The sequence below is a fragment of the Armigeres subalbatus genome, chromosome 1 (genome assembly GCF_024139115.2).
Source record: "Armigeres subalbatus isolate Guangzhou_Male chromosome 1, GZ_Asu_2, whole genome shotgun sequence".
NCBI classification, from domain to species: domain Eukaryota; kingdom Metazoa; phylum Arthropoda; class Insecta; order Diptera; family Culicidae; genus Armigeres; species Armigeres subalbatus.
In genome coordinates this window covers 34,300,842-34,357,183 of record NC_085139.1, presented here as the reverse complement: position 1 = coordinate 34,357,183, position 56,342 = coordinate 34,300,842, and the positions used below count along the sequence as shown (strand labels likewise).

The 56,342-nt window shown below is 42.6% G+C and overlaps 1 protein-coding gene across 1 annotated transcript; it reads right to left on the bottom strand.

The window, feature by feature from the left end:
- Nucleotides 1-4,214: 4,214 nt before the first annotated feature.
- On the bottom strand, nucleotides 4,215-39,174 carry LOC134206089 (uncharacterized). Its single transcript, XM_062681784.1, has 2 exons — nucleotides 39,152-39,174; nucleotides 4,215-6,156 (listed from the first exon to the last, which is right to left on the bottom strand). The coding sequence occupies exons 1-2, from the start codon at nucleotides 39,172-39,174 to the stop codon at nucleotides 4,215-4,217; spliced, it is 1,965 nt and encodes a 654-aa protein (XP_062537768.1).
- Between the last annotated feature and the right edge of the window lie 17,168 nt (nucleotides 39,175-56,342).

Below are 56,342 nucleotides of genomic sequence, written 5' to 3'. Positions count from 1 at the left end.
GTGTGCAATTCGCTATGGTTTTGACGGTTGTCATCGTTCAACGTGGAAGGTAGGGCGGTTACCTCACATCATCGTTCAGACAGACAGTCGTAAAGTTTTATGACGTTCAGCTTGATCGACTCGAGTGCAATCATATGATTATGTAGATATCAGGGAAATTACCTCATCACCCGGAGAAATGTAGAGAGAAATTATATCCACCGAAAACCGCAAGTTCCTCATTTCCAGCTGCACAGTGATCTACTGACCCGTTTGATGTAATTCAATACAAGTTTGTCCCAGGCCGAAGGTGGTAACGGTTATTCACATGTAATACTATATCTGTTAGCTATCATCATGTTACCACCTAAATTACCATTACCTAGTTGCAGTCAGGATGCCTTTATTGGGGAGTTATCTGACTTGCCAATGTCCCCAAGTCAGCCATTTTGGATTTTTGTATGGAATTTATGCTCGTTTACTTTGGGTTTTGCACTGAAAATGAACTTCCAATTTCCGATTGCTTTCACCAAACGCAGATATCGTGCGATAAGTTAGCTTTAAGCTAAATTATATTTTATTAGGCTTGATGTAGTTAGGTATTCCTTAAAACTTACAATTTTGATTGACCGATAACAAAGAAGGTGTGGATGGGTCACTGATTCTTACACGGTTACAACCATGTGTACCTTTTTTTGTATTTTTATTAAGGAGACTTTTAGCCCTAGGCTGGCTCGTCTCCGACCATGTATGCCTATTGGAGTCAAATTTTGACTTTTCGCTCCACTCTATGCTTAACCGATTCAATATGGATGGGTCATATATGACCCAAGACGAAAATCAGCTGTCAAAAATCAGTTTTAAGAGATAGAGCCTTGCTTTCTTTAGCAAAAATGTTCAAAATTAACTGGTCCATCCATGAAAAATATTGCACAGGTCAGGTTACGGGCTATACGATGATCTAGAGTATTCAAACTATCCTTGAGTTGTAATTTTGATGTTCTTAGGAATAACACCATACTTTACCATATTCTTGTTGAATAATTATAATTGAAACGTTTAACGATGAAATCCTGCGCCTGCCCAGTGGTATAACAGATCTTTAACAATATCTACGATACTCCAAACCATCCTTGAATTCAGATCTTAATATTCAAATCGATCAACATGAAGATCTTCGATGTCTCAATTATGTTTATGAGTTGGAATTGCTCCACGGGACTTCGTTACACCATTATAGACATATTACAGAATTCGTTGAACTTCTACGACACTCCAAACTGTCTTTGAGCTCAGATCCTAATATTTAAATCGATTAATAAGAAGATCTTTGATGTTCCCACTATTTTTATGAGTTGGAATAGCTCCAAGGTACCTCGTAATACAATTACAGACATACTACATACTTCGCTCGACATCTACGACTCTCCAAACTATCGTTGAGTACAGATCGATCAACATGAAGATCTTCGATGTCCTCATTAGTTTTATGAGTTGGAATAGCTCCACGGTACTTCGTAACACCATTACAGACACACCACAGAATTCGTTAAATATCAACGACACTCCAAACTGTTCTTGAGTACAGATCTTAATATTCAAATCGATGAACACGAAGATCTTCGATGTCTCAACTATTTTTATGAGTTGAAAGAGCTTCACAGTACCTCGTAACACCATTTTAGACACATAACAGAATTTGTTGAATTTCTACGACATTCCACACTGTCTTTGAGCTCAGATCCTTATATTCAAATGGATCAACATGAAGATCTTTAATGTCCCCACTATTTTTATGCTCCACGGTACCTTGTAACACAATTACAGACATATTACATACTTCGCTCGCCATCTACGACTCTCCAAACTATCATTGAGTAGAGATCTTAATATTCAAATCGATCAACACGAAGATCTTCGATGTCCCTACTAGTTTTATGAGTTGGAATAGCTCCATGGGACTTCAATACATCATTACAGTCACACTTCAGAATTCGTTCAATATCTACGAAATTCCAAACTGGCCTTGAGTACAGATCCTAATATTCAAAACGATCAACATGAAAATCTTCGATGTCTCAACTATTTTTATGATGTTATGAAAACTCATATGTGAATATGTACGTTATGTCCAAGTCCAAGTCGGGTGGTTTAATCCCCGGAAATAGGCAATTAACTTTGATTGAACTATTTTTATGAGTTGGAATAGCTCATGTATGGTATCGTAGATATTCTGGAAATCTTAAGATTTGTATATACCGGTGTAATGATGTCCCATAGGGCTCAAACTAACATACAAGCTCAAGAACCTATGGATTACTCTGTTGATCTTGTAGACCTCCAATAATTGAACTTAATAGTGCTTTGGAGTACCGTAGATATTCTGGGAATATCATAATTTTCATATGCTGGTGTAATGATGTCTCATGGGGTTTCTGCAACTTATACATAAGCTAAGTAGCCGTTGAATCAATATGTTGGTCTTATAGACCCCCAAGATCTGAACTCAAGAATGGTTTGGAGTACCGTGAATATTCTGGGAAAATTGTGTTTTGTATATACTGGTGTAATGATGTTCCATGGGGCTTCACCAACTAACACACAAGCTTGGAAATCTATGAATCACTCTGTTGGTCCTGTAGACTCTGAAAATGTTGTGATTTGATTATACTAGTGTAATGATGTCTCATGGGGTTGCTCCAACTATCACACAAGCTTAGGACCCTATGAATCACTCTGTTGGTGTTGTAGACCTCCAATATCTGAACTCAAGGATGGTTTGGAGTACCGTAGCTATTCTGGAAATGTTGAATTTCTTATATACTGATGTAATGATGTCCCATGGGGCTTCTCCAACTAACACACAAGCTCGGGAACCTGTTGAATGCTCTGTTGGTCTTGTACACCTCCAAGATCTGAACTCATGAATGGTTTGGAGTACCTTAGATATTCTGAGAATGTTGATTTGTTATATACTGATGTAATAATGTCCCATGGGACTTTACCAACTAACATACAAGCTCGGAAACCCATGAATCACTCTGTTGGTCTTGAAGATTTCCAATATCTGAACTCAAGAATTATTTGGAGTACCGCAGGGAATGTTGTGATTTGTGTATACTGGTGTAATGATGTCCCATAGGGTTGCTCCAACTAACACACAAGCTCAGGACCGTATGAATCCCTCTATTGGTGTTGTAGACCTTCAATATCTGAACTCAAGAATGGTTTGGAGTACCATAGCTATTCTGAGAATGTTGACTCTGTTTTTAAATACTGATGTAATGATGTCCCATGGGATTTCTACAGCTAACACACAAGCTCAGTAACCTATCAAGCACTCTGTTGGTCTTGAAGACCTTCAAGATCTGAACTCAAGAATTGTTTGGAGTACCGTAAATATTCCGGGAACGATGTTTTTTGTATATACTGGTGTAATGATGTCCCATGAGGTTTCTCCAACTAACACACAAGCTCGGGAACCTATAAATTGCTCTGTTGATTTTGTAGATCTCCAAGATCTGAACTCAAGAATAGTTTGGAGGCCCGTTGATGTTCTGGTAACACTGCGGTTTGATAAAAATAGTTCAATTATGTCTCAAGTACCATTTCCAACTAAATATTAGGATTGAGGCCACGTAAAACGCTTTGTTGTTTATATAGATCATCAAGATCTGAACTCAAGGAAGGTTTGGAAGCCCTAAAAGATCTCAAAAAAAATATTTCCCCCCATATTTCAACTTTGTAACACGCGAACAACAATAACACGCGCAGTTTGAAGTTTGTATGAAAATTAGAATAGAAATTGACTGCTCATAAATATATAACAGTCGCATGTAGATAAGAAATCAAGCAAAGCTATTAACCATCTAACGCGCAAGACTGCCTTTATCCGGGGTATTTTGATTATTTATTGTGATTTTTAATTGTTTAGATTTTAAAAAGTTTTTGATATCGATCAATAATACATAATAACTCTCATGCATGTTTGCATGCATGTATGTTTGCATGTTCCTCCTGAATTTCATGGAGACCCGTAGCTGAAAAACGTTTGTTATGCGTGCGTGCTCTCAGGTTCGTCACCATACCGTCTCCAGCTGCTACGCGTTATTAGCCTTAGCTTAGCTTTAGCTTAGCTTTAGCTTAGCTTTAGCTTAGCTTTAGCTTAGCTTTAAGCAACTTTAACAGCTTTAGCTTAGCTTTAGCTTAGCTTTAAGCTTAGCTTTAGCTTAGCTTTAACAGGCTTTAAACAGGCTTAGGCAGGCTGAGCTGAGGCAGGCAGGCACAGGCAGGCTGAGCGAGGCTGAGGCAGGCGCTGAGGCAGGCTGAGGGCTGAGGCAGGCTGAGCTGAGCAGGCACCCTGAGCCAGGCTGAGCCAGGCTGAGGCAGGCTGAGCCGGAGCTGAGGTGAGGCTGGGCGGGCTGAGCCGGAGCTGAGCCCAGGCTGAGGCAGGCTGAGGCGGGCGAGCTGAGCGGAGCTGAGGCAGGCGGTGAGCTGAGCGCAGGCTGAGGCCGGAGCTGGGGCCAGGCAGGCGGAGCTGGGGCACAGGCGGGCTGAGCCCAGGCACGGCAGGCCCGGGCTGACCCAGGCTGAGGCTGGGAGGCTGGGCAGGCTGGTTGGGCTGAGCGGGCTGGGCGGGCTGGAGACAGGCTGGAGGCGGGCTTTGGAGCCCAGCTGAGGCCCAGGCTGGGGCGGGACGGGCTGGGAGCCGGGGCTGGGCGGGCTGGTGGCTGGGCACGGGGCCTGAGCAGGCAGGCCCAGGCTGGGGCGGAGCTGGGCTGAGGCAGACGGGCTGAGGCCAGGGCTGGGGCCAGGCTGAGCTGGGGGCTGAGCCAGGGGCTGGGGCGGAGACGGGGGCTGGGGCAGGCTTTGAGGCTGAGGCGGGCTGAGGCGAGCAGGCTGGGCTGGGCTGGAGCAAGGCACTGTTGAAGGCAGGCTGAAGGCAGGCACTTTGAGGCTGAGGCTTTGAGCTGAGGGCAGCTGAGCAGGCTTTGAGCAGGCTGAGCGGGCTGACCCAGTGCTGACCCAAACGAGCTGGAGGCTGAGGCGGGCTGAGGCAGGGCTGGTGAGCTTGAGCAGCTGAGGCTGGCTGAGCAGGCAGGCGGAGGCTGAGACGAGGCTGAGCAGGCCTGACAGGCTGACCAGGCTGGCAGCCCAGGCAGACTGAGCCAGGCGCAGGCAGGCTGACAGGCAGGCAGGCTGGCTGAGGCAGGGGCAGTTGTTTGAGCCCAGGCTTTGAGCAGGGCGGAGCCTGGGCTGAGCGGAGGCTGGGCGTGGGCTGAGGCGGGCTGGGGGCCCAGGGCTGGGGCTGAGGCCAGGCTGAGCCCAGGCTGGAGCGCAGGCTGGGGGCTGGGAGCAGGGGCTGGGAGGCCGGGCTGGGCGGAGGCACAGTGGGGCTGAGCCAGGAGCTGGGGCCAGGCTGGGGCCAGGGCTGGTGAGGCTGACGAGCCCAGGCTGAGACGGGCAGGCCCGGGCAGGGCCTGGTGAGCTGACAGGGCTGGGCTGAGCTGGGCTGAGCAGGCTTTGAAGCAGGCTGGTGTTTGAGCCCAGGCTTTGGGCTGGGCACAGCGGGCTGAGAAGCTGGGCACCGGGCTGGGGCCCAGGCTGAGCAGGCTGGCTGAGGCACGGCTGAGCAGCTGGCTGCGGGCTGGCGAGCTGAGGCAGCTGACGAGCTGAGCAGGCTGAGCCAGAGCTTTGACGAGCTGAGGCACACAGGCAGGCTGAGCAGGCTGAGCGAGCTGAGGCTGGTGAGCTGAGCAGGCTTTGGGGCGAGGCAGGCTGAGCTGAGGCAGGCTTTGAGCGGGCAGGCAGGCGGGCTGAGCCCAGGGCAGGGACTGAGCCTTGGGCTGCAGGCAGGCTGAGCAGGCTGAGCCAGGCTGACGGGCTGAGCGGGGCTGAGCCAGGCTGAGAGCGGGCTGGCCGGGCAGGCACTGAGCCCGGGCAGGCTGAGCCAGGCTGGGAGCGGAGGCTGAGCCAGGCTGGGTGGGCTGGTGGGCTGAGCTGAGGCAGGCTGGAGCCCAGGGCTGGGCTGGGCGGCAGCTGAGCGGGCTGAGCCAGGCTGGGGCTGGGGGCGGGCTGGGCTGAGCCGGGCTGGAGCGGGCTGGCAGGCCCAGGGCTGGTGTTTTGACAGGAGCTGGACTGATGGGGCTGGGACTGGGACTGGGGCTGGGGCTGGGGCTTTAAGCAACTTTAACTAGTAACTTTGACAGCTTTAGCTTAGCTTTTAGCAGCTTTAAACTTTACAACCCAGCTTTAAGCTTAAGCTTTAGCTTAGCACAACTAACTGGACTTAACTTTAGCTTAGCTTAAACAGCTTTAACTAGCTTTAGCTTTAAACATGGCTTGCTTAGCTTTAGCTTAACTAGCTTAACACAAGCTTTAAAAACGCTTTAAACAACACAACTGGCTTAAGCACAGCTTAACTTTAGCTTAGCTTTAGCGAACACACAAAGCTTTTAGCTTTTCAAACAACTTCAACAGCTTTGTAGCTTTAAACAACTGACTTTAAGCAGCTTAACTTTAGCCAGCTTCTAGCAACTTTAACTAAGCAAGCTTTAAGCCAAGCTTTAAGCTTAGCTTTAAGCTTAACTTTAGCTTAGCTTTAGCAACTTTTAGCTTAACAACTTAGTACTTTAAGCAACAACAGCTTCTAGCTTAGCTTTAGCTTAACACAGCTTAACAGCTTAAACAGATACCGTTCTCCTGTTTAACGCCAATGTGTTCATCACGCTGTACGCTCAAACCTCCGAGCTACTCCGATCAGCCTCCTTTAACGTCCATGTCTCATGTGCCGTATAAAACCACCGGAAGAATCAAGAGGTATGTATAGCAGCGCGAGTTTGTTTTCGTATGCAGACTACAGAGGACTTAAGCTGGTTACGAAGAGTCCGTAATAAGCCCTATTTGCAGCTGCAATACGCCTTTTCACCTCGCGGGTAACATCATTATCGCACGTCACTAATGTTCCAAGATACTGGAATTCTTCTACCACTTCAAATTTTTCACAATCCAGCACCATTTCACTACGACCCCCACTAATAAATCCCCGTTGATTGCCAGCGACCATGTACTTCGTTTTTGCTGGCATTGATCGTGAGATCCAATCCTCGCTGTCTCCTCTTAAAGGCACAACAGCCTCTTCCACGGCACGGCGATCAATTCCACGATAATATCGATATCGTCCGCAAATCCCAGAAGCATATGCGATTTTGTGATAAATGGTACCGCTTCTTTGCACACAAAGCTCTCTAATCGCTCCCCTCGAGCGCTATATTGAACAGTAGATTCGAGTGCATCACCTGCTTCAATCCATCTAAGGTAACAAATGACGTCGATATTTCATCCCGCAACCCTTACACTTGATTTCAATCCGTCAACGTTATACGGAATCAGCCTTATCAGTTTCGCCGGAAGAAACTATGTACCGAAAGCGCGAATTTACATAATTCATTCCGTTTCACTGAATCGTACGCCGCCTTGAAATCAATAAACAGATGATGTTAATCTGCAAGTTGTACTCCCAGGAATTTATCAAGGATTTGTCTCAGGGTAAACATTTTGATCCGTCGTTGATCGGCCCTCACGAAAACCTGCTTGTGAAGTATTCACCGACGAAAAGGACTCTTCAAGCGGTCTCAATCTGTTGAACAGAATGCAGGACATAATTTTGTACGCCGAATAAGGAGGAGGGTTATTCCTCGGTAATTTGCGCACTCCAGTCTGTGCCCTTTCTTTAAAGAGAGAGGGGGCAAATGAAGATAAATCAACCAGCTAGCACAGGCATTTTCTCGTCTTCCCATATTTTCGACATAATATGGTGCAGAACTTCATAAAGCTGCTCCACTGCCATGTTTTGAGAAGTTCATTGCCAGGAGCTGGGTCCTTCCCCACCCAGCCTCATTGTTTTTCAGCTCTTTAACAGCTTTTTTAACCTCATCTGAGTGTGGGGTGACTCCACGAAACTTATCCATCGTTGCTAATATTTATTCTGTTCACCGATGCACGTCACTTCCTCCACCATTCAACAAAGTCTCGGAAGTGTTCCTTCCACACCTGGCAACGCCACTTCAGTTTTATCTGGTCAGCAAATTCCCTTGTTTGGTCGTTCTTCAAACATGACCCATTGAAAATGGTCAGAGGATTTCTGTGGGTTACGCCATTGACAACTACTTAAAAATTCCTCTAATAGATTTCTCCGAAGTTCCTACTCCAGAATTGTTTCCTGCGATCCTCACAAAATTCTCGGAAGTTCCTTCGGAATTCCTTAACATTCCTCGAAGTTCTCCAGGATTAATTCGGCTGAAACGGAAGTTCCGCCAGGGTCATCCTGATTCCTCCAGGAATTCCTCCGGAAGTTCACATCAGGTCCTTCTGGCAACGTTTTTCGAGGCTTTACTGGAGCATGAATTCCAGGGGAGCTTCGGAGACCATCCCGTAGAACTTCGGAGAATTCAGGGAAAACAATATTCAAGCTCCGGAGAATTCAAATAGGGCAGGAGTCAAATTCCAGAAACTCGGAGAGTTCTTAGGGAAACTTGCGTGGTCATATATGCTCCCAGGATGAACACTTATGAAGGAATGACAAAGGGGAACTATCCGGAGAATTCCCGGAGAACTTCCCACCGTAAAATTCCAGGGAATTGCTACCCGGGAACCGAAGAAATTAGGGAACTTCCGAAAGAAATTCAGGGAACTTCCCAACAAAAGAATTCGGGGGAACTTGAGAATTAGCACTCCAGGGAGCTCAGGTTTTCTCAATGAAACCATACACAGTGGCTCATGCCTTTTGTCAATACTTCAATGATTCGACGATCTTGATGAATCTGCTCCAGAGCTCCCCGCGCAAGTCAAAACACCGTGACCATGGTGTCATGCTCAGGTTTGTCTCTGCTGAAAACCAGCACCCAGGTGGTCTGCCATGCCCTTTGCCGGATATCGTTAACCACAGGGAGCAAACTTGCTCCCGGAAAACTGCCCCCGTGCAAATGAACACAATTGATCGTAGCCTAGCGAATAACAGGAATTATCTCCAAAGTGAGGCAATTACAGCACCAGTTGCTCCGTACTCTTTTGTCAGATCAATGGTAGAGCAAACTTGCTCCGGAAAGACACCATGTACACAATCACTTAATAAAACTAGTAGCCTAGGATGGTTGTCTAGGTTCAACTGGAAATGGCACCAAGTGTCGCTCTAGATATCGTGCGAATCAGTTTAGATCAAGCATATAACCTTGCAGTATTTTTTGTCAGTAACTAATTTTAGACCCAACCTTTAGCACTTAAGGTGGAGCTGCAGCGGTCACTCGCCCAGCAGTTCAAGACACTCAAATTGGTAGGACGACTCTTTTAATCGATAATCAAGACAACGCCTGCTAATTGATCTACACGCGTAGGATCTGAGATGTATCGAGGAATGTAATACTATACGCGATAATTCGGGACTAAGATTATGAAGCACCCATTCATCCACGAGTTCTTGTACAAGCTCATAAAGCATTTACAAAAGAAAAGCCAGCCAGCTGAGATATCAAGCTTCCACTCGCAAGTGCTTCTTTTTCCACCTTCATGCAGGGAAAGCTTGGCAGAAGGAAGGTCGATATGATATTTTATCATCCCACAAATATTGAACCATTTGCATTCTTTCAAATCGACTTTAGACACTTGATCTCATTTGCCTGCCATATCTCGAAACGCGGAACTTATCAATTCTCAAATACTTAGCCTCACCCTTTATCATGAACATGTACGTACCAAGTTCTGTGAAGTGCCACCCAGATATGTAATGTAGCCTTTCAGACATTAAGCCTTCCTCCACCACAGTAGAAGTGAATAAAACGCCGCAGTAGCCAGGACAAATTGCCGTCGCAATTGGCGCTTTGATGATATAGCATCTGAAGAAGCTCACAGAAGGGGGCATGTATCAAATGTATATTCGCATGGATGGCGTCCATACGAAAGGTTCATTAAACTCTTCAATCAGTAAGCTGGTTTGGCACGTCAGTACGTCGGTTAGTATATAGGCAGAATTTGCATTATTGTGGAAATAAATCGATCAATTTTGTGAATTGATCTGCTGTATTATACTTAATTATACACAGTGTAAGAAGGTTCAACCTCATAAAGGTTTTTTTCACTCCAAATTACAAAACCTACAATTTGGCAGAATAATGTTTCAAATAAATCACTCACGTCTAGATAAAGAAACATCTTTATTGTTCTTCTTAATTTGGTGTGTCAGCTTTCAAAGCTGCATATGTCATGGCACGCGATGATTTACATCTCAGTTCAGATCAACAAGTGTGACATCAATTCGATACGCGGATTTTACGCATACAGTGCCTTAGATCACTTGCGCGTGTGTTTAGTAAATCGTATTTCCTCCTCTACCATGTCTCCAGACATGTATTTTGGCTTCAGGCTGTTCGTAAATAATCGCCGCGTTCAATTGGGGGTATTTTACCTTCTGTTGTTGGGCTCAATTTATTCGAAAAATAAAAATGCAAAGAGTGAGAGAAAAAACCTAGGAGTATAGTTCCATATGCATCTTTCGAAAATAGAAAAGGTATCTACAGTGGCTAAGAAAAAAGTTTGATTTGAAGATTTACACGGAAATGATAAGATATAAATGCACGCAGGGAATGTACCAAAACAAAGCGCAAATTAGAACGATGTACTTATCGCCTGAATTAACGTTATAAGAAATTTAGATTAATTAGAAATCATGTTAGTTTTTATGATATTGCTAGAGCTGGATTTTAAGACGTCATAAAGTTGTGGTCGTCAATTAACGATTGCCTGCAAAAATTGTGACAACTAGATACCGTTCACGAACAATTGGACAAGTACTTACGTGCCTTTTCATTAATTACAACACCAAGTACGATAACGAGGATGTCAGATGATTAATACAAGTAAGAGCATGTCTTCAAATTTTGTTCATATCTCCATTCAATCGGGTCAGCAACACGTTTGCTAGAGGCCCGGAGAGCCACACAATTATTTTGCTTTGAGGCCAAGTATCTTTTCTAACACCATTCAACTCATTTAAGCGTTAATGCGGTTAATAAGATGTTAATCATAATTTGCTATTGGAAATGACATTCCAAGTTGTGTCCATCATCATTGAAATACTTTTTAAAGCAATAACAGTTGGGGGTTTCGAAGATAATCCTGTTCTGTTTACAAATATTATGTGCAACCTTGTTGACAAGGTGGAGAATTAATAGTTATAAAATAGCAACATGTTTGAGAAAGACTGAGTGCAGGAAAACTTATTGCTTTTACTGGCATGGAATCTACTGTAGTCCTATCAGTAGTAACACAGGTTATTGTCAGGGGAGTTTGTATAGAACCCATAGCTTTTTGTCTCGAAGATTTGGCCACAAGTATTCAGTCTTGATATGCAAAGTGGTTTTGACCAAATTTGGGCATAGTCCCCAGCATTCATAAAAACCCCCCTCAGCTAATAATCAAATAAAATATATACGTCATTCTAGTTTAATTGCTGGGTAATGAGAAATTGAAACGACTTGTGCCAGCTTTTCAATAATTGTCCATTGGGTTAGCAATTGAAATTGAATTTGCAATCAAAATAGGACACAATTACCGTCGTATCATAATTTATTTAGCTCCATGCCCCAAAACGATTATTTCGTACAGTTTACTTGTTTTGTAACAATTGGGAAATCACGCAATTATCTATGTAATCGAAATGTTGATAATCTCTGAACAGTAACATCGTTTTGGGTCTTGACTGACGTTAATCTCAGCAGCAGTAAGTTAATATGCCTTTATCCTCCAGGTCAATTGTTAACATCGTATAGAATTAAAAAGCACGATTAACTAAGTAGAAATCTACAATAAGCAGGCCCTCGGATGTAAAACTTGATTTGCTCTATTGCAATTTATAGGCAAATAACGACAGGAAGCATGCCTATTTCATATGGCCTTCGCTTTCAAAAGTGGCGAGAAAATGTTTCCCCTCTGGGTGGCAGACGCAAAACTAATGCTCACTCTGGTTCTTCCACAGTTGCATCTTTACGTTGACGGGTTTCGTTAAGCTCCTATAACAGAAAGTTTACATTCCTGCATTCAGTATGTATCATGAGGCTGCATTCCATTCATCAATTTCTTTATAAAAGGTCATCACGAATTTTCCATCGTCAATTCCAGAATTAAAAATGTTAATTTAATATCAACAATCTGGGACAACCCAGGTTCGTTACGTTTACCTCTGCCTTGTTCTTGCTTATTTGCTATCGCGCGTCTTATGCAGCCATTACCTAAATATGACTAGCGGATAGAGAAAGTCAGTCAACCAACATTCAGTAATCAAACCTTTTTGAATGTCCTCCCAATGAGTTCTTTAACAGACAAATATTAGCCCAGGTGGCAGAGACCTGAACAATCTATTGAATGTAATCGAGGATTTAAAATATTCATCGTACTGAAATCACAAAACAATAAAAAGGCCTCAAATGATATCACCAATTTTGTTTGTTTTTCGGATGTTGAACATTCTATGAATAGTCTACAGCTACAGAATACCGCTCTATTTTATTTATGGCGGTTCTATTTGGTAAACTTTTAATAAAAGTACAAATACAGTTCAAAGAAAGGATTTGTTGTTCGGATCTCCTAAAGCTAAGACACCACGACTAATTGAACGCTTCGATGGTTAGAAACATTTTGATAAAGCTCGATCGTAAAAAAAATTATTCAAAAACATCCCTACTTCGCCAAGAACAATCACTGTCGGTCTTAGTTGAAAATGCGACATGTACAAATGGATACAACTGATCAATACAGTCATGCTGCACTTTTCCGGTTGCATCAACTTATCATTTTGCGTAATTTTGCTTTTAATATATTCGGTCCAGCGGACTTTATAATTGTCGATAATATTCTTCACACCTGAAACGCCTAGCCTACATTTCTCTTGGGATCAAGCCGGTGGAGTGTTGGTTCCGTTTTCAGCTTTATCACAGGAGAATAAAACTGATCAGGTAAATATTTCATTTTAGCTGTTCTTTCTAACTTCTTATCGTTCACTAGTGTATATGTGATCCGCCGTCCAACTATGTGAGCTAATCCCCAATAATACGATCCTAATCGTTTTAATAATATTGGGAAAAGTGATGAAGGTTTGGGGAATCGAAGGTCGCTAGCAAAAAGAAAATTGAATCTGTACGTGTAGATCGCTAAAATTTCATTGAAAGAAGTTGACCTATTGGAGAACAATTCGAGCGACGGCGTGGACGAAAAGAGTAAACCTAGGCTAATTAGAAGAGCAAGTACTCAACCATAGTGCCCGGAACAGGGATGATCAATGGGGGACATCGAAGAACTAGCGGTCCTACGTTTGACCCGTCCATGGCAGTTCAATGAGTTGAAAACGAAATCTTGTTGCTAAATTGGGAATGATATTTTATCTTGGGCTCCTTGATCAACGGAGAAGATGCAAGTGATAGGTATTTCATTCATCAGGTCATTTTAAACAGGAAACAATTGGTTACTAATCATGAGTCCTCAAATAGATCAGTGAAGCATTAGGATATGATAAGATCGGTAATGGATTAAGTTAGTTTAAGATTAAATCTCACGCTAGCATGTGTATACTTGGTGTATGCCCAGCTATTGAGGTTAACAATCTTACGTTAGTGTGATTAATTGTCACTTTAGAATTCGCTTTCATCAAAGCAACTCACGAACCCATTCGCCTCGGATTGATGGAGACACCATATAAAAATTTTCTACGGATGAGTTTGGCGTTCTGCTCAGTTTGTACTATGACAAGTACTGTGAGATCGAAAATAAACATTCCTCATTCGTCAATCACGAATTCATTCGTCACGTGTATCTACTTGGTGTTGCAGTAATTTGTCGACCTACCTCTTAGCCTGCAAATAAGTCAAACCATCTCCTGATATGAATCCACCTATGATAGACCTTTAGTGCATGGTTTCGTGCTAACCATTGCAAGAAAAGAATATTTGATTGATCATATTTGATAAAATCACATTAATGATTCTCTAATAATCAGATTGTTATGAGGAAGAGTGAAGTTTCCTTTCCATTCTTTTTTTGCAGTAGGCATGACTTCGACAACCAAATATCCCAGGCAGTGAAACGGCTTTTACTGAAGGAATTCTTTGTCGGCACAATTGATCTTTTCTGCCTGTAACAACATACAATGTCGACTTCTCAATGGTATCAGACTTACCAACGTGCTGGCTCGCATTTCCCTGGTCGAATGCACACTTGTTGTATGGTTAAATCGGATTTGAAAAGTTTTGGACATTGTCTACGAAAAATTGATCCCATACCCGGCAGCATACGGAATTTATACACGTATACGAATAAACTTGTTTCGAGCTGAATAGGTATAATTTAACAAATGTGAAACAGTCTCGATGACTCGTTCTTTGTCAATCAGTACTACCTTCATTCGGAGTAAATCCTACAGCGACAGCAAGCGTGCCTCGGAATCCGCATTGAACGGTGACGTAAGTTGATTGCTGCTGGGGGTTTAGTTAATAAATTAACAGTCTGTTAGTTGCTGGCTTATGAAACGCCAGATGTGAATGAATATGTGCGAGATGTCTTATCGTGTACACCAGGCTTCAGCTGTAATAATTTCGAAAACTACAACAGAGACGCCCAGGCAATGTGTTTACTCAAACGATCAGTTCATGAATCAATTGCATATTATATCGAAATAAGTAGAAATGATACTCATGTTAACAATCCTATTACGGATACGGTGCATGTCACTCATTGAATTCATTCAATTTATTACCTCTCCAGCTGATTGTTCGCAATGGTATAAACGAATTATTTTAAAGCTACGAATATAAAAATAGTTCTAATTCTATTGAAGAGCTGCAAACTCAGAGTTTCTCCAAAGGCACTAAAATTTCATTCTTATATAAAATGAACGAGGGTAACAACCAACAATGAAATCATCATTTCGTAGGTTTTACAGAAATTAGTTGATACCAAAGTGCCATTAGAAATCAAATAAATTCGTTTCACTAGATTACTGAACTTTGATCGGAATCACGCTGTATTCAGCCGAATCAAACATGTAGTGGGAAATCAGCATCTTTCAGAAGATTGTTATGGGAACCATGATCAGATCTTCCACAAGGTTATTTTGAAGAAGAACTCTTCCTATTACATAATAGTTTAATGCTTATTGGAAACTTTGACTGACTGTACCTTATCGGTGCTAGCTACCGTGTAATTTGATCAGAACTGGTGCAAAAATTGCACTAACGATTTATTAGAATAGTGGTTGACGTTACCATCTATTCTAGAAGTGCATTTCACCACAGCTGAAAGGCCTTCAATAGCATCAATTTGACGCGACAAGTCATTGTTCACATATTGTAATGCCAAGTTGGGGAAGGGTAGAATGATTAGTTGTGTGGTCATTAAATGCTGCAGAGTAAACACCGAGACATATCAATGACTCCTACAATTCTCACGGTTCATCACGGAAGTCATGTTAGTTGTGGGGTAATATCAGTAACATAGGCATCTAACTGGAAAGTGACTGACTGAACGTTTACTGCATCTTCTATGACTAGGTAGCATTTCAGCAGTGTCCAGGATTGCTTTAATCCTGTCGAGAATAGGGAAAATCGAATCAAATTAAATGAGCGCATTTCGTCATTTATATTTCGGATGGGGGCCCTTTATGCATTAGTGTTCTGCTCATGGGATCACAGTAAATTCCAAGTAAACAATCACAAATGTTAAACAGAGTTTGTGATGTGGATCTCTTTTCAACATTTGGAAATCAGTAATAAATCACGGCTGGTTCAGCAAATTGATCTGATTAATGCGGAGTAAAGTGAGCTTATTATGTTATTCTTCTATTTGACATATAATATAGAATGTTCAATGAACAACGTTTTTGTTAATTTACGTTTTATTTTACAAGATGTCGTTTCTTTTAAGTACTTTGTATCGCGCGATGTGTTGTCGCTAATCAGAATTAGCCAGTAATACCATGTCACGTTGAATCTGTGTATTCAAATCCTGATGGAGCTTGAATGGCCTTTGAGCAGCAACACGGTCCTTTCAGTGGCAATATAAAAGTCATGAAGTGACACCAGATACGTAATTGTAAGAGACAGATATAGATACCCAACAGATATATCATACATGTTAGGCGGGTCGAAGAGGCTGACCTATATCCGCCTCATAACCTTACGACACCATATACTTGCATGGAAGTATTACTGACGGTTGGGATGTTAGGGCCTTGGTCTATAAGACCCGATGCAGATTTTTGCAGAGTTCAACAGAGCCCACTGTCAAAACCGACCACATCCTAGACAGGCCCCTAACTCGCAAAGTAGCACATGGGAGGCGATGGCTCGATCTTGCCCTTTTCGTTGTTATTTCATTCAGACTAAAGGCCGAGAAGTGGTATCAAACTGTGCTGCAAGACAAATAAAGAACACTCCATTCAGCTCGGTTCCATGGCTACACGTCGCCATATCAGGCAGTCTGGAGGTCACAAGTCACATCTTCCACCTGATCGATCCACCTTGCCCGCTAGTACCTCCACTTCTTGTGCCCGTCGGATCGTTGTCGAGAACCATTTCACCGGGTATCATGTCCGACATTCCACAGCTACGTGCCAGCCCGCTGCAGTCCTTCCGATTTTCGCGGTGTGAACGATAGATGGTTCTCCCAACAGCTGATGCAACTCATGGTAGCTCACATTCGCCTCCTCTTCCGTACCATCCGCCATCTGCAACCCACCATAGATGGTACTTCGACGCAACTTTAATCAGACTCCCAGTCTGCGCGTTGGTCCTCCACGAGCATCGTCCAGGTCTCGTGTCCGTAGACCTACCGGTCTTATAAGCGTTTTGTAGATTGTAGTCAGTTTGGTACGACGAACTATATTCGATCGGAGACGTCTTGCGGAGTCCAAAGGCTGGATACGATTTAGCCACTATGTCGTCTCTGAATTTCTCTGCTGGTATCATTGTGGCGGTCTATTGAGCCCCAAGTACGATGAATTCTTCACAACCTCGATTTCGTCACCACCGATACCAGATAGCGCTCGTGGTGGGTGGCTCCCGTATGACCTCTCTTGAGCCTCTCTAGAACTGGGCTTTACGTCTTCGACGTGTTGTTGATAGTCAATCTGACACTTAGACTTCGCACATCAGTCTGATCGCAGGCTTCCTCCATCTTCTCAAAGTGCCATAATATCAATGTCGTCGGCGAAGCCAAATAGCTGGACGGACTTATTGAAAATTGTACCACTCGTGTTAATCCTTGCTCTTCGTATTACCCCTTCCAAAGCGATGTTGAATAGCGTACACAAAAGACCATCACCTTGCCGTAACCCTCTACGGGTTTCGAACGGACTCGAGAATGCCCCTGAAACTCGAACTACGCACATCACCTGATCCATCGTCGCTTTGATCAACCGTGTCAGTTTATCCGGAAATCCGTGTTCGTGCATTAGCTGCCATAGCTGGTCCCGATCGATCGAATCATATGCGGCTTTGAAGTCGATGAATAGATGATGTATGGGCACGTTGTATTCACGGCATTTCTGCAGTACTTGGCGAATGGCGAACACCTGGTCCGTGGTGGAGCGTTCGCCCATAAAACCCGCCTGGTACTGCCCCACGAACTCCCTTGCAATTGGTGCCCCGAGTAACACACATGTTGTAGACCAGTTCCTGTTACTCATTTAAGACCAAATCAAGTCTTATACATATGAGTTGCTGCAATCAATTTAACTCGAATTGTGCTGCTAGGGGCTCGTCGACGGCATAAAATTTGGGAGTGTACCTTGTAGGCGGCGTTCAGCAATGTGATTGCTACAATCCAGCTTATCGCCCTTTTTGTATATGGGACACACGACACCTTCCATCCACTCCTGTGGCAAAACTTCCTCCTCCCAAATCTTGGTAATGACCCAGTGCAGCGCTCTAGCCAGTGCCTCACCACCGTGTTTAAATAGCTCTCCTGGTAGTTGGTCAACCCCAGGGGCTTTGTTGTTCTTCAGCCGGCCAATCTCCTCCTGGATTTCCTGGAGATCCGGAGCCGGTAAAATTAAGTCCTGAGCGCGTTCTCCCAGGTCCATCACCATACCGCCATCTTCGTCTGCCACATCGCCATTCAGGTGCTCTTCGTAGTGCTGCCGCCACCTTTGGATCACCTCACACTCGTTCGTAAGAAGGTTCCCGTTTATGTCCTTGCACATATCATGGCCCTTACGTGAACGGTTTAACTTCTCATAGAACTTTCGTGTGTTATTAGCGCGGTACAGTTGCTCCGTCTCTTCACGGTCTCGATCTTCCTGCTGGCGCTTTTTCCTCCGGAAAATCAAGTTTTGTCTGTTCCGCGCCTGTTTATATCGTGCCTCGTTCGCCCTCGTGCGGTGTTGCAGCAATCTCGCCCATGCTGCATTCTTCTCTTCCACTAACTGCTCACATTCGCCGTCATACCAGTCGTTTCTCTGATCCGGGGGCACCGTGCCAATTGCAGCGGTTGCGGTGCTACCAATGGCGGATCGAATATCTCTCCAGCCATCTTCAAGAGACGCTGCGCCTAGCTGCTCTTCCGTTGCAAGTGCCACTTCCAGCTGCTGCGCGTATTCTTGGGCTAGTCTACCGTCTTGTAGCCGCCCAATGTTAAGCCGCGGCGTTCGACTTCGACGCGTGTTGTACACCGTCGAGAGTTTTGAGCGCAGGCATACTGCAACGAGGTAGTGGTCGGATTCAATATTCGCACTGCGGTAAGTGCGGACGTTCATGATGTCGGAGAAGAATTTACCGTCGATTAGAACGTGGTCGATTTGGTTTTCCGTTTCTTGGTGAGGTGATCTCCATGTGGCCTTGTGGATATTTTTGCGGGGAAAGAAGGTGCTTCTGACTACCATTCCGCGGGAGGCTGCGAAGTTTATGCATCGTTGGCCGTTGTCATTCGATACGGTTGTCATTCGGTCCGATGACCGGTCTATACATTTCCTCCCTTCCTACCTGTGGGTTCATGTCACCGATGACGATTTTGACGTCCCGCAGTGGGCATCCATCGTATGTCTGCTCCAGCTGTGCCTAGAACGCTTCTTTCTCGTCGTCGGGTCTCCCTTCGCTGCCACCCAATCACACGTTGGCGCATCTTTCCCAGCACTATGAAGCCGGTTTCCAGCTCGTTGGTGGTGCCACAGCTTTGGTAGAAGGTAGGCGCTCGATGCCCGTTTTTCCACACTTTCTGTCCTGTCCAGCAAATCTCCTGCAGCGCCACGACGTCGAAGTTGTGGGTATGTAATTCATCGTAGATCATCCTGTCGCAACCTGCGAAACCTTGCGACTTGCAGTTCCATGTTCCAAGCTTCTAATCGTGATCCTTTATTCGTCGCCTAGGTCTTTGCCGATAATAGCGAGTCGCATTATCTCTTATATTGTTCGTAATTATTGATTTTCCAGATGGCTTATTGGGCCTGCGCAAACCTCCTGTCTCGTCGGAGGGCCATCGTGTCAGGGCTGTTTAGCGCCCCACGTAGCACCAGGACTTGGGCTTGTGCGCTTTGAGCGGCACACGGTCGCTTTAGTGGGGCCTACTTGCGGATACATGCAGCTTTTAATAGGAATTGAACAGGGCCCACTTTCAAACCCCACCACATCCTAGGCAAGCCCCACAACTCGCAGGTGGCCTGGGGAGGGATCGTCAAGCCCTTGGACATAGTCCCTGCTGCCCGCAAGCTATCGAGTGGCTATTGTCGGCGTCAGCGGCACTGTGAAATTTTTGCGCATGGTTCTGGATCTGGTTTAGTTGTTGTTAATTGGAAAGGCACATTATTGAAAATAAACCTCAATTTTAGAGAAGAAAAGGTTGAGCCGAAACGAATGTTCATCATAGTGCAAATCAGCATCGCTTGGCGACAGCATTTGACTTCAGTAGCAAAATCAGAAGCGCGTGTCGGACTATTGAGTAGTTGCTGTCAGTGATTCCAAAGTCTTATTATTGGAAATTGATCGGTCCTTATCAGGACCAACATTCTATACAAGGGAATGTTAAGTCTGGGCGAATTTGGTTCAAAGATTAAATTAATCGCTTGGCGACCGCAAAAAGTTGCCGTCCGTAACAGAATCAAAAGCGCGTTGCGGAGGGAGATGCAAAATGTATTCGCATGTATGACAGTAATGTGAAATTTAATCTCAAGAATCTGATTTGGTTTTACTGCTGTTTTGTAACTGGAAGGAAAGGCACACTATGGAAAATAATTTGGTTCGTCCCAGAACTACAACTTTTTAGAAGAAAAGGTTAAACCGAAACAAATTATCTTCAAACTGCAAATCATAATCGCTGCTGCCATGATCGCCAAAGACGTCATCGGTTTGTGTTAGGAAGGCGCATTATTAAAAATTAATCAGTTCTTTTCAAGACCAATTTTCTATACAAAAGAAATCTGATTTGAGAAGCTGAGGAGAATTTTTTTTCAATGTACAAGTCGTTTAGTTAAGGTAAAAAATCAATCGCAACGACGTCCTTATGTTGTCCAACGTCTACTTTGCGGTCATGTCTTGTAAAAAATCGAAAACGTACTCTTACTCCACGCGCACTCTTGCCCCACTCTACTCTATGGTATCAATAGCTGGTATTATTCAGTTAATTTTCTCTGCTCCGGCTGGTAGCAGGATAGTCCGTTCGATTGATGAGAAGATAGTAGCGGCGATCCGCGGCCGTGGTAGTATATAAATCACCACGGCACACACGGGGAGAGATTCCGCTTCACGTTCCATGTGTATTCGGGAGAGCGATGTTTGGCTTATCGCAGCGGTTCTCAACCTGGGGTACATGTACCCCCGGGGGTACTTTCGCAGACCCCAGGGGGTACCTCGGACTCCTTCTTCTACGTCGAAAGCATTCCAAGCAAAATAATTGAAACATTAAATTTGAAGGTTAGGACAAAGGCTTTTTTTTCTCAAAAAGAAAAAACTTTTGGAAGCCTTCTTCGACAACCTCCTTCCAAGACCGCTTCAAGAGACTTGGAAACCTCCTTTCGAGGGGCTCAGAATTGTTATTTCAGCCAGCCCCCTTTCAAGGGGCTCCGAATTCTTTCAGCCAACCCCCACAAGTGGTTTGGAAGCCTATTTTCAAATAGTCGGAAACCCAGTTTCAGGAGGCTCGGAAGCCCCCTTTTCAAGAGGCTCAGAAGCCCACTTTCAAGAGGCTCGAAAACCCCTTTCATGCGGCACGGACGCACCTTTTCAAGAGTCTCGGAAACCTCATTTCAAAGGGACTCGGAATTCTTCTTTCAGTCAGCCCTCTTTGAAGTGGTTAGGAAGCCTCTTTTCGGAAGCCCCTTTTCAAAACAGATAGGAAACCCTCATTCAAGAAGCTCAGATGCCCCTTTTTTAGAGGTTCAAAGGCCCCTTTTTCCAGAGGGTTTGAGATCTTCTTTCAAACGACCCGAAAGCCCCCTTTCAAGAGGCTCGGAAGTCTACTTTCAAGTGGCTCAGAAACCCAATCGAGGGGCTCGGAATTCTTTGTTCAAGAAGCTTGGAAGCCTATTTTCAAAGGGCTCAGCAAAGTAATGTAAATATGGTTAATGCCTCCTTTCAAGAGGCTCAAAAGACCCCTTTCATCAGGCTCGGAAATCAGATTTCGAAGGGGCTAGGAATTCTTCTTTCAGTCAGCCCCCTTTCAAGTGGATCGGAAGCCTCTTTTTGAAAGGGTCGGAAGCCCCCTTTCAAGAGGCTCAGAAGCTCACTTTCAAGAGGCTCGGAAGCCACCTTTTCAAGTGGCTCGAAAATTTCCTTTGGAGGGGCTCGGAATTCTTCCTTCGAGAAACTTAGGAGCCTACTTTCGAAAGCTCAGATAGGCTGGATAGACCCTTTTTCATGAGGTTCGGAAGCCCCCTTTTAAGAGGCTCAGAATTCTTCGTTCAAGGGGAATTATCGGAATTCTTTTAGCCAACCATCACGGCTCGGAAGTCTCTTTTCAAAAAGGTCGGAATCCCAGTTTCAAGAGGCTCGGAATTTTCCTTTCGAGTGGTTGGGCATTATTTTTTCAAGAAGTTTACTTTCAAACGGCTCAGTGACGTAATTTCAAGATCCTCAAAGCCTCCTTTCAAGAAGCTCGAAAGACCCCTTTCATGTAGCTTGGAAGCCTCCTTTTGAAAGCCTCGGAAACTCCTTCTAGAGGGACTCGGATTTATTCTTTCAAGAGACTTAGAAGCCTACTTTCAAAAGGTTCAGAAACGTCTTTTCAAGAAGCTCAAAAAGTTCGAAAGTACTCTTTGGAGATAATTTTATGAGTTTCGCTTGCAAACATAGGGGGTACCTCAATGAATACAAAAACACGAAGGGGTACCTCTGAAGAAAAAGGTTGAGAACCGCTGGGTTATCGGAGCAATCCCGAAAACTGTCGACGAAACAAGATGGTGGACACCCTTGGTGCTAGAGCACGTCCACCCAAACGGGGTGGGTTTCGTTTATCGAAATAACTATTCGCCGAAGGGTTCTTCTTATGGAGTGACGATTTGAACCTCGGGTGACTAGGCCGTATGGAGACGGACTTGGGTTCCAGAGGTCTTGAATCTGTTCGTAGATCACTTTCAAGTATGCCGTTTGGTTTCTCGGCTCTTCTATCCTAAATGGATGACTTCACGTGCAAAAAAAACTCGAACTTTGATTATCGGAGAATAATGTGAAAAGTGATAGGCGAGAAGTGAGAAATTGAAAGTGAAAAGAGAAAAATGAGATGTGCGAAGAGAAAAGTGAGTTGTGAGAAGGGAGTAGTAATAAGTTAGAAGTGAGGACCAAGGAACGAGACGTAATAAACGAGATTCTTTATCTTTTATTTTTTTCTTCCTTGTTTTTCTTTCTGCCTTATATATCTCCACACACTTTTCATTATTCAACTTCTCGCTTCTTACTTCCAATTATCTTTCAATTCGCAGTCCTTTATCTCATTATATTCTTTTATCTCACTACTCACATCCTGCTTCTCACAATATACCATCTCACTTTTCATAACGTCTTACTTATCATTTCTTACTTTCCACTATTCACATGTTACTGCACACATCTCACTACTCAAAACTCACCGACGCCAAACGATTATGCTTTGTTCTATGAAGAGTTCGTCTAAAATCATCTTCCTCAATCACTAATAGCAAATAAACCAACTCAGAATCAAGCTTTAAAATTTCACTGGAAAATTTTCCAGTTCCTCCAACTTAACCTTCTTTCCAAATATAATGGTGGTCCTGACAAGAACCGATTTATTTCACTTATGAGCTCCTTACAGTAACCACTCGACCGCCATCGGATGATTCGACGCGCCGTCGATTGCCAGATCCATCGACGATGCTGATTGGTACACGGATATAAATGCAGCAGTGCTTCTGCAATGATCTCCACCATCACCGTAGCTAAAAAAAATCTGCTGCACCATAACCGCTGCGACAGCCGTTGTCGCTGGGAACGCTTCTGGACGCCCTGGTCCGCTCTCCGTGAAATGCTGAATGAAAATGACGCGCGCACGCGAAACACGGATCTTTTTACACACAGGGAAAACAAAGCAGTAAATCAAAAGGCCCGTACCTAACATCAATCTGATGTCCGTGTTGGGGATGCATGAGTGGGATTGATTAATTCTGAATTTTTTTCCGGGTTTGGAAAGAAATAACATTTTCACTAGTTTAACGTTGATAATCAATAGTATGGATGAGTTTGGTAGGAGAGTTTGCGAATCGATTGATAAGAAAATCTTGAAAATCCATTGAAAGATAAAAACGCTATTCGCGTTTGAAATCTCTCCTATTTTCATTGCGATGATAGTGTTGGTTTTCGTGAGAGTGCTATAAGATTCGTCAAATCTACGTTTGAATATTTGTTCACACAATCAGAATAAGCCGTTTTCAAAATTTGGTGTTGAATTATCCGAATACAACAATTACATTTACAATATATAAACCCCAAAGCAAAACACATACGGTTAACTAAAAGGCAGAATCGTTACCTATTTTAGAGATATTTGATGACAACAAGCTGCGCGTGTCCTCATAATCGTTATATTCACATGATCACATACTCTCAATTGATTGCAGAATTAATGTAGGTAGATGGTAGTAGGTTCGTCCAATAAAAGATTTACGACGTCGTTCAGACCAATCTCCGGTCTCGGCTTCATACATTAGGTCGACCGAGATTGCCGGACGAACAGATGGGTTTAAAATTGATCAATCAAAGCATTGCCGACTGTGCTCATTCCTGCTTCGTCCCCATCTCAATAAGCTTTTGAAAGTGACTTTCCTGCGGCCGTTGCTGTTGTTTTTATTATAACTATCCGACAGGCAACGGAATGTCTCTAGTCCATTGTTCTCATGCGGTATCTTGGTCAAGGAGTTGAGGGTTTTCCTCGTTTATAGCGATTTTAGGTCCAAATTCGACATGACTCATGTATGGCCCGCTTAGAGAAAACGGCAAGCCCTCCTGATGTAAAGAGAATCCCCATGTCCAGGTGGCCGGGTTCTCGACGAACTATGGTTGCTGGCGTAGGAAGCTATGACTGATGCCATAATTACGTATCGTTTGCCTAAAGGCTAGACAAAAAATTTCGCGGACCCGACCACCACACCATCGAGACCTACATCATTAAATCAAATGGACCCACACCCGGGTGGCTTTAAATCGAGAAGAGAAACTCATCACCATTCACATACATATTTATCTGACTTATTGTACTTAAGATTGGATTCCGTGATGGTGTAACTTATGGTTCCGTGAGACAACCCATCATCATCACGCAAATAAATGCTTCCAGCCAACGAACGGTAAGCGATGTCACGATGAAGATGAACGGAGTTTAATAAGGCCACAAGGCAATCACGTTTCACCGATTATCTGTTCCGTAATAGTTCTGTAATCAATGATCCAATGGGACTATTGTAGATCTCACGTAGTGGAGATAAGAGAATGTACCAAAGGTAACGCGGTCAATAGCCATATGAATTGAATTCAACCGGCTTGAAAATGTTCCTGCGTAACCAAAATTTGTGCATCTTGTTCGGATGGTCGGTGTTCTGCTAACTTGGAATTACTCTTCACTTTTGAGGATCAAGATTGAAAATGAATTTAAGATTCTATGGTGAGATTGATCCGAATAATATTGAAATGGCCATAAAGAAGCGAGTGTTTGTGAATTGAGTCAAAACGGTACGCACAGTCGAAAATTCGATTGGTGCGGATTATCGAAACCCCAAGTACACATAAATTATTATTCGCTTCAAATCGAACTTCTTCTTCGCATCTCGAATACAACGTTTTTCATATTTGACGGTTTTCTATAACATGTACTGGAAAATCATTCTTCTTTAGATCATTCTAGGTAATTAATTTACCACACTTTATTAAATTATTTGGAAACATGAATAAATTTTTGTTTACAGATGGATTATAGTTGCGCTCACAATACCAACCTGCAGTGTTAATAGTCTGTGGCAATTAGGCATTCGGAGCTTGGACAATTTGCTTTCCAGAACTCGGACAATTCATTTCTCGGAACTCAAACAATTTTCCCCTTGGGACAATTTACTTTTCGGAACATGGATAGCTCTTGCTACTAGGATCTCGGAAATTTTACTACTCGGAACGTACAGATAATCCATTCTGGAACTCGGACAATTTACATCTTGAAGCTCAGACAATTTGCTCATTTGCTCAACTCATGAGCATGAGCATGAGCATGAGCAGGATAACCGTACAATTCGTAGTTGCTACTCCGTGATTGATTAGAACTTGCGAAATTGCACAGGGAACCAATTGAATGGAGCATGGGTTTAGCTATCATTCTCAATGTGCAAATTTCGGAAATTCAGACATTTTATTAATATTCCGGCGCCGCCATCCTTACGGTCATCAAGGAAGGAAGGAAGGATTATAGTTATACTCTCGTTGCTACTAGAGACCGAGTATACCTCTGCATCTCACGATAGTCTTAGGATAGGATATTGAGTTAGTATGAAGGGATATATTATCTGGATTCACTTGGTGATGATGCGATCTATGGGATAGGAATATATGAATAAAATTAGAAGTACTAGAGTAATGAGAAAGTATTAAAGTAAATTCTAATGGGATTCATTTTTACAATTAGAATTTGAATGCTATTGGATTCTAATACCACGCACGTCTACACCATCGCTACCGCTCATCAACCTCACATTCTCTGTATGAGGCCCTGCACAACATAGCGACCGTATACACCAGGTTTTTACGCGGTTGGAATTTCTCGGTTAACCTGAACTTTTACGGCTTTCAAATACCCTGAATTTTCTTTGATTTTTGGGAATTTTTGGGGAGTTAACTCAATGCTTCATTGACGTTGAAGGTTTGAAACGACCAAAACCAAACCGTGTAAAAAAACAGCATTCGTATGCGGGTACAAATGAATACCAATCTATTTTTACATTTTATTTACTGCTACTAAGTAACAGGTAGCTTTTTATAACAATTCTATATTAAGAATCATACTTGCTAGCAATGAGAATTTGATTTGCAAAGAGATTGAGTTATATGATTAACGAAATTATTTAATAGGAAAATTGGAAAGGGCCAGGGATCAAACCCTTAATCTCCTGCTCAGGCTTGTAAAATGTCATCTGCATGTCATTTGACTAATTTGCTCATAACTTTCTTTAGAAGCAAAATTTCTTCCATAATTTTGAATGTACTCATAACGCTTGAGTAGGGTTATATTTTTGTCCAGGGTACATTGCTCTAAGTATAACATCAAAGGCTGGAAGTGAAAACTCAAAATGTCACGTGTCATTTGACATAATGTCATTTGAATGACATTTGCCTCCCACGCCCAGATTACATATTTACAGCAAAGTCTCGTTAGACAAAGTTGTAGCCATTTAACGCTATAGTTCGTCATACAACATGAATTGATAGCTACGTTCTGAAACAAGTTCTGGGAAAATTATACAAACGAATGCAAATGACATTTTACAACACTGCTCCTGCTTATGAGGCAGAAGCAGTGACACAAGGCCACCAAGCACCCTAATTTGCTCATTTGCTCAACTCAGCAGAAAAACGGAAAAGAGTAGTCACAAAAATCAGATTCACGGCCTTGTTCAAAATACATGAAGACAAAAAAAAAATCCCTAACTGTGCACTAGCTTTTAAGATAACTTCAAACGTCGGGAATACAGTTCATATATTTTGTTTCCGTGTATTTTCAAAGCATATATTCATGTTAATCCAGCTAAAAGTAAAGCGTTGTTTATCACTAGTAGGCGTACTGCCGGTGGTTTTACCCCGCCAGTCCCTGGAATCGAGATGAATGGTCAGAGCGTTGGTTGGTCAGAAAAAGCAAATAACCTCGGATTCGTCTTTCAAAACGATTCGAAGTGGGTTGGACTCGGTGCGCAACAGTGTGGACCCAGTCAACACTAAATCGTATATGATGCGACATAAGATGCTAAAGTGGAGGCGATTTACGCACATGTTGTATGGGAAGTACTATATCGCTCCATTTTCGCATCATATAAATCATATACGATATTGTGACAGAGAACTACCAGTCTGCGTTGTACTACTGTAACGCTGGTGCCCCGACCTCTATAAAACTTAAACTTTTTTTGTCTTTATTAGCGAGACTTAAAACTGAAACTTTTTAAATCGTTGATTCTACCGCATTTCATGTTCGGTGATTTTTTGCATCTGTGTCCTAGTGCTTTAGATCGGTTTCGAGTGGCGCTCAATTGCTGTGTATCCTATGTAAACCACCTAGAACGCTATGATCATGTGAGCCATCTACAACAAAACCTTATTGGATGTCCACTACAAAGGTTTCATGCGCATCGCTCCAACATATTTCTGAGAATTTTAATGCTTGATCTCCAGTGGTTCTTCATGAAAGCCCCTAGATGCTATTGGCTTTCCTTGTCGTAGTTGATTTATTTCGTTGCTGGAGAACTGCCTTTGAACGAGTTTGGTTAAAGTTGTCTCCACTGTTTTAGTTTCTTCCGTAGTGTGGTACACGTCACTTTTGTAGAAATCGCAAGTAGTACGCCGTTATTCTCAGCATCCGTTGGTAGTTCGGATGCCTTTCCACTATTGATCTAAAATGTGGTTCCTGAAGCTGCAGCAGCTGTGATGCTCGGCGCTACGGAGGACTTCAGTGATGCTCTTATTGTGTTGCAGGTTGGCCAGCCGTTGTCGTTTACCAGTCATTCGGGACCATTCCACCAAAGTTGGTTTGATGAGCTTATCCGCCGTTGTTCCTCTTGAGATCAGATCGGCTGGGTTTGTATACGACGTGGCTCCAGATACAGCTTCCTTTATTGTATTTAAGAAACTCTGTTCGCCACAAATGTTGCCCACTATTCCAAACTATTCTTGAGTTCAGATCTTGGAGGTCTCAAGATCGAAAATCATAGGTTCCGAGCTTGTGTTCAGTTGGATAAACCTCATGGGACATCATTACACCAGTATATACAAATACATCGTTCCCAGAATATTTACGGTACTCAAAAATTCTGAGTTCAGATCTTGAAAGTCTTCAAGAACCAAAGTCTTGATAGGTTACTGAGCTTGTGTGTTAGCTGAAATCCATGAGACATCATTACATCAGCATTTAAAAACAAAATCCACATTCCCAGAATAGCTATGGTACTCAAACCATTCTTGAGATCAGATATTGAAGGTCTACAACACCAATAGAGAATTCATACGGTCCGGAGCTTGTGTGTTAGTTGGAGCAACCTCATGGGACATCATTACACCAGTATACACAAATCACAACATTCCAGAGTTCCTGCTTTCAAATAATTCTTGAGTTCAGATATTGGAGATCTTCAAGACCAACTGAGTAATTCATGGCTCGAGCTTGTGTGTTAGTTGTAAGCCCAGGGACATTATTACATCAGTATATAAAAATCAACATTCTCAGAATATCTAAGGTACTCCAAACCATTCTTGAATTCAGATCTTGGAGGTGTACAAGACCAACAGAGTAATTCAAAACGTTCCCGAGCTTGTGTGCTAATTGGAGAAGCCCCATGGGACATCATTACATCAGTATATAAGAAATTCAACATTCCCAGAATATCTAGGGTACTCCAAACCATTCTTGAGTTCAGATATTGAAGGTCTACAACACCAACAGAGTAATTCATAGGGTCCTGAGCGTGTGTGATAGTTGGAGCAACCCCATAGGACATCATTACACCAGTATACACAAATCACAACAGAGTTCCTGCGGTACTCCAAATCATTCTTGAGTTCAAATATTGGAGGTCTACAGAACCAACAGAGTGATTCATAGGTTTGCAAGCTTGTGCGTTAGTTGGTGAAGCCCATGGACATCATTACACCAGTATATACAAATCACAACAATTTTCCCAGAATATTTACGGTACTCCAAATCATTCTTGAGTTCAGATCTTGGGGGTCTATAAGACCAACATATTGATTCAACGGCTACTTAACTTATGTATAAGTTGCAGAAACCCCATGAGACATCAATACACCAGCATTTGAAAATTATGATATTCCCAGAATATCTACGTACTCAAAGCATTATTAAGTTCAAGTATTGGAGGTCTACAAGATCAACAGAGTAATCCATAGGTTCTTGAGCTTGTATGTTAGTTTGAGCCCTATGGGACATCATTACATCGGTATATACAAATTTCCAGAATATCTACGATACCATACGTAAGCTATTCCAACTCATAAAAATAGTTGAGACATCGAAGATTTTTATGTTGATCGTTTTGAATATTAGGATCTGTACTCAAGGCAGTTAGAATTTCGTAGATATTCAACGAATTCTGTAGTGTGTCTGTAATGATGTATTGAAGTCCCATGGAGCTATTTCAACTCAAAAACTAAGGGACATCGAAGATCTTCATGTTGATCGATTTGAATAAATATCTGTACTCAATGATAGTTTGGAGAGACGATAGATGGAGCAAGTATGTAGATGTCTGTAATTGTGTTACAAGGTACCGTGAGCATATTCCAACTCATAAAATAGTGGGGACATCAAAGATCTTCTTGTTGATCCATTTGAATATGAGGATCTGAGCTCAAAGACAGTATGGAATGTCGTAGAAATTCAACAAATTCTGTTATGTGTCTAAAATGGTGTTACGAGGTATCTTGAAGCTATTCATACTCATAAAAATAGTTGAGACATTAAAGATCTTCGTGTTCATCGATTCGAATATTAGGATCTGTACTCAAGAAAAGTTTGTAGTGTCGTATATATTTAACGAATTCTGTGGTGTGTCTGTAATGGCGTTACGAAGTACCGTGGAGCTATTCAACTATAAAACTAATGAGGACATCGAAGATCTTCATGTTGATCGATCTGAATAATGAGATCTGTACTCAAGGATAGTTTGAGTGTTAGATGTCGAACGAATTTGGTAGTTTGTCTGTAATGGTGTAACAAAGTCCCATGAAGCTATTCTCTCATAAAAATGTTGAGACATCGAAAATCTTCATGTTGATCGATTTTAATATAAGATCTGAATTCAAGGATGGTTTGGAGTATCGTAGATATTGTTAAAGATCTGTTATACCACTGGGCAGGCGCAGGATTTCATCGTTAAGCGTTTCAATTATAATTATTGGTAAGTATGGTATTGATTCCTAAGAACATCAAAATTACAACTCAAGGATAGTTTGGATGCTCTAGATCATCGTATGTAACCTGACCTGTCAATATTTTTCGCGGATGGACCAGTTAATTTTGAACATTTTTGCTGAAAGAAAGAAAGAAAGCAAGGCTCTATCTCTTAAAACTGATTTTTGACAGCTGATTTTCGTCTTGGGTACAACAGTACAACAGTGGAATCTACCCAAAAGAATGTGTCTACGTTGATCTGAAGCGCTGCCTTGACCCTTTCATATAGTTGAACGCCTACGGGCACCGATACTCTAGTCTCGGATGCTTTGTTTCTTGAGTGGTGCAATTTTGATTTCGATGTTAATAGAGCTACCATAACGTCACAGAGCATTCGATGATCGGACATAGATGCATGCACCATACGCATGTTCCGAGGCATCGGTAAAGATGTGTAACTGAAGTGTAGTTAGTCCCGGAAGGATAACACATCGTGGGTCACGAAGCATGCTGAGTTGTTTTTGGTAGAACTCCCACCGAGTCTTGGACGTGTTCCTTGTCCCAACTCCAAGGTTTGCAATTGTCATCAACGAGTGTCCAGATCGCTTGCATGAAGATTTTGCCGTGGTAATAATTGAACCTACAAGTCCCAGTGGGTCAAATAATCGCGCAATGTGGATAGACGATACGCTTAGTGAGATCCGTCTGGATCCCAGGTATGTTGTGTTTTTAGAAGAGTATCTCTGACGGGCTCCCAGCAGCCCTAGAGTTTTGATGCACTGTTCTCTGTCAAAGTCGATCGATGCTTGAAGTGCTCTCTCTGCGGATGTCCTGAGGCTGCAGGTTCATTAGAAGCCCATTTTCGTAACTCAAAGGCACCACTTTGTAGGAGTGACTCAAGCTGCCTTCGAAGTTCGATAGCAGTACCGTAAGTAACAATTTTTAATTCACAGGTTTGTAGTGGTTCTTCTGGAGATGATCTCCAGACAATGTGTTGCAAACTGCTACTCCTTTCGTCAGTCAAGATGTGCCGATACATTTGCTTTATATCAGCATTGAGTAGAACAGAGTGCATCATAATTGACCGGAGATCATCTTGTACTATTGGACCTACCATCAACGCATCATTGTGTGATGGTCTAGCGGCTGTGCGGCAGGATGCGTCGAAAACCACGCGTCTGGGTTGTCGTGCTGTCTTTCTTCAGGACGGCGTGATGGAAGATGGTAATGGGATACGATGTTGAGGATCATACGCTCTCCATGTGACCTAGTTCTAATATTTCTCCATAAACACTTGATCTGTAAGCGTAATTCTTTTCTGACCGAAAGTTTGTTTTCAGGAAATGGAATCAACGAATGGTAGTGCTGCAATTGTCGCAAGTTTTTCCAGTACATCTTCTTTAATTTGCTGACAATATCACGCCCTTAGGAATTTCGAGTTACGGTACGCCGGAAATGTTCCTCACAGTCAGCTTCTTCTGCGGAGATGCATTGTTGAGTTTCGTCTCCTTCGATGATCCAAAATTTCTGTACCATGCAGGTCATTGATGGTGGCGACATTAGCGACGGTTGGTGTGTTTCCTGAACTTGAGATATTCCTGCCTGATATGACCCAGCCAAATACTGAGTTGATGAGTGTTGATAGTCCTGCCCAAGCGGAATCCTACCAGAAACCTTGAATAAATCGAAGAAGATTTCGGCGTCAAGGATTAGATCGACTTTATAACTTTGATAAAATGCTGGATCTGCCAGTTAAATTCCCGGTTGAATGTTCCACGATGAGGTGTCGAAAGAGGTAAAAGGCAAGTCAATGGCTACCTTCGGCAAAACAAGAAGCTCGTTGAGTTGTCGGAGATACGAGAACGGATTTTTGAAACAAATTTGTAACGGGACTCAGTAGATGATTGTCCGATATCCGCAATTGGCAGATGGATTCGCTTGCGTTGAGTTTTTACGAGCTGGGAAAACGATTCAGTCGCGAAACAACATTCGCTGCCGGAGTCCAGTACTGCTCTGGCTGCATGCTCGGTCCCGTTGTCGTCGACTACGATGACGATGACTGTAGCAAGTAAGACGCGCTGATTACCCCGAGCACGCGATACACTTTCTTTGATTAACAGGAGTTGCTCCGTGGCTGCTTATAACTCGTTGAATTGATTTCTTTACCGAGTAGGATAGCGGTTGCGATTCCGAGGTTTTGCTGATAGTTTGTAGTACGGTGACGAGATGACGTTGAGTGTTAGGTGTTCTCCAATCTCGTCTGGTGGTGGGATCCAGTCGGCTACTCAGCATCCGAATCAGCAGCAATACTTCCTTATTCTTATTGTTATACTTCCTTAGCAGTAATACTTCCTTATTGACTGAAAGCAGGAATCCCTTTACTTTGAAGTACGATGACTCGAAATCTACGTTCTGAAATGTGCGTCAAACAACCTCGTCAACGTTTCGGTTTATTTGAACGTGTAAGATCCTTCCAGATAACGTTGGCGTGTTCGGCGGACAGGTACCTCAGGGACACTGGTTCTCATTGTACTGTGGAAAAAGTATAAGACAAGCTCGGTTTCCATACAAATGGCCATGTTGGGATCAATATCTCGATTCTTAGCGATTCGATTGGCTGATTTTTTGTACAGGCTAAATGACTTGAATTTTATTGAATGAAAGTTACTTTTAGCATTATTCTATATACGCGTTTTGCTGAAATAATTATAAAGACAGGTCTGTGTATGGATATAAAAAAGTGGTCTTTATAATTATTTCCAGATTCGAGGTCAAAATGATTAGAGATGTATACAATTCACTCAAAGATCGAAAGTTCTAGTGGAAACAGGTGCTAGTAAATTTTAGCCAAGTCGAATCTTACGTCGAGATTTGATTCTCAAACATGATGAAAATGTAGAAACACATGCTTGTCTTTATATTTATTTCCGGCGGTATACTCTTCGACAAACTTTTCGATGAGGCAGAACGATGTGAGAAGTCTCGTTTTTAGCGACTTGATTCGCCACTCGTTGGACTTCGTAGATAAGGACGAGGTGTTATGGAAGCACGACCGCGTAGCTCAAAAGGGTAGTAACGTTGGAATGCTAATTACCTGCTTTCAGGCAAGTCTTGCCTTTTATGATATTCTACGTTGTTCTGGCATCGGTGATAACAACTAGGGCTCACAGTGACAGAGCACGTGTTTCCTCTTTTGCTACACCCAATCGGCGGTAGTTAGATTTTCCAACAATTCTGTATAAGAATCCACCAAAACCTGTATAAGAACTGGGCATATGCGAAATTGCTAGATTCTTGTACAATATTGTATAAGAATCTAACTAAGCTTTTCTTATATTTTTGTATACGAATCTAACAATTTCGCATATGCCCAGTTCTTATACAGGTTTTGGTAGATTCTTATACGGAATTGCTAGAAAATCTAACAACCGCCGGTTGGGTGTATCCAAATCTCTGGGTGGATCTCCGGATTTCGACGGTAATCCGGTTCGGTACTTTTAGGTACTCCATGCGCATCAAGACTTTAGCCCCCGTAACGCTGGGTAGACACCTTTGCGTGGTGTGTTACGGTGTAAGATCTACCATGGTCATATTAGCTAAGTACAAATCCTGACCCAACGAATACCTTCCCAATATCCAACTCCTGGGTACTTGAGGGTGTCGCTGAGTCGGGGCCTCTCGTTAAGTAAGTACTACATCAACACTTCCTTCCCTCCCAAGTTACGGTGAAGATGGGCGTGGCCAGGAGCAGTAATCCTCATGCTTTTAGGATTTTTACCCTAGATTGAACCAACCCAACCACACCCACCTTGATTTCTTATAGCAATCTGGATAAGGACTTCAAAAGAAAAACATGAGTATCACTAGTGTCCAATCTACGAGGTACACCGTAACTATGCTATGCTATGCTATGCTCCATTCGCATCAAGACTATATTAGGTTGATCTTAGGTTGTCGTTTTAAGTTCACTCGATGAATACCGATGACTAGTCCGTGTGACGAAAAAAGAGCCATCATGACGTTTAGTCAGTCCTTTATATATTGGGCGATCGAAATACACCATCTTGGTATTTCCGAAAGGCGGTTGGTGGTGTTCGACTCGATTCGCCTGATGAGGGAGTGGTTGCTTGAACTTGACGAAAGCAAGCACACAGAAAGGGTGGCACAGACCATGAACTTCCATAGTGCACGAACAATATTTAAAAAAAAAAACAAGTCTCGCGCTTAGTTTCATAGGGGCGTAACTGTATTGAACGATTTCTTTTCGTCGATGTTTTTTTTTTTTATTATTGTAGTGAATTGCGCTAGTTTGTCAATGATTTAATGGTTTGGTGTGATAAAGGATGAATGTATCTTGCACCAGAATCGATAATCACGGTTGTAGCTTTTGAAACTATTGAGTTATAAACAAAATATAAAATCAATTATGAGAAATCAATCAATACAGTTACGCCTCTATGAAACTAAGCGCGAGAAGTGTGCTTATAAATTCTGGAAATGTCTATATCCCAAATTCGATGAAACTTTGTCAAAAGTCGATTAACTTCTGTTCGTAGCTCGTGTAAATCATGTCACAGTATGGAATTCGGTTAATCCATGTACGGAAATCAATTTCTGTCCGAAATTCGATGTACACCTGTTCTGAATTCGATAAATATCATAAGTCAATGAATTCCTTCATACGGAATTCACTTGAACTAGATAATTCTTTACGCGAATCGTGAAATCTCTCTTGACCTCAAATTCAATGAATTCTGGTCCGACATTTGAAGAATCCTTGTCTGGAATTCGATGAATTCCTGCCCGTAATTCAATGATTTCTTGTTCAACTTTCGATGAATTCCTGTTCGGATTTCGATGAATTCTTGTTCGGAATTTGATAAATTCCTGTTTGGAATTCGATTAATTATTATTCGGAGTTCGATGAATACCTGTCTGTAATTCGTTGAATATCTTAAGATAAAATTTTCAAAACAACTTTTCTGCTTTTGTAAACAAAGATTCTAACGTTAAGAAAATTATTTTGAGCTTTTTAGTGGAATGTCTTCACTTGTCATAAGAGAGTTTACAATCCATTTAATTAGAGCGGTCGTTATTGACCTTATTGTTGAGGTCAATACGCACTTTAATGAAGTACAATAAAGTGGTGGAATTAAATGGAATTGTACAAACTCTCTATAACAAAACGATCGATTTGTACGAATCTATCACCCCGCAAACCAAGCACTTTAATGTGGTGGTGAGGTTTCCTACCTGTTGATGGCGATGGTTTCGTCAAAAGCTATATCAGTTCAAATGTTTGATACTTTATTTACAAAAGCAGATAAGTTGTTTTAAATTTTCTTGATCTGTCAGGAATGACTTTCAAGTTCTAATGGATTTTGATTTCTGGAATTCAATGGATTTTCTTATAGAATTCTAAGAATTCCAGTGCAAAAAATTGATAAATTCCTTTCTGGAAAAAACCCTGTTCGGAATTCGATGCATTCCTGTCTGGAATTCGACGCGTTCCTGTCCATAACTCGATGAAATCCCAACCAACATTTTGATGAATTTCTGTCCGGAGTTCGATGAATTCCTATATGGAATCTGATTAATTTCTGTCCGGAATTCGATGAATTCATGTCCAGAATTCTTTGAATTCCAATGCGCAATTGTATGAAACATTGTCCGGAATTTCATGAATTCCTCAAATTCCTGTCCGGAATTCAAAGATTTTTTGTCTACAATTCAGTTCAGTCCGGAATTCAATGATTACTTGTTCAGATTTTTATGAATTCCTGTTCAAAATTCGTTGAATTCTTGTTCGAAATATGTTATATGTTCCTGTTCCACAATAGATGAAATCCTGTTTAAAATTCGATGAATTCCCCTGTTCGGAATTCGATGAATTCTCGTTGGGAATTTGATGAATTCTTAAGAACTTGATCAATTCCTGTCTGAAACTAGATCATGGTGTTAAAAAATTGATTACTATCGAAGTTTCATGTACCTCTGATTTTTTTTCACAGAAAGTTGGCCAAATTCACTATAAATGAGGTAAGGGGTATTGAAAAATATTGCATCGGCGATTTTTTGTGAAAAGTCCCCAAAATACCGTATAAAAAGTCAATTAATAACTCAGCAATAAATTGAAAAATGAAATGTTTTTCACCTCTGTCGTACTCTCGTATAATGCATACGGAAACGAAATTCGCTCTTCAGAATGCCTTAATTTCTCAGTGGCAATCACGCACATGAAACGTAAAGAGGCAGACTAGGAAGTATTGTGCTGCGCACAGTATAAAGTAATGGGGCCATTAAATTTCGCGTGGCGCATACGCACGAGTTACAATAAAAATAATGTGGTTAAAGGAAATAAAAATGAATCTAATAAAATACGAATTGCTCATGGGAGGTCATCTTTCCAAATATAAGAAGATAGAATTGCAAAAACAATATTCATAAGACAATAGTGTTATTCATCCATTGCTGAGTTATCAATTAACTTTTATACGGTATATTGGGGGGAGAAAATAATAAAAATCATTTTTTTTTTCAAAAAGACGCCGATTAAATATTTTTAAACACCCCGTACCTCATTTCTAGTGACCTTGCCCAACTTTCTGTGATATCGAAAGGCCATGAAACTTCGATAATAATCCATTTTTTTACACCGTGAGATGATTTCGTGTTTGCATTTCGATTAGTTTTTGTTCAGAATTTGATTAATTGTTGAATGGAATTTGAATAATTCCTGTCCGTAATTCCTGTCCGATGAATTCCTGATCGGACTACAATGAATTCCTGTCCGGAATTCGATGACTTCAAGTTCTGAATTCGATGTCTTCTAGTATTCAATGAATATTTGTCCAGAATTTGATGATTTTCTATCCGGAATTCAATGATTTTCAGGTTAGGATTACAAGAATTTCAGCCCAGAAATCGATAATTTCATGTCCGAAAAAAAACCCTGTTCGGAATTCGATGCGTTCCTGTCCGGAATTCGATGAATTCCTAATCACAAGCCGAAAACTCCGATCCGGAATTCGATGATTTTCTGTCCAGAATGGATGTCCCTGATCAGTCGATGATTTCGTCAGATGGAGTAATTCCTGTCCTGAGTTTGATTAATTTGACGGGAATTCGATGAATTCCTGTCTAAAATTCGATAAAATCATGCCCGATGAATTTCATTAAATTCATGTCTAAAATTCGATGAATTTCTGTCCTTATTTCGATGAATTTTTGACCAGAATCCGATAAATTCTTGTCCAAAATTTGAGTAATTTCGATGTGGAATTCGACGAAGTTTGGCCCCGAATTTAATGAATTATTGCAAAAAATTCGATAAGCTCTTGTCCGAAATTTGAAGACTTCCTGTACAGAATTCGTTTAATTTTGGTCTGGTAATTGACTAATTCCTCTCTAAAATTCAATGAATTCCTGTCTATATTTCTGTGGATTCTTATCCGGAATGTGATTAAATCATGTACGAGATTTGATGAATTTTTGTCCAGAATTCTATAAATTCATGTCCGGAAAAATGCCTGTTCGGAATTCAATGCATTCCTGTCCGGAATTCGATGCGTTCCGGTCCGGAATTTGATGAACTATGCTATCCGGAATTCGATTAATTTATATCCATAGTTCAATGAATTCCTATCCGGTATCTGATGAATTGCTGTCCGGAATTCGATGATTTTCTTTTAGGAATCCTAATAATTTCAGTTCAGAATTCAGTGATGATGCAAATGTATGTTCAGAATTCGATGCATTCCTGTCCAGAATTCGATGAATTCCTAACCGAAATTCAAAGAATTTCTGTCCAGAATTCGATGAATTTCTGTTCAGAATTCGATATTTTGATTTGGGGTTCGATGAATGCCTGTCCGGAATTCGATGAATGTATGTCCGGAATGCATTGGATTTCTATCTAGAATTCGATAAATTTATGTCCTAATTTCGATGAATTTCAGTATGGAGTTTGATGAACCTCTGTCCCAAATTCGATGAATTATCCAAAATTTGATGAATGGTTGTCCAAAATTCGTTTTATATATATCCGGGATTTGATGAATTTCTATCCGAAATTCCGTGAATTCCAGTCTGGAACTTGATAAATTTCGGTCCGGAATTTGATGAACTCTTGCCCCGAATTTAATGAATTATTGCCTGGAATTCGATGACATCATGTCAAAACTTTGAAGACTTCCTATCTACAATTGGATTAATTTGACTAGTTCCTGTCTAAAATTCGATGAATTTCCTTCCACATTTCTGTGGATTCCTATCCGAAATGCGAATGAATCATGACCCGGCTTTGATAAATTTTTATTTTAATGATAAATTCGATATTTTTTTTACCAAACTTTGATGATTTTCTCGCTTCTTTGTGCCATAATGTCCATAAAAGCCGTTCGTTTTTCTATTGGCCAATAAGAACTAAGTTTTGCGATAACATAGAAAAAGGGCATGTGCAAAGCTTAAAATGCAAAATCAAGAAATCTCTATCGATGTGACAGAACGGTCCATTTAAATGTTATCGGAAAAAACTCACCCTTCGCTCTGGTAGATCTCCATCGACGAGTTAGCTCGGACAGCTGCTCCTTCAGAAGTTGCAATATTCAGTTCTACAAACTAAGCACGACCGTGTCCTTCAGCTTCTTGTTGGTGGTCGCTTTGAACGGGTTCTCCGCCTTGACCGTAACCGCATCTCCTTGTTGATTTTCCTGGTTCAGACACGGCGACTCTGCAGCTTACCCCGCTGGTTGCAGCCCTCGGTCGGAACCCTGCAAGCAAACAGAAACAGCGAAAGGTTGATTAATATATAATGGGAAATTATGTCATCAAGAAACAACAGAAACGCCTGTGGCAGGTCTAATATTTGTGATTCAATTGATTACACAATGAAAGTTGGCTAATCCTCGCTCTAAAAGATCATAGCAGACCCAGTCGTAACACTCAAAGTTTCAACACTCAACAGCCATATCCAATCTCCGTTGGGACATCCGATTGCAGATCTAAGCTACAGCGCGCACCAACATAAAATAGGAAAATGACTGGCTCTCCTTGACGGACTCGAAACGGCATTCTCTTTCTTTGCCAACATATCCAGAAGCAGCCTTGCCATATGAGCAATCAACAGTAGCAGAACCGATAATTGTCGGTCTGATCGCTTCTCGGTTGTCGTCCGACGTAATAGGAAAGGTGAACACAGTCCGGTGCTGGTCGCGTTGTGTTATTTTTTGCTGAGATAGTTTTGAGAGCTGCACCATAGCAAAGCAAGCCACATTCCGTCACGTGTTTTGACTAATGGATAGCCTATCGCACTACCCAGTGGCTGTTGTTTGCGGCGTTGGACCGTATGGTGGAACAAAATGTGGAGGAGCTATGGTAACGACACAGAAATGGCGAGTTTACATGATCGGTTGGTGATAAGCTGGGGAAAATAACCGGTAAATTCCAGGTGCATAAAGTCTTATCATGGACGTCACGCTGGATTAAGACTGATGAAGAATCTGAGAATAATCCACCACAAAACATCACCACAATCGACGACAACGGGCAATGGACAAGATTGAAATACCTACATGTCAGCGTAGTGAATCGCATTTTGGTCTTGCAAAGCAAACACCATCTTGGACTCCATCTGCGCTTTCTTTCAGGTGCATTGACTTCATCATGCCGTCGGTAAACTCTTCAGTCAAGTGTAGGTAAATGATACGCGCGAAAAAAAAGTGATCACCTGCATTTCTAGTAAAGCCGATGAACAATAGTTAAGAAGAGATAATCGAGATGCTGCTCGAGCAACAGCTGCAGTGCTAATAAAACTAAAACAGATTTTGGCGCCTTTCGATTTCCCGATGCTTTTCGTTTCTTATTTCTGGTTTGGCGAATATATTCATATTTTATTTTCTATTGGGTCGATTAATCCATCAAGCGTGAAGGTACCTCTCTCATCATAACAAGGAATGAAAAAGAATGTCAAAACACAGCCTTTTGTCATTGCTCCAAAACACAATTGATTCTCAATATATTTTTCTCATTCACTCTTTACAAAAGATATTCGTCAAGCTATTCCTTATATGACGTTCCATCACATCATAAATTCGTTTGAGTGGAGTGATCTCGTAGCCTTTGATCCACTTGCGCTGCGGTAAAGGAGGCAAATCATCTTAGTGTAGAATGAGGCAAAATTTTAAGGCAGGTTTGATGCTGATTGAAGGAAAGTACCAACGCGATGCCGAATCATCAAATTATTTATAAGTGAAGTCTCTTTTTGGATTTTTCTACTTAATCTTATCTCATATTGTTTGTTTGCGCCATGATCAGGGATTCGATCGAGTTCATAAAACCGGTCAATGATTGTGTCCGTAGTTATGAGCGATTAATTAATCATCTTTATTCGGATTATTTATACCTCTACGGTAGTTCTATAATAAAACAGGAAAATGGAAATTTTGTTTTCATTAATTCAAATTTTTCAAATTATCATTACTTTAATCGTGCTTGAATTATTCAACTATTAGTTAGGAATAACAAGGTTGGAATCGAGGGCAGGACTATGTCCAAGGTTGACGATCCCCCAGGCACACTGCAAGTTGTGTGCCTGCAGGATGTGGTGGGGTTGACGGTGGGTCTTACTTCTATTAAAAGCTGCATGTATCGACAAAAGGCTCACCAAAGCAATGTTCGATATTCGGTGGAGCACTTCCTATAGAGACATCGAGGCCACCGACGAGACGAGTTTGCAGGAGCAATATCCGATTAGAAAGCTATCGGAGTCGAATCCCAGAGTTCTTTACATTCACGAGGCAAATTCCTGAATTTGAACTTCCGAAGAATTTCTGAGAAGAACTTCCGGAAGAGAACATAGCTCTAGGAAGCGAAGAACTCGGAACCTGGAGATCGAGATTCCTGAGGAACTTCAGAGGAATTCTGAGGACTTCCGGAGGACATTCAACCGAAAGAACTTCCGGAGGAATTCCTGAGAGAAAACTCGGAGGTTGGCTCAGGGAACTTCGGAGGAATTCTGAGAATTCTGGAGACTTCAAGGATTCCTAGAGGAACTTCGGAGGAATTTCTGAGAGAACTTCGGAAGAATTCTAGAGAAACTTCCGGAGGAATTTCTGGAAGGAACTTCGGAGGGAATTCCTGAAGGAACTTCGGAGGAAATTCCTAGAAAGGAATTTCCGGAGGAATTCCTAGGAGAAACTTCGGAGGAATTCTGGAAAGAACATGGGAGATTCTAGGACGAACTTCAGAGGAATTCTGAGGAACTGGAGAGAGAACTTCGGAGGAATTCTGGAGGAACTTCGCGAGGAATTCCTGAGGGTATGGAATTCAGGAGGAGCACCTGGAGGAACTTCCGGAGGGAATTCCTGGAGGAGGCCCAGGAGGAACTTGCGAAAGTTTTGGAGGAATTCCTAGGGAATGTCAGGGAGAGATTCTGGAGGAACTTCGGAGGATGTTCTGAGAGGAACTTCCGGAGGAATTCCTAGAGGAACTCGGAGGAATTCTGAAAGGTGACTTGGAGGAATTCCTGGAAGGAACTTCGGAGAGACGGAAACTGTCGGAGGATCCTGAGAACTTCACGGAGGGAATTCTGGAGGACTTCGGAAATTCCTGGAGACTTCCGGAGGGAATTCCTAGAACGGAACTTCCGGATCGAGAGATTCTTCGAGGAATTCCTGGAGGAACTCCGGAGGAATTCCTGAAGGAACTTCGGAGTATAGAACATTTCTGAAGAGGACTTCGGAGGAATTGAATGGAGAACTTCGTCTAGAGGAACGAATTCCTGGAGGACCTCGGAGGAATTCTGAAGAGGAACTCCCGGAGGAATTCCTAGAGGAACTTACTCGAGCATTCCTGGAGGAACTCCTCTGGAGGAACTCGGGAATTCCTGAGAACGATCCTGGAGGAACTGCAGAATCTGGAGAACTTCCCAGAACTCTGGCTTAGGAGGAACTTCGGAGGAACTCCAGAACTTCCGGAGGGTGGATTCCTGAGGACGGAAATTCCTGGAAACTTCCGAGGATTCCTGGAAGGAACTTCGGAGGAATTCCTGAAGGAACTTCGGAGGAATTCTAGAGGAACCGGAGGAATTCCTAGGAACTCGGAGGAATTCCAGGAATTCGGAAAATTCCTGAAGGAACTTCCGGAGAATTCCTAGAGGAACTCGGAGAATCTGAGAATTCGGTTCGGAGGAACTCCAGGAGGAATTCCTGAGAACTTCGGAGGAATTCCTGGAGAACTTCGGAGGAATTCCTGGAGAACTTCGGAGGAATTCTGAAGGAACTTCGGAGGAATTCCTAGATGGAACTTCCGGAGAATTCCTGGAATCGGACAAGGACTTCGAGATTCTGGAGGAACTTCGGAGGAATTCCTGGAGCTTCAGAGATTCCTGGAGGTTCCAGATTTCCTGAAGGAACTTCGCACTGGAGGAATTCCTGGAGAATTTACAGGAGGAATTCCTGAAGGAACTTCCATGACTCTGGAGAACTTTCGGAGGGACCTGCTGAGGAATCCGGAAGCTTCCAGGAAGTTCCGAGGTCAGGAGAACTTCGGAGGACAGGAGACTTCGAGGAGTCAGGAAGGCTTCGAGGAGTTCGGAGGAACTTCGGAGAGAGAGTTCAGGAGGAGACTCGGAGGGTTCGGAGGAACTTCGAGTTCAGGAGGAATTCCGTCGGAACTGGGTCGCTGGAGGAGTTCGGAGGAACTTCCGGAGGTTCCGGAGGAGACTCCGGAGGAGTTCCAGGGAACTTCCGGAGGGTTCAGGAGGAACTTCGGAGGGTTCAGGAGGAACTTCGGAGGAGTTCCGGAGGAACCTCAGGGGAGGAGGATTGGGCTCGGAGGCGAGGTGTTCGGAGAACTTCGGAGGTTCGCAGGCTCGGAGGAGTTTATGACCGTTCAGAAGCTCCGGAGGAGTTCTGGGGAACCGGAGGACAGGACTTCGAGGTTCAGGAGGATCAGGTTCCAGGGCACGGAGATTAGGAGAACTTCCGGAGGTAGAGACTTCGCCGGGATGAGTGGCTTCGGAGGGTTTAGGACACTTCGGAGAGTAGGACATTCCGGAGGGATTCGGAGTCGGAAGCCAGGGGTTCGGAGGTTCCAACTCGGTCCAGGAAACTTCGGAGGACTTGACTTCGGGGGTTCGGCGGAGGAGTTGAGAATCGACTTCGGAGGATTAGAGGAAATTCGGAGGAGTTCGGAACTGAGGAATCGGAGGAACCTGAATCGTCGAATTCGGAGTTCGAAGGATTCGGAGAATCCGGAGAACTTCGGAGGGTTCCCAGGAGACGGAGGTCCGAGACTTCGGAGGAGTTCCGGAGGAACTTCGAGGACGGGACTTCGGAGGAGTCGAGGACTCGGAGGAGTTCGGAGGAGAGTCGTTCGGAGGAGTTCGGAGGAACTTCGGAGGTTCGAGACTTCGGAGAGTTCGGAGACTTCGGAGGAGTTGAGGACGGATTCAGGACTCGGAGGAGTTCGGGACTTCGGAGGATCGAACTTCGGAGGTTCCGAGGATTCGGAGGTCAGGACTCGTAGAGTCGGAGGCTTCGACCGACGAGGTCAAGGAACTTCGGGAGCGGAGGCTTCGGAAGGTCGAAGCTTCCGGGAGGAGTTCCGGAGGACTGGAGAGCATTCGGAGCCCGGAGGAATGAATTCCCGAGACCGGAGGTTCAGGACTTCCGGAGGTTCAAACTCGGAGATCCACTCGGAGGGTTCGGAGGAACTTCCGGAGGAGTTCGGAGGAACTTCGAGTCGGAGGAATCGGAGTTCCGGAGACTCGGAGATCGGGGAACTTCGGGTTCCGGAGGATTCGGAGGAGTTCCGGAAACCGGAACGGAGGACGTTCCCGGAGGAACTCGGGAGCGAGACTTCAGGATCGCGGAGGAGGAGAGTTCGGAATTCCGGAGGGTTCCAGAGGATGGAGAGTTCGAGAATTCGGAGGCCGGAGGTTCGGAGGCGAGGAACTTCCGGAGGAGTTCCAGGCTCGGAGGAGGAACTTCGGAGGGTTCCGGAGGAACTCGGATCGGAGGATGGAGGTTCGGAGGAACGAGTCGGAGCGAGTTCGAGACCCGGAGAGAGCTTCGGAGGAGTTCCCGGGATCTTGGAAACTTCCGGGAGGATTCGGAGGACTTCCGGATCGAGAACTTCGGAGGATTCAGGATGGAGAAGTTCAGGAACTTCCGGAGGTTCGGACTCGAGGTGAGTTGGAGGAGCGAGGACTTCGGAGGTCAGGAACGGTTCGGAACTCGGAGGATCGAGAACTTCAGGAGGTTCGGGACTCGGAGGTCGGAGACGAGTTCCGGAGGAACTCCGAAGTTCCCGAGGATGGAGGAGCAATCGAGTTCGGAGGACTTCGGAGGAGTCAGGACTTCCGGAGGGCCGGAGGAATCGTCCGGAGGAACCCGGAGGTCCGGAGACTTCGGAGGATTCGAGGCTTCGCGGAGGAATGGGAGTTGGAGAGGAGAGCGGAAAGAGTTCGGAGGTTCGGGAGTTCCCGGAGAACTCGGAGGGAGCCCAGTTCCGGAGATAGGCTTCGGAGGCGAGAATTCGTTCGACTGAAGCCGGAGACTTCGGAGGTTCGGAGGAACGTTCCCGGAGAACTCGGGTCCCGGAGGACCGGGGTTCGGAGGAACTTCGGAGGTTCAGGTTCCGGTCCGGAGGAACTTCCGGAGGAGCGAGGACTCAGAGTTCGAGGCTGAGAGAGTTCGGAGGAACTCGGAGGAGTTCAGAGGAACTTCCGGAAGTTCAGTTCGAGGAGCCGAGGGAACCGGGGGTTCACTTGGAGGTCGGGACTCGAGGAGTTCAGAGAACTTCGGAGGAGTTCAGGAACTGATTCACTTCGGTCGGAGAAGTTCAGGAGGACTTCCGAATTCGGAGGTCTAAGACTTCTAGATCTGGAGGAACTGAAGGTTGGAGAACTCCGGAATCGGACTGGAATAATTCAGGACTTCGAAGATTGGAATTGAAGGATCTAAGGAATGGAGTTCGAGCTTCAAGGAAAGACTCCGGAGGAATCGGAATGGATTCTGACTGAGATTCCCTAGGCCAAGGAGGACTTCAGAGTATGACTGAAGTCTGGTAACCGAGGAATTCGGGAATTTTGAACTCTAGACGTGAGCCAGAACCGAACGTTTACAATCACAGCACAGCGCGCCGCGATCCACGTTCACCGCCTGGCTGAAAACGATCTATCTACGCCGTTAGATTTTTAATCGCGCTCGAGTCTAAACTAAATTATTTTACCTCGCGGGGTAATGTTGGGTATGTAGGGTTGAGAAGGATGTTTCAATCTTACGAAGCTTTAGAATATTTAGCGACGTATAACTGAAAAAATAAAATATCCAAAACCTTGAACGTGATGCTTAGCTAGGCTGCCAGGAAGCGATCCCATCTACGAATGTCACCCGATGGTACCTTTTTATTTTTTCAGTAGTCTACAATTTTTTCAGGATGCGTTTACGTAGGAAAATTAAATAAAAATTGAAACGAATTACAATCGGATTGAAGACTATGCCAAGAAGACTAAATTGGGTTGACACCGCGGCTGGACATCACTTGGAAGCCTTAATGATCCGAACCATTTGATTCAGGAACTCAGGACAATTTGGAGATCTTACAACATCTCATATACTGAGACTAGACGCAAGTGAAAGACAAATACTCGGAGGGCTATGATTGGGATTACACTGGACTGAGGAGCACCATGCAAACTCTAGATTCGGTAGACCATTTGATTCAAACTTCACAGGACAATTTGGAGAATCTTACAACTTCCTTACAAGCAGAATTGAAGTCGCAATGAAAGACAAATAATCGGAGGAACAAAATTGGGTTGCACGAGGCTAGGACATCCGAAGGCTTTGGCTGATTCGATAGACCATTCGATTTCGAACTCCGGGACAACGTTGATGCTAACATCCATATGCCTGGTTTTGGATAGATCTGATTACATATGAAGCGTAATCAGTTTTATGAAAGACTACATTTAACTTATTTTTTGGTGAGTAAACAGCAGCCTTGAAGAAATTAGAAACTATGTTTTTAATCTTTTCACAAAACATTTCGGTCCATGGGGTCTTTTAAGTCAATTTATTTAAAAATTTACGTCAAATATGTTTCTCTGTATAGGCTACAATGTCAGCCTGAATATGATCAAATTTGATCTGAACGAATTTAGTATCGGACAGGTGAAATTCTGGTATCGAAATTCGGTGTGCAGACTTGCTAATTTCACTAAAACAAGCGCTTGAAATTAGCCAATAAAAAATTAGTTTTGATCCTTATAGTTCATGACATTACACATTGCTGAAACATATTTGGCGAAAACTTTGACAAATCGACCTTGCAGCACTAAAAATGGACCGAAACGTCGGAAAGAATTAAAACAGTGCAATTCCTTTCAAGACTGCGAAGCATAAAACCTATCAAAATAAGTTCAATATCGTCGATTAAAAAACAAAAGAAAGACTTACAGGAAAGCAAATTCTGTTTCTATTTTGGACTAATAAATATGTTCAACGTTCAGGGCGACTGGAAGCGATTGGCGCAGGATGGAGTCCAGTGGAACGGACATATTCCATTTTGGTGTAAGTTCGTCGATGAGAGAGCTGCCATCAAGTATCAAGTAATTCAAACGATGTATAAAATATCAATCTACTTATTAGGAAATATTTGAATAACAAAAGTTCCATTAATGCTAAACAAAATGTTGACGATTACTGTGACTTGCATGAAAGATGGACTCTTGCACTGGTCAATTGGTGCGTCAATGTGACATGGTTTGTGCCGGGCCACGATGCAAAGTGTGCTGCAACTGAACGTCAGAATCTTCGGTGTGCCAGCATTGAAAATTCGCCACGCCGCCACATTCAAACATCATCATTAAGTCGAGATCAGTTGTTGCAGTGGTGTGTTTTGCTCTCTGCCCTGTTCACCACTTTGCCTCAATCGTGTTCTTTCAATGGAAGTTCCCTCATTGTGTTCGTCGCTTTCACGATAGTCAAAATCGGTGAGCCAAAAGCGCAGCCCAACCAACCAAACGATGGTAATCCGCTACTAATGGTTCCTCGCCTCGCGCGACAATATCAAGATCATTCAATTCAAACACCCAACCAGCATCGACCATCGAGTCCGCGGGTACCGATAGACCAAACAGGTGAAGTTATCCGAGAGGCTACGAAGCCAGAAATATAGGCCATGGCCCAGGCTCAACATGTTGCGAAACAGGTTGAACAATCCTCCGTTCCCAGCAGCAACCAGCTCTGGGGCGAACATATTCGCCTCTAAAGTGAGATCAAGTCCGGTGTGCGGAGGTATTTGTATAATGGGCTTTGAACTGACAACAGAAAGGAAGGCGCTTCTTTGTAGGCTCTTTTGTCGGATGTGTGTCGTCGCTCGTGGCTCCGGACCCAGTGACCCAGTTCTCCAGCTTCTCGGCAGGCAAACGCTTAACATCATCGCGCCATCAGGTTTGTTTAGCCGCGCGCAAAGATGCTGTTTTCTGTTTGTAGCTTTCTGGAGCACTATTAACTGGTTTTCCGCGAACGCTTTTTCCTTCGTTGGCGATATGATCCCGGTTTTTGTTCCCGAAGGAGGAAAATAGGCCACTTTCGAAAGATGCCGGCAAACAGATCCTGAATGTCGCTGGAAGTGACAGATGAGTACCCTTTTGCTGCTCGGCGCGCATGATTCAATGGAATGAAGTGCGCCGGACGAGATCGTTAGTGCCAGAGGCGATCACAGTAGGGATCCAGTTTGAGAGGGTGGGCCCATTCTGAAGCTCGTTTCTTCGTTGGACAGTGATTGGAACACCTGACCCGTTTCCCGAGCAGAACGATAGGTGTTTGGTCCGCGAAATCGGATACACGGTTCAAGTTGATCACTTGAAAGAAGCAAACTGGTTCGATGACGGCCGTGGTGCTTTATATGACTTCCCGTAGAACAGGGTTCATAACGAAAGAAAGAAAAGTAGAGATTATGATTAGATGATGAATGAGTATTGTTTGCCATTTTATTCGAAGCTGTGCGCTACATATTGCGCCTCCTTGGAAAGTTCAAAAGCCTAAAGAATACCGGATGGGAATCGTTCCTTCTTTTGTGATCTGTTTAGGACACTTTCACAGGTATTACCTGCGAAGTATCCAAGTCAAGCTATCATTTTGCATCCATATATATAAGCTAACAGATGAAATTTTATGCCAGGGGCAAGTCAGAAGTTTCAATCCTAAAATTGCCTAGACGGCCCCGTTGAGATCAAACCAGCCACCTAGCATGGTCTTGCTTGCAGCCCTCCCCATCCACCACGGCTGAAATGCCGCTTGAATATAAAAATGTTCATTCATATGGTGATACATTATAAAGCTTTGGATATGGCTTTTCAGTCTTGATAAAATCAAAACACTGTTATTTAGTTTTGTCCAACGGTTCTGTCCGTTTGGGATCTTCCTCAGGGACTCAATCATCTTGTCGAATCATTTCAGTCTCTTTGAGACCTTTTATATGTGGAGAAAGCATCGATTCTCTCAGGCAGCCAGGAATGTCCATAAGGTCAGGTCCTTTGCCTTACACTACAGTACTAATTGGAGAGTTCAACAGATTTAAAGTGGGGAAGGATCGTTTTGTCGAATGCCACTAGGCCGAACAAACCTGGCAAAAAGTCATTTGGCTGAATAGGTCAATTATGGTACACCCTAACCCTAAAAGCACCAGCACTACGAAACCCGTGGGTGCTTAGTATCAGTCTTGGACGCAATTATACCGAGGGTAAGGCAACTATATCAACCGATGCAGCACAAAATTAATGAGACAGGAAGAACCCGGCGTATCAACAGCCCCGTGAAGCATAGTGGACGATCGAAATGGACGACGGATCGAACGATATTGGTTTTTGCTAGATAGTTTTAGTCATTAAATAGGATAGCGAAAGGAATTTTCAGTTAGTCTTTGATGTAACATTGATGCTTCAAGTAATTAAAAGTGTTTAATAAGTGGTTAAAGTTTTTTTATGGATCCGCGATAAGGCACGGCATCATTGGTCATTCGGCCGAATATATTGTGTTGTATGGCCAAATAGAGTTCATTGTCGTCTCTTCTACTAGTCGCATTTCTCTTTACTTACTGCAAAGCAAATAGGGAGTTTGAAACGATGAGTGAAAATAGTGGCGTCTCTCTTCTTACTTCGCCCTTCCCACTTTTTTTTAACTATCTCAGCTCTATCTGGAAAGCAAAACAAAACAAATAATAACAATAAGGCTATAAGCTACAAGATTACATGTTTCTGGTAAAGTAAACACTCCCTAACTCAATGTTTTGTAACTCGATATTTTCCCTTACTCGATGCTATTCAAAGTCCCTTGAATCTAACATACTGCTTTCCCTCCGTAAGTCGATATCTTCCTTACTCGACATTTTCTAAGTCGAAGTAGTTTCTCAATGCATTTTCACCTCGCTAACTCGATGTGGTCAGAATCAATTCACATGAACGATACAGTAAGAAGTTAGAGCTAAAATTTGATTAAATGCGATAAGTGAGGAGTGAGTTATGAGAATTGAGAAGTGAAGATAAAGGTTAGAGTGAAATGAAGCGAAGGTGAAAAGTTCAGTGAAAGTGAAAATCGAAATAAGAGGAAGTGAAATAAGTAAGTAAAAGTTTTTTATGTGTGTGATTTTTTATATTCGAGCTTATTCTACGTTTCGCACGACACGAAACGACAATTTTTGTCTCGTTGTCGCGTGACACGCCTCGCTCTATTCCGAATGTCGACTCGCGCGAGGCGTGACGAGACGAGACGTTCATTTCATATCGAGAGGAGTGTTAAATTGTCACCGAAAAGCAGTTCACTCGCAGAAACGTCAAACTGGAAAATGTTTATCTCGTAGTTTAGGTTAAGCGCGAAACGAATTATGTTTAATAATCAATATTTTTAATTTGATCTTTTTTATGAATATTTGGAAAAAGATAGTCTTGTTTTAAAAAAAAAAAACATTCTACGAAAACTCCTTTCAATGAATCTTTTTCCAGAGATTTTTGCTATATATTTTGAGGAATCCTTAGTAGCATTGTTTGGGAATATTTCGCATGATTTGTCGGACACCGTGCGCTGAATGATTCCGATTTTTTTTTGCAGTAATCTTCGGAAACCTTTCGTTCATTTCTTTTGTATATTCGCAGCATCCTTGCTGGAAACAATCCTCAAAATTCTTCGGAAACATTCGCATATATCTTCAGAAATGCATGGCAGGGTTCCTTTGCAGTTTTTTTTAGAAATATTTTGCAAAATTCTTCAACAAACTTTTGAAACATTGTTCGTGAACCTTCTACTAGAAGCGCCTTCAAAAACTGAGTTCTTCAGTAATTAGAATTCTTTGGAAACAATTAACGGAAAGAGCAGAAAACAATTTGTGATGTGACAAAAAGTGATGCTGACCTATGGTGTACCAGGTCAACCAGGTTACCAAATTAGGGTAATTGATGTCCATGCAGACCGTTAGAAGCGTTAAAAGCCATGATTTGTGATTTGATGTCCAAATAGGATGTTTAAGTTCTCATTAGTTCAGACCAATTCGTAGAGGAGTTAAAAAAAATCCTGTAGGAATTTCCGAAGCAATTCCGGGAGAAATTTCCGAAGTGATTCCTGGATAGAGGTGTGCGCCGCCGCGCCACGCCGCCGACAGTTTTTGGCACGCCGCCTTGACGAATTTTGCATCAAGCGCAGCGCCGTTTGAAATTGTCGCCGCTCAGCTATATGATTTTCAAGCCGATTAAAATTCGAAGAAGTTTGCAGAAATTTCGATAGATATCCCCAACTCATACGTTGAAACTAAGATTTTCATCAGAAATACCAATGAATTTCTGAAAAAAAGAAACTGAAAGAACTTGTGCAATTGAAGAGTTACCGAAAAATTTTTCGTTGAAATGGGTGTGAACGAGGTCAAACGACACAACGCTATTTGACCGAAAGCCAAATTTGTTTTGCCAATATTGGATTTGACCGAACAAACCATTTAACCGAAGCCCATCTAGCTAAAGTTATTTCTTGAAAATGTCTTTTGGTCGAAAGATTACTACTGAAACTATCGTTCGGCTAACAGTTCCTTTGGCTGAAAAATCCGTTGGCCGATAAGCTCAATTTACCGAAATGGTCGTTTGACATTTAGCCATTTGGCCGAAAATGGACATCTGCGCATCTTCCGTTAGGCTGGGAGGGCCCCGACCTAAAGGGTTGCTAAGACTAAACAAATTTGTTGTGAATTACAGCTCGGCCGAATGGTCGACTCAGTGGTGACTCTGGTGGCTACCGCTTCTGCCTTATATAAGCAGGAGTCATTAGGTTCAATTGGGCGTCCCTTTCTGCTGTATTTCTCTCTTGATTCTTTCTGTGTTTCACGTTCTACCAAAACGATTCCTACTGTTATAACCTTCCACACAATCCCCAACATCCCGTGGCACCTATGAGAGGTCGTAGAGTTCTTTGCATCTTTCTTAAGTAGGTGTCCAACAAACCATCCTTCCCCTTCCTCAGCATTTGCAAGGACGTGGCAGGACAGATCCTCTCGACTATTGGAGGTGCAGTAGCTCCATCTGAAGATAATGATTAGTCCAAATCAATATCTGAGGTAACAGATGAAAGTAATACTATATACAATAGTCTTGGCTATACCTACAATTTGTGCAAATTGCTCAATGCTAATACTAGTATAATGAATTACAGCTCAACCGAATGTCCTTTTCGCTGTTTGCTTTCATCAAATTACATTTTCGGTCAAGCTATTTTTGCGTCTCAAAAGAAACAACGAACAAACGTTTCCGCCAAATGGAATTCGGCTTATCGTTATTCCGTGACGGCATTCGAACATGGATTTTCGCGAATGGCTTTCGACGGAAGGCCATTTGGCCGAAAATGTCATTTAGCCGAAATAAATATCGTTTGATCGTTTGGCTAAAAAAGTCGTTTGGGCAAATAGGTTGACCGAAAATACCATTTTGCTGAAAAGGTCGTGTTGCCGAAAAGGTCAATTGGCCGAAATGTCTGACTGGTTGAAAAGCCATTTAATCTGATGAACCCACATGTCACCCATGGAAAACAATTCAAATTTGCCCACCCACAGCGCCATGATGAAAATTATCGAGCACTACCGCCACCCGCAATGGCTCGCAAAGTTTTCGTAGCTCGGCAACCAACTACCGGTATTAACATTGCAGTGGAGTTGTAACCTAGCTCATTTGACGGAGCGATCGTCCATAAAAGCGATTGACCGTTAAAAATTGTGGGACAATCAGAGAGTGTCAGTGACACGTCGGTTCGACGGTGATTGAATCGCATGATCCACTCAGCCAAATGGCCTTTTCTGTCAATCGACATATTACGGCCAAACGGAATTTCGGCCTGTTGACTCATTCGTCAAAACGACCTTTCGGCCAAACAACACAATGAGAGATCGATCATCGCTTTGGCCAAATGAAATTTTGGTCAAACCGTTTCATTTATAACTGTTTCGCACGAAATATCTTTCAATCGTATGATTTTCAAGTAACAACCCTTTCCCATTTTTAATTCTCTGAATAATTTTGAAGAATTTCCTATATGAGCAAAACAAAGTATCGGATTTTCGTAAAATTTAAAAACTAAATGTTTAAATTCTAAGAAAGGATCAATGGAAATTCATAAAATTCCTTGTGGACCTTTGAAAGAGTTTTCCGGCTACGCAGAAGAATCTTGTACGCTTTAAAAACAACTGTTTCGTTTGTTGCATCAAACATAGATGACAGGTCTGAAAGAAACGAAAATCATGCCTACTTGATGAAATTATTTTTTCGTTTCATCATTCCTCCTCATTTTTGCGAAATTGCCACCAGTGTGCGTTTATGAAAAAAAATAAGACCGCAACGATGTTGAACCCAGAACACCAACAAAAATGGCATTGGGGTGCGCTCTTGAAAGCACCCTCACGTGACTACTTTTTGCATTCGGCGAGGCTGAATAAAAAAAGATAAAAGAAACAAGCAAATCAACTTCCATGACTCTGACAGTGAGGAAAAAATATCTCTTATAAGTTTATTCTTTCCATAAATGATTTCTCAGTGAAAATCTGCGTGAGCGAAACATCCTCTGCTCGTGAGGTGAGTGGGCGTTACGATCCCTGATTATTTGACAGTGATAGCTGGGAATGGTAAAAAAATAAGAGAATTGAATCAACTAGACTGTGTCTAGTTTTTTGGTGTAGAAATAAACCAATGGAATAAACCAGCGAACTATCGCGTATGGTTGATTCAAACCTAAATAATGTTATTGTTGCTGAATCCGGTTGATTCTAACACATTTTTCTCCGTGTAAAAATTGAAAAAAAAGGCTAATTCCATTAAATTCCCTAAATTTTCCTTGAAAACTCCGGAGCATCTCTAAATGATCTCCCGTTGAAACTCCTTAAAGTTTTTCGCGCATATTCTGCAGAATTTTCTGTATAAATCAAAATTAATGGGCGAGAAAATCCAAAAGCTTTTCCGTGGATTTTCTGAACATTCTCATCGGGGCGCGATTGGAAAAAGCGATTTGGATGGGAAGAGTGCGTCTTCCAACTTCCTGTTAACATCTCGCGGATAAAGGCGGGCTCTTCTCCCATCTATTGGGTCAATCTGGGAATCGAGGCTGAATTATATTATTGTGTGCGAACTTTCTTCTGGAAGATTCTCCTATTCATCCGTGAATTCGCATTAGTGTCTATATGGACCACCCCATTTTGGCCAGGAGTTGATGAAATACACACAATCATTATATCATGATCAAATCGTTTGTCAGATATGGCCAGTGCTATCGGCAGGTGCCTTGCTACAATTGATGGTATCATCATCATCATCATCATCATCATCATAAATCGAAAATTAATGAACAGATATTCCAAAAAACTTTCCGTGGATTTTCTGAACATTCTCCTGTAGAAATTTGGATCAATTTCTCATGAAATTCTGAAGATTTTTCCACTAATATTTTTCCTTGTAAGTTCTTAAGAGCTTTCCATGAAAATTCCAAAAATTTCTCTGAACGAAATTGTGAAGGAATTTCTAGGGGAATTTACCAAGTAATTCTTGCAGAAGTTTCTAAAAGAATTTTTGGATGAATTTCCAAAGAAATTTCCAAAATATCTAAGAAGCTTCCAAATATTCCTTCAGAAATTCTGCCGGAAGTTTATAAATTTTCGGAAATATCTAAAGGGATTCCATCGTAAATTCCTTCGAGTATTCTTTCGATTTTTTTTCGGAAACTCCTTCAGGAATTTCTTTAAAAAAATTTCTAGGAATTCCTTCGGAAATTCATGCAGATTTCCCCAGGAATTGCTTCAGAAATTTCTCCAGTAGTTACTTCGGAAATTCTCTCAAGAATTCCGTTGTAAATTCCTGAAATTCTTTCGAAGACTCTGTAGAAATTCAGGGTCCTTCAAAATTTCTCCAGAATTACTGGAAAGATCTGAGAATACTTAAAATTCCTTCAGCAACTCCATCGAAAATTCATCCAGGAATAACTTCGGAAATTCCTCCAGGAATTCTTTCGGTAATTCTTCCTGGAATGAAATTACTTCATTACTTCGTTGCTTCGGAGATTTCTTCAGGAATTCCTTCGGTTATATCTCCTGGGAATACTTCGGAGGTTCCTTCAGAAATTCCTCCAGAAATTCTTCTGGAACTGTCTCCAGGAATTACTTAGAAAATTCCTCCTGGAGGAATTTCCGAAGGAATTCCTGGATGAACTTCAGTGATTCTGGAGAAATTTCAAATGAATCCTGAAAAGAACTCTGACAATTTCGAAGTGGTCCCTGGAGATATTTCTGAAGTAATTCCAGTTGGAATTTCCGAAGGAGTTCCTGGAGAAGTTTTGGAAGGAGTTCCTGAAGTAATTTCCTAACAGACTGCAGGATGAATTACAGAAGGTTTTCGAGCTGATTTCTGGAGAAAGTAGTAATTTCCGAAGGAAGGGATTCCTGGCTTAATTTCCAACGGAATTCCTGAACGCAATTGGGAGGGAATTCCTTAAAGAATTTTCAAAGGAATTCCTGCAAGAGTTTCCGAAGGAATTTCTGGATGAATTTCGGACGGTATTATTGAGAGAAATTCCGGAGGAATTCCTGGAAAAATTTTTGAAAGAATTTCTTCAGGAGTTTCCGAAAGAATTCCTCTAGGAATTTCCGAAGGAATTTATTTCCATTCATTCACACTTGTTTGCTCCGCTAATAAGGATGGGAGATCGGATGAGGCAAAGTTTTGTCGGTAGGCTGAGGGTGAAAGTTCTTCGAAGGTGAATGAAGTAAACTGGTAATTGCATGATGAGTTCTTGTAATGGCAAACTTTAGTTCTGAAATTTGATAGCTGTTGATAGTACTTGTTAAGAAATGACATTTGTCATTTGGAAGTACCATCCTGAGATTGAGTGATTCGCAAACATTTATTTTTGCAATAGAAACATACGTTGTTTGTTTTTGGGGTCATATTAGGCAGGTTGAGGGAGACTTTTTTTTATAAATATGGGTTTAACAGATTTTCATTGCAATAAATGAAGCGTCTTTCCGCCGGTCCTGCGTTTTTTTTTCTTCAAGTTTACTTGGCAGCGATGGCGTTTCCGGCATCACGCCGAAATCAATTATAACCGGCTGTGGCGTACATCGGTATAGTTTCCAGTTAGATTACGAATTTCTTTCAGAAATTCTTCCAGTTGGATTACGAATTTCTTTCAGAGCAATACGTAACTTCT

Excerpts from the sequence above, each read along its gene's own strand:
- LOC134206089 (XM_062681784.1), bottom strand. The coding sequence starts at position 39,174 with ATGGAGATCTACCAGAGCGAAGG. Across the intron at positions 6,157-39,151 it reads GAGATCTACCAGAGCGAAGG|CCCCAGCCCCAGCCCCAGTC; the intron begins GTGAGTTTTTTC and ends AGTTGCTTAAAG.